At 34.7% G+C, this 72,089-nt stretch overlaps 1 protein-coding gene across 3 annotated transcripts; it reads right to left on the reverse strand.

Annotated features, from left to right (window-relative positions):
- Positions 1-46,701: 46,701 nt before the first annotated feature.
- Positions 46,702-58,564, reverse strand: LOC120414233 (interaptin-like). Of its 3 annotated transcripts, none has more exons than XM_039575343.2 (2): positions 56,594-58,564; positions 46,702-47,348 (listed from the first exon to the last, which is right to left on the reverse strand). In XM_039575343.2, exons 1-2 carry the CDS (start codon positions 58,412-58,414, stop codon positions 47,085-47,087), a joined length of 2,085 nt encoding a protein of 694 aa, XP_039431277.1. In that variant the 5' UTR covers positions 58,415-58,564; the 3' UTR covers positions 46,702-47,084. The 3 variants fall into 3 exon arrangements, with proteins under 3 accessions (XP_039431277.1, XP_039431279.1, XP_039431280.1); XM_039575345.2 differs by having other exon boundaries at positions 47,108-47,319; XM_039575346.2 differs by lacking the exon at positions 46,702-47,348 and adding an exon at positions 51,370-51,662.
- Positions 58,565-72,089: the final 13,525 nt, after the last annotated feature.

Below are 72,089 nucleotides of genomic sequence, written 5' to 3' on the forward strand. Positions count from 1 at the left end.
TGACATTCATAACGCGAACTTATATCCAAATAATTGATAAAATAAGATGAGGTGTCTGGGTTTCGAAGCGTCCGGGAATTCGAATCATGACGTTATTTGTGTTCAACTTAGAAAACTTCTATTCATGTTTGTTCCATCAGTTGTACAACTAAAGGTAACAATCTTCAATGATTTCTGGACCAAACATAAGAAATTTTCTGATTTTCTCAATCGTAATATTCAAAATTGACACTCAAAGACTGTTTTTACTTCGAAGAACGGTTTTTTTCGTGCTTCTCGATGGCTTAAAAGTTGCGGAATTTTACATTGAAGCACATAAAAATTTAAAAATATCGGATTTCGGGATATTGATTATTTGTGAACAAACACTTATTTTTTGTGCATACTGCTTCGTTTGAATTTAATTAAAAATGTGTTATTCTAGAACATGCGTGTAAAAAAAATACATAACAAAATTGCATTAATCCAAGACACAAAATATACCCACCACAAAGCTTTAAAATTTTAATTTTGTGAAATTTGATTCAACCAAAAAAAAGACAGCAAAAAAAAGTTGAACTTCGTAATGCTGAAAGTTTTGATGGTTGAATATTACCTCTTTTTTGAGGTAATATTACATAAAAATGTGAACCTGATGATAATTCACCAGAAACTGATGAAAATTCATCAGTTTCTGATGTGATATTAAACATTTTTTAAACAAAATCTGTCACCATACCCTGACGAATATTTACATTTTTTTCTGTGCAGTTTAACTGAGATTTCAAAATACCTGAATTTTTTAAATAAAACAAAAGTAAGGGAGAAATTTTAGTACAGTCAAACCTTTTTCTATACGAATTTTGGTTCTTACGTAAAATAATTTGCATACAAAAAGATCGCGTGATTTTGACTTTGTCGGGAAAAAAAAGGTTCTTATCTCAGAAACTAATTGTTCAATTATTAAAATCTCAAAAAGGAAATTTGCTCAGCTTTTCAAAAATATGTTTTACCTGAGGTGGCTTTCATTCAAAAAAAAAAAAAAATGTTGTTAATCAAAAAATGTAAAAATTTCTGAGAATAAAAAAAGATTTCTTTTTTGATCCCCTAAATAATATAGTTAAAAAAAGTTGGCCAACTTATAAAAAATGCTTATTTCGATAATTAAAACAAATATCGGAATTTTTATGTGTACTTATTTCTTCAGAATAGCTTCTTTTGACATAGGGACAAAATTCATTCAAATAAAAAAAATGAAAATCACGAAACAATTTGCGAAAATTTAGAAAAACAGATATAGAGCAGCTTGAAAATTTTGTGATTTGTCTAATTTCGAAGGACAAAGTTTAAATACGCCGATAAGCAATTTTTAATTGATTGTTTCAAATTTTACGTCATTTCTCGGCAGTATCAAAATTTTATGGCCCTGAGAAATTTCACGCATTACGCGTAATGGCAATAATCACTAGTTCTCTTTATTTTTATTCAATGAAATTGGCAAATTTTGTTGAGAATTGCTCATGTCTCATTTGACTAAAACTTTATAAAATAAAATAAATGTTTTTCGAAATTTCAATAATAGAATTCATTTTCAAAGCAGTATTTATGTATTATGGTTAGTAATTCTTTTAGAAATTCAAATTTAATATGCAAATTTCCATCACGCCCTCTAACCCTTTTTCCTCCACCAACAGCTGGGAAATTTTAAGCCCCCATTTCGCGGAAAAACATCTGTCGCCTGGATGAAAATTTCATCCTTTCGACACATAAATTTCCGCGTGCACCGTGGCTTTTCTTCGCAGCAGCACCGTCGCTGAAAAATCGAACAATGATAATTTTCCACCGGAAAAGAAAAGATTAAAACACTCTCGGCACGCTAGGCTACGATGACGACGACGGCATGGTTAATGGTATCAGTGAGGGTCGCCCAGGACCACGGTTTTGGGTGATGGGAGGTGCTCACAAAGAGAACATTATGAAAATTTCCCCATCAATTAAGATAAATGAGTTTGCAAGTGGCCCCTTACTCACACCTTCAAATTGAGAGGGGGTGGGTGGAGATTCTTCACGGGGAGAATTGGTTTTGAAGAACATGGTGACGGGTGATGTGAGTATTTTTAGTCTTCTTGTCTTCTTGTCTTCTTGTCTTCTTGTCTTCTTGTCTTCTTGTCTTCTTGTCTTCTTGTCTTCTTGTCTTCTTGTCTTCTTGTCTTCTTGTCTTCTTGTCTTCTTGTCTTCTTGTCTTCTTGTCTTCTTGTCTTCTTGTCTTCTTGTCTTCTTGTCTTCTTGTCTTCTTGTCTTCTTGTCTTCTTGTCTTCTTGTCTTCTTGTCTTCTTGTCTTCTTGTCTTCTTGTCTTCTTGTCTTCTTGTCTTCTTGTCTTCTTGTCTTCTTGTCTTCTTGTCTTCTTGTCTGCTTGTCTTCTTGTCTTCTTGTCTTCTTGTCTTCTTGTCTTCTTGTCTTCTTGTCTGCTTGTCTTCTTGTCTTCTTGTCTTCTTGTCTTCTTGTCTTCTTGTCTTCTTGTCTTCTTGTCTTCTTGTCTTCTTGTCTTCTTGTCTTCTTGTCTTCTTGTCTTCTTGTCTTCTTGTCTTCTTGTCTTCTTGTCTTCTTGTCTTCTTGTCTTCTTGTCTTCTTGTCTTCTTGTCTTCTTGTCTTCTTGTCTTCTTGTCTTCTTGTCTTCTTGTCTTCTTGTCTTCTTGTCTTCTTGTCTTCTTGTCTTCTTGTCTTCTTGTCTTCTTGTCTTCTTGTCTTCTTGTCTTCTTGTCTTCTTGTCTTCTTGTCTTCTTGTCTTCTTGTCTTCTTGTCTTCTTGTCTTCTTGTCTTCTTGTCTTCTTGTCTTCTTGTCTTCTTGTCTTCTGTCTTTGTCTTCTTGTCTTCTTGTCTTCTTGTCTTCTTGTCTTCTTGTCTTCTTGTCTTCTTGTCTTCTTGTCTTCTTGTCTTCTTGTCTTCTTGTCTTCTTGTCTTCTTGTCTTCTTGTCTTCTTGTCTTCTTGTCTTCTTGTCTTCTTGTCTTCTTGTCTTCTTGTCTTCTTGTCTTCTTGTCTTCTTGTCTTCTTGTCTTCTTGTCTTCTTGTCTTCTTGTCTTCTTGTCTTCTTGTCTTCTTGTCTTCTTGTCTTCTTGTCTTCTTGTCTTCTTGTCTTCTTGTCTTCTTGTCTTCTTGTCTTCTTGTCTTCTTGTCTTCTTGTCTTCTTGTCTTCTTGTCTTCTTGTCTTCTTGTCTTCTTGTCTTTTTGAGATGTTGAGTAGGCACTCTGTTCCGTAAAGATCTTAAAAGCCATCACTCATGCAAGCAAGGTGAAGGTGATTATGTTTAAATTTTCTCCATCAGAGCGCAAAGGCCCCTTATGTTTGAACTTTTCCAACTCGCGACACATGTCAGGCCGGCAAAAATCCCCATCCCTGGAACGTCAGGCATCTGACAAAAATGTGTCACAATCTAATACACTTTAATGTGAAGAGTTTCACCGGCTGGCTGGCCCCCCGTTCTCGGTCGTTCCGTTTCCGGAGCCTGAAAAACGGCTTAGTTATGGCAACCCAGAAATGGTGTATAGGTTATGTTTTATGTCCCGTCATTTTCGTATAATTTATGGTCACACGCAGCCCTGCCGGCAGCAGAAGGCTTTGGGGTTCAGTGACGAAACAACGACCCACCAGCTCAGTTCAACCGTGCCAAATCCAGTTCCGAAAGTCCTCGACCCGAGAGTACTAAAAAAGAGCTCAAAAACGACATTTTTTTCCTTCCAGTTATTTGTTTCGCCTTTTTTATTGTTTCGGCACTGTTGATCACAATTCTGGTATTTTTTTCTCCCTTCTCGTTTTATTAATCAATAAATCAGATTGTCCTTTCCGCAGTAAAGTTATAATTTGACAAACTTTTGTTCCGCTTGTTTGTGCAATCCCCGTTTAGCCCCGTACAAACAATGTTGCCGCCACCACTCATGCACGATTGTCTTTCAATAATTTTTAACGACCTATCGACGGATGGATGGCGCAGCGATTGCTTCCTCGTTTTGCCTTTTTTTACTCTTCTGAAACATTTCAACAAATCAAAAAATTGCTCAACGAATTATGACCCTTCCTTTTCCGCCTTCCCTGCCAACAAGCTTTTTCATTGAAGAATTACACAACTTTGGCTTTAACTTTTTTTATGCTTTATTGTTTTATTCCTTTCCTGACTGATTGTTTCATCCTTGCCTGACTGATTGTCACTCTGGCAGCACCGGAAAATGAGCGAATTATGTTTTACTTTGAAATTTTTCCGCAAAAGTTTTTCGCCCCTTCTCGGAAATGCTCTTGGTTTAGGCTCTACGTCGGTTTGTTTGGTAATGAAAAAAAGTTTCCTTTTTTTTGTGCGTGAATGATGGAAATGCCATAATTTAAGTGGGCCCAACGAGTGAGTGGCAAGTTTTATGGCCCCGGGACGGATGATCTGTGGAATGGCTGGACATCATTCGGCTTCCGGAATTGGTTTTTGGCTGGCGGAAAACAATCATAATTGGAGAACGGCGCTATTTGGGCGACTAACTGCTTGATTGCCGTTTGAGATTGATTGGAGTTTGGCCGGATTTGGTTGGTTGATAGCGGAGCGGTTTGTTTGATCATTTGGATTGATTAAAGTTAGGGACAAAAGATAATATTATGACAATGCAAATAATGTACAGTTTGTTATATTATGTTTGTGAAAATTTTAGAGGAAAGGCTCTATAAGCCCATTGATTTTTAGAAAATAATATAAGTTCATACAATATAATAAATGATAATATGTTTGCGCAACTAATTAAATTATTATTTCATCTTCAACCCCCCCCCCCCCCCCCTTCAAAATTGGCTTAAAAAATCATGGGGCAAAAAAAAATTCAAAAAACTTCAAATCTTTTGAAATCTTCAAATTTTTTGATGTTTAGTACAGTCATCCCTCATATTCGGAACAGTTTACAGATCGGCCAATGTTCAAAAAATCATAGCAAATAGGTAATTGAACTTAATGATTCGCTTTTACCTTCATTTGAAAGCTTTTCATGCGATCTTTCAAATGCTGTATCGAACAAGTGCAAATTTTTACTTTTATATCAAGTTTTTGAAGAAAAACTTTGACCCTTGAAATCCACTAATTCGGAACACTTTTTATAACGGATGTAAACAAACTGTGGATCCCTCCAGGAGTACATAATTGTAACAAAATATTGGCTAAACACTGCAACTAGTGAAACTCAAGCTTAGTGATGTTTTATCCATGGTCTGATAACTTTTTTTGTGAAAATATCAGTCAAATTCAGGTGTTCCACAATTGTGGGAGGCACAATAACATCCCACAATTATGGAACAGGCAATTTGGAGGCAGTGTTTTGCTGCTCTGGATAAAATAGTCTTGAAGTGAAGTTTTTTGTTCAAAAAGTACTACTTTTACTAGTGAAATAGCAAGAAAATGTCCAAATAAAGGTCCTAAAAATAGTAGGGTCGAGAGAAAAGCTGCATTTGGCATGCTATTGACAAATTATCACAAAAGTGTTCCGAATTTGTGGGTGTTCCGAATATGTGGGATGACTGTAGATAAAAAGTTTTTTTTCGTTAAAATTTGTGTTTCCGTCAAATCTTACATTTTTTGATAACTAATGATTGCAAAACAACTGAACGAGTGTAAAATGCATTTTAAAACCCTTTTTGCATTAAATTTTTAAGACTATTGTTTGTTATTTAAATTTTTATATTTTTTGGTTTTTTTTGAGGTAAATTGAACAATTACTTTGCGAATTTAGTAATTGTTATTATAATCAACTTGATTCAGCAAACATAATTGAACTATAAGGGTAAATATTGCATAACAAATAACTATTTTCAATGTTTTGTCTTTGGGCTTTTATGACATTAAAATCTTTTAGGATATTTTAAACTTTTTTAATTTTTTTAATGTCAAAATGTTGAAACTTGAAAGTGATCTTTTTCTGATCTTTTTTTATAAACATGTTATTTGATAGGAGGTTGCATTTCTTAGTGACTAGTTATTAAAAAAGGTTACCATCATGATTTAGGATCTTTTTGGCTGCATTTAAAAGATTTAATAAAATACTACTTGAACCAAAGTGGATTCATTCCCGGAATTCACATACAAAATTCAACACCAACACGTCAATGCTAATCATTTTGGAAAATAAGCATAGTTTCACAAATTTGAAAGCTGTCAAATGGGGTTTCCGGAAAATGTACACATCCTGACTGAGCTGACTCTTACCAGGAAACTAATGGATAGCGTTCCACAATCCAAACCGTGTGATTTATCATTTGGATGGTTTCACATTTCTCTGAATTAATTACCGTATGGCTTCTTAGAGTTGAACCACAGTTTGTGCTTTTTGGAAGCTGTCTGTGCTTGTATTTAACTGTGGAGATTTTTTTTAATAAATATTCATGATTTTTTGGGAAAACTTTTACATATATTGCTGAAAACCAATCTCTCAAGATTGCTGATTGTTTGTGTAAATTTGAAGTCTTTGCATTGCATCAATTTCTTTTAAATTACTTAGTTAGATAAAAATATTCCTTCTTCATATTTAATTATTATGAAAATAACATGATTTTCAAGATTTCACCAAAACATCCCTTTAATATTTGCAGAATCTGTAGATGGTATCTTTAATTTACTAGAAAAATTGAAGTAATTTTTATCCTTGGTTATATATTTTACAAGTAAAATTGTTATCATGTTAGAAACATTTTATAAAAAAATCTATCATTTCAATTTTACCTTCCAAGCTGAAGTAAGGCTATAATCCAGTTCTTAAAATGAACTTTTATCGAACTCCGGATAAAAGCATTAATTTTGATTATCATCAAAATTGTTAAAGTTTAGGTAGTTCCGCAAAATGCATAGCGCATTTTCAATTTAATTTAATACATTTTTATAAGACTGGGTATTATAGGAGAACATTTCTGGCGCGTTAAGCACGCTCCTAATTCCGTCCAAGTTACTGATTTCCACTATTTGAACAATTTATTTTGTAAAACTGTTGATAGATACTTATTTGCTCACTTCCTATTGAGCTTTTTGTCAGTCGATTTCATTTGAAAACGATTTTTGAGAGCTGTAATTGATCGTCAAAGTTCTGATTTAACATTAGCGGCACGATGGAGTTAGATGTTCTTCCCCTTTATATCTGGAGCAAATCAGGACAAATGTAATGAATTAAGACAGCTACACAGTAAAAAATAACGTAAATTTGGCAGCTGTAATTTTGTAAGGTTGAATATTACCTCTTTTATGATGTAATTTTACCTCAATTTAGACTGAAAAAGTGACATTACACCAGAAAAGTGGTCGAATTACACATTTCCAGAGGTAAAATTACACCTTTTTTCTGACATAAAAGATGTACCCCTTCCCAGATGTAATATTACCATGACTTTTTTTTCTGTGTAGATAAGATAAGCAGTTGTCTACGAAATAGGTCTTTTTTAATTTAAATTTTTGTATTTTTTTAATCCAGCTGAAACTTTTTTAGTGACTTCGATGTGCCCAAAGAAGCCATTTTGCATCATTAGTTTGTCCATATAATTTTCCATACAAATTTACCAGCTGTCCATACAAACATGATATATGAAAAGTAAAAAATCTGTATCTTTCAAAGGATTTTTAGTTCGATTTGGTGTCTTCGGCAAAGTTGTAGGTATGGATAAGGACTACACTGAAAAAAGTAATACACGGTAAACAAACTGATTTTTAATTTCACTTTTTGTCACTAAAACTTGATTTGCAAAAAAACACTATATTTATTTTTTTTTCTAATTTGTTTTAGGGAACATAATAAGCCAACTTTTCAGAAATTTCCAGAATCTGCAAAAAGTCTTTGACCAAGTTATGAATTTTTGAATCAATACTGATTTTTTCAAACAATGGAAATATTGGTCGCAAAAAATTTCAACTTCATTATTCGATGTATAATCGAATTTGCAATCAAAAGTACTTTAGTGAAATTTTGATAAAGTGCACCGTTTTCAAATTACTGCCATTTTTAGGTAGTTTTTTTTTTTGATAGTCACAGTTATTCATTTTTTAAAGTTAGTTTGCCCATGTTTGCCCACATTTGAAAAAATATTTTTGAAAAGCTGATAAATTTCTCTATATTTTGCTATTTTGAACTTTGTTGATACGACCCTTTGTTGCTGAGATATTGGCATGGAAAGAATTCAAAACAGGAAAATTTATGTTTTCTATTCCCCAAACAGCCTACTATTTTTTAATGTCGATATCTCAGCAACTAATGGTCCGATTTTCAATGTTAATACGTGAAACATTCGTGAAATTTTCCGATCTTTACGAAAACAATATTTTCAAAAAATTAAAATCAAAACTAACATTTCAAAAGAGCGAAACATTCAATATTACACCCTTTTGAAATGTTAGTCTTGATTTAATTTTTTTGAAAATATTGCAACTGCGACTATATTCAAAAAAGTTACCTGAAAATGGCTATAACTTGAAAACGGTGTAATTTTAATAATTGCACTAAAGTACTTTTGGATTGCAAATTCAATTTTACATCGAAAAATGAAATTGAAAATATTTCAATTTTTTTTAATCATTATTGATTCAAAACAACATAACTCAGCCATAGATTTTTTGCACAACCTGAAAATTTCTGAAAAGTAGGCATTTGATGTCCCCTAAAACATATAAAAAAATAGTGTTTTTTTTTTTCTGCAAATCAAGTTTTAGTTACAAAAAGCGAAACTAAAAATCACCAATAAATTTTTTACCTTGTGTCAATTTTTTCAGTGTAGTCCATATCCATACCTACAACTTTGCCGAAGAAACCAAATTGATGAAAAAAATCGTTCAAAAGATACAGGTTTATTTTATTTTCCTATATCATTTTTGTATGGACAGCAGCCAAATTTGTATGTAAACTGATATGGACAAACAAATGATGCAAAATGGCTTCTTTGGGCATACCGAAAGCACCAAAAAGGTTTCAGCCGGATTAAAAAATACTTTTTTTTTTGCTGTGTACTGTACAAAATTTTATTTTGTGATTTGTTCAGAATATAACAGACACAGATTACCATAAATAGTGCATCGTTTTCTAAATTTCAAGCTATCAAGTGCTACAAAATCTGCAGTCCCTATTCAGAATGTAATCCCGATCGGTCTAAATGACGGTATTGCAATTTAACAGAGATTTGAATTATTTGATTCAGCTCCTGAAGTATCGCTAGGAAAAAAAATTTCAGTACACAGAAAAAATAATCACTTCCCGTAATCGTGAATTGTGTTCATGAATTTGAAAACCACGGAGGAATTTATTCATGAGTATGGTGCATTTGCACTATAAACGTGAATATATTCCTTCGTGGTTCTCAAATTCATGAACATGAAGCCATGATTTCAAGAATTGACTTTTTCCGTGTAGAGGTAAATTATTTTAATTTTTTTAAGAAACAGACAACTTCCACAGTTGATGTTTACCCTTAAATGCTTGGATTACTGAAATAGGATCCATTTAAATACCTCTCACTCCAGCCTCAACCATATTTAATCCAAGAATTTCCCCTACAACCACACCAGCTCATCATTCGGCGCCACAAAATTCATTTCTCACCATTTATCCCCACAACGGCAAATCCTCACGGGGTGGTATGTCATAATAAGGAAATGCTTTCTACCCACCTTCTTCACCCACCATCGCGAGAGGATTGCTCCCACTGAGCGCGCCTTTGGAAAAGCGCCTTTCACTCGATCCAAGCTGGGGGGGTGGAAATGCTTCCAGCTCCTGCTCTGCAAGATATCCCGTCAAAGTCACATCAAAGCGCACACCACCACCCACTGACAGCGCAGAATGAGACCTCTGAGACCCGTCACCTGTCAACAGGCTCCTCCGCGGCTGCTTTCTTCCTCTACCTTAAAGCCAGAGCGCAGGAAAATGGCGAAAATGTACATAAATTTCCACCTTTGAGATGAGCAGCACCGCAGAATTCTTAGGAACTCTTGAAAAAACGAAGGAAAAAGCCATGTTCTTATCGTCCTTTGAAGAGGCGATGTTCGTGTGTGTGCAGATCCCCGTATGTGTGAATTTTTGACGCAATCAAATTTGAGCGCACTTGAGCACACCCTCCAACCGTCCCCGTCCTAAATATGCTGCAGCATCAGCAGAAATGGGCCAGCCCAGGTATGTGAGAATATTCGGCCCGAAAATGTTCTTGCTCTGCCATTAAGGCTTTTTCGGCAGCAACGCCAAGATCCGTCTGCTGCACGGATACATCCAGACTCGGAAGTGGCACGTTTCTATAAAATGAGGTTGATTCCGCAGATGTTTCTTCGTTTTTTGTTTGGAAGCTTCTTTTTGAAGACGCTGCGCTGCAGAACACTCTTATTTTAATTTTTTTGATAATTTTAAAAGATTTATAAAATTGATAAATACACGGAAAGTAGTCCCATCTAAAATTTAACAATTCAAATTAGCTGGTACAGAATGTCTAGATATAGATTGGCCAATGTTTGACAGTTCTGAACAAGCAGGGCACATAACGGCTTTTAAGCACATCAAAAAATAGTGTTTAATAATGTTAAAATAATTCAAATTAAATGAAATTAGCATTAGCATTAGCATTAGCATTTGGAGGACGCCCCACCACCGGAAGGCTCCACAACGCTTATCCCTCTGTTTGGTCTGGTTGTATTAGACCCTCATCCGGAACAATAATCCAACACGGGAGATACCATGTCTTCATCTTTTGATGAGTGTGTAATACAGCCCAGGGCATAAGGGGGTCCAGGCCGGGTCCAAGCTATCCTCAGGGATATGAAGGATCGTTAGTAAACACCTATCTAAAGTGCGCAAGGACCCCTACGTCACCTTAGTGGTATAGATGTTTGTAGGGAGGTTTTGGACTCAATGTTAGTAGGAAAGGTAGAACCCTAGGATACACCTCGAAAGGCGTTGCGGGTTGGTTGTAACAGTATTCCTAATTCCAGTCTAGGCTCACCAAGTCGCCATGGCCTAGTGGTTAGCATTTTTGCTTACCAATCCAAAGGACGGGGGTTCGAACCCCGCCTTCAGCGACTTTGATTTTTCGTTCATATTCAGCATTTGAAGTATTTCTATGTCCTTAACTTTCTCGATGGGAGCAGATGGGAATCGAACCCAGAACCATTCGCTTACAAAGCAAACACTGTAACCATTCAGCCACAGCTGCTCCTATTAAATGAAATTAAGTGTAATTAAATTCAATCATGTTTTATTCAATTATGTTAAATTCAGTTAAATTAAGTTTTATTGAGTAAAATTAAGTAAAATTTAAATTTAGTAAGTTAATTTTAGTTAAATTAAGTATAATTTGGTTAAATTTAGTAAGTTAAGTAAAATAAAGTTAATTTAAATAAAATTGATTAAATTAAGTAAAATTTAGTTAAATTCAGATAAATTTAGTTGTAATTATTTCCTTTTTGCTTAATTTGGCTGTATTTAGCAAAATTTGGTTAAATTAAGTTGTGTTAATTTAAATTAAGATAAATTATGATAAATTGAGATTAATTAAGATAAATTAAGATACATTAAGATAAATTAAGATAACTTTAGATAAATTAAGATTAAATTAGATAAATTAAGATAAAATAAGATAAATTAGGATAATTAGATATATTAAGATACATAAAGTTAAATTAAGTTGAATTAAGTTTAACTAAGTTAAATTAAGTTTTATTAAGTTAAATTAAGTTGAATTAAGTTTAATTAAGTTCAATCAAGGTAAATTAAGTTTATTCAAAATACATAAAGCTAAATAAAGTTAAATTAAGCAAAATTTAATTAAGTTATATTTGGTAAAATTTGCTAAAAGTTGGTAAAATTTAATTAAATTTTGTCAAATTAAGTTGAATTTGGTTAAGAAAATTTAGTGGAATGAAGATATAATTATTTAAATATAGTTTAAACAAGTTCAATTAGCAAACATTAGAAAAATATAAGGGATCCGGGACCGTGGTGTAGGGGTAAGCGTGATTGCCTCTCACCCAGTCGGCCTGGGTTCGAACCCAGAAGGTCCCGGTGGCAAATTTTGAGACGAGATTTGTCTGATCACGCCTTCCGTCGGACGGGAAGTAAATGTTGGCCCCGGTCTAACCTAGAAGTCAGGTCGTTAGCTCAGTCCAGGTGCCGGAGTCGTCTCCCTGGGTCCTGCCTCTGTGGAGTCGCTGGTAGGCAGTTGGACTCACAATCCAAAGGTCGCCAGTTCGAATCCCGGGGTGGATGGAAGCTAAGGTGTAAAAAGAGGTTTGCAATTGCCTCAACAATCAAGCCTTCGGACACCTAGTTTCGAGTAGGAATCTCGCAATCGAGAACGCCAAGGCAAAGCTGTAGAGCGAATAATTTGATTTGATTTTTGAGAAAAATATAAGGTAGACTAGCTGAATTGAGTTACATGAGCAATTCTCTGAGATTTCGGTCATTCGATTTTTTTGTATTTTTTAATCCAGCTGATACTTTTTTGGTGCCTTAGGAATGCCCAAAGAAGCCATTTTGCATCATTAGTTCGTTCATATAATTTTCCATACAAATTTGGCAGCTGGCCATACAAAAATGATGTATGAAAATTCAAAAATCTGTATCTTTTGAAGGAATTTTTTGATCGATTTGGTGTCTTCGGCAAAGTTGTAGGTATGGATATGGACTACACTGAAAAAAAAATTATACACGGTAAAATTTTTTTTTGTGATTTTTTATTTCACTTTTTGTCACTAAAACTTGATTTGCAAAAAAACACTATTTTTATTTTTTTTTATTTTTTGATATGTTTTAGAGGACATCAAATGCCAACTTTTCAGAAATTTCCAGAAGGGGAAAAAATCTTTGACCGAGTTTTGATTTTTTGAATCAATACTGATTTATTCAAAAAATCGAAATATTGGTCGCAAAAAATTTTCAACTTCATTTTTTGATGTAAAATCAAATTTGCAATCAAAAAGTACGATAGTGAATTTTTGATAAAGTGCACCGTTTTCAAGTTATAGCCATTTTTAGGTAACTTTTTTGAAAATTGTCGCAGTTTTTCATTTTTTCAAACAAGTGCCCATGATTGCCCACCTTGAAAAAAATAATTTTGAAAAGCTGAGAAAATTCTCTATATTTTGCTTTCTTGAACTTTGTAGATACGACCCTCAGTTGCTAAGATATTGCCATGCAAAGGATAAAAACCAGGAAAATTGATGTTTTCTAAGTGTCACCCAAACAACCCACCATTTTCAAATGTCGATATCTCAGCAACTTATGGTCAGATTTACAATGTTAAAATATGAAACATTCTTGAAATTTTTTGATATTTTCGAAAACAATATTTAAAAATAAATAAATCAAGACTAACATTTCAAAAGGGCGTAATATTTAATGTTTGGCCCGTTTGAAATGTTAGTCTTGATTTTATTTTTTTTAAATTTTATTTTCGAAAAGATCGGAAAATTTCACGAATGTTTCATATTTTAACATTGTTAATCGGACCATTAGTTGCTGAGATATCGACATTTGAAAATGGTGGGTTGTTTGGGTGACACTTAGAAAACATCAATTTTCCTGGTTTTTATCCTTTGCATGGCAATATCTCAGCAACTTAGGGTCGTATCAACAAAGTTCAAGAAAGCAAAATATGGAGAGTTTTCTCAGCTTTTCAAAATTATTTTTTTTTTCAGAAGTGGGCAAACATGGGCACTAATTTAAAAAAATGAAAAACTGCGACTTTTTTCAAAAAAGTTACCTAAAAATGGCTATAACTTGAAAACGGTGCACTTTATCAAAAATTCACTGTGGTACTTTTTGATTGCAAATTTAATTTTACATCGAAAAATGAAGTTGAAAAATTGTTGCGACCAATATTTCGATTAAAAAAAAAAATCTGTATTGATTCAAAAAATCATAACTTGGTCAAAGATTTTTTGCCCATTCTGGAAATCTCTGACAAGTTGGCATTTGATGTCTTCTAAAACATATAGAAAAATAAAAAAAAATAAAAAAAGTGTTTTTTTGCAAATCATGTTTTAGTGACAAAAAGTGAAATTGAAAATCACCAAATTGTTTTCTACCGTGTATAATTTTTTTTTCAGTGAAGTCCATATCCATACCTACAACTTTGCCGAAGACACCAAATCGATTAAAAAATTCCTTCAAAAGATACAGATTTTTGAATTTTCACATATCATTTTTGTATGGACAGCTGCCAAATTTGTATGGAAAATTATATGAACGAACTAATGATGCAAAATGGCTTCTTTGGGCATACCGAAAGCACCAAAAACGTTTCAGCCGGATTAAAAAATACAAAAAATAAAATTAATGAAAAAAGACAGATTCTGTAGAGAACTGCTCACATGTAAAAACAAGGTTAATTAAGTTTAAATTGATTTATTTTCGGTAAATATAGTTTAATTTAGTAAAAATTAGTTCAATTTTGGTGAATTTAGTAAATTATTGTTGAATTTGGTGAATTTTTGGTTTAATCTAATACGTTTGGGTTTAAGGATAAATAATGGTTTTTATTTTAAATAAGGCCGCTGCAAATATTTTTGTAGTTTATGTCCCTCGACTCTGACCAAAGTTAGCTAAACATGATAATCAATGCAGAAAAATGCGGTTTTGATTGTTTACAGTTGATTTGACTTTTATTTCCACTAAAATATTGAAATTTTTTGATTTTTTTTAACTCCCTGATTTTTTGGACTCATTTTGAAGGGGGGGGGGGGGACAAGAACTTTGAAAAATATTTGCAACGGCCTTAGTTAATTAATAGGATTGTGAATAAATTTAAATTTTGTTCAAGTAAGCGAAACATAGTTCAAATATAGCCAAACTAGAAAAATTTACTTATAATTTAGCTAGATTTGTCATTTTTGGGACCTGGTTCCAGCTGCAAATCCAGGTTTTTTTTTGGATTTCTAACCAAAAAAATGGTGGTTGAAAAAACAACTAGTAAGATTCACGATAAACCTTTTTCTGTGTAGGAAAACGTAAATCCACAGAATAACCCACCCCCTTCAAACACGTTCCCACGGTCCCCATTGAAATCTGACACGTTTTGCATCTTTATGCCACAAGAGAGATCTCTTCCCTCTCACTATTGCCGCATAAGACTTTCGGCCAAGGCGTGGGTGTGAAAAACGCCACTCCACACTCCGAACTTTCTTTTCCCCCATCCAGACACGTGTGCTGGTTTGCATCAGCCTTTTCTTGAGTGACACTCTTCGAGACCTGGCTCCACGTCCTAGTCCGCGACGACCGTCCTCAACTGGGGCACTCGTCGTAATAGAACGTCAAGTTGCTCCTTCAACGACGATGAGATATTGGAAAAGTGTGTCAACAGGCAAAAGGTAGAGCAGAGGCAGCTTTGCGGTGAAAAATGCAAAATGTCCCATCATTTAATTGGATCTAATAGTGCCTCTCGTGTGGAATGAAAAGATGTGCCTTTCCTAGGGCTATGAATGGGTGATGGGAATTGGAGCAGAGGTAATTTGAGGCTGCTCATTTTGCATATGAAATGAATGAATTCTATATCAGATAGTAGGACTATTGACGGTATGGTGCATTTTCTATTCCAATTTATGCAAGTTTAAGTCTAATTGGAAAAGGGTTTCCTAATGTTCCAAGGAATCATCATTTAATTTTTCATGTTAAAACTTACCTGTTAAAGAAATTGAGGTGACAAGAATATAGAAACAAAATTATCTCTTAAAAATCATCATTTCAGCAGCAGTCATCAATTAAGCCAAGTTTTCCTTTCATCATTCAATAATCCTATTTTATTCGGAGATATACGTACAGACTGCTCCTAAAATTATGCTAACACTTTACACAAATTTTGGGAAGCCAACAACCGTTGACATGGTAATTAAGTTCCCGCATTTTCCCGTGAAATGTGAAACTGTCACAAAAGTGAAATCGCACGGATTTTGGCGGGATGATACCATAAATTAGTTTCCCGGGAAAAGTAGGCCCAGTCAAATTGTGAAAATTGTCCACGGAACCGGTGGTTTGGTTGTGCCAACCTGAATTCTGCGAAATTGTTCCATTTTCCAAAATTATTCACATTGCTGTGTCATGGCGTTACACTGTGACTTTGAATTTTGGGAAGCTGTACTTGAATTAATGGCAACAGCTTTTCGGTTTCAAAAATCCTTTCTTGAAATACATAATCAGATTACAGCTACAAATGACACAGGATAATTTTTGTTACAACCATATACACTAGTGTGAGTACTAATGGCAACCTTCTCTTCTCGTTTCAGGTATGCTGATGGTTTTGCCTTCCTCACTGAGGTAAGGCTATAATCCTGCTCTAAAAATGAACTTTTTATTAAAAGCTCGAAGACCCACCTTCATATATACATATCGACTCAGAATCGAAAACTGAACAAATGTCTGTGTGTGTGTATGTGTGTGTGTGTGTGTATGTATGTATGTGTTCAAAATCTTGCCAAGTTTTCTCAGCACTGGCTGAACCGATTTTGATCGAACCAGTTGCATTCGACTTGGTTTAGGGTCCCATACATCGCTATTGAATTGTTTGAAGTTTCGATAAGTAGTTCAAAAGTTATGTATAAAAATGTGTTTTCACATATATCCGGATCTCAATTATATGCATGTAAACGATGTCCGGAACCATCATCCGACCCATCGTTGGTTAGGTTATCAAGAGACCTTTCCAACGAGTCCTCAACATCGAAGATCTGGCAACCCTGTCTCGAGTTATGACCACTTAAGTGATATTTATGTCCTTTTTTGAAGCCGGATCTCACTTAAATGCATGTAAACGATGTCCGGAACCATCATCCGACCCATCGTTGGTTAGGTAATCAAGAGACCTTTCCAACGAGTCCACATAATTGAAAATCTCCAAGTAGCAAGTTAAACATCGCTTTTTATTTTTTTTGTTGAACAATTGCTGCACAAGCGTTTTTATACGTTAATTATTGAACAAGTGCCATAAAATTTGGTCAATTGTTCTCATTTTGATCAAAAAACCATTGTTCAACATGGTTGTGTAACACAAATGCCAAATCGAGCAACAGATTACGAATAGTTCATTTTGAAGTTTATTCTGACTCAAATGGAACATGCTTGTAGAACTCGAAAAGCAAAATGACATTTGCAGACATGATGTTCCATTTCAGTTTGCTAAACATGATAACATAGTAGAATTGACCTCTGGCTTCGGATGGGATTTCACGTAAACAAGTTGTTTATGTGTAGTTCGCGTTCGTGTTTTAAAAACCGAGCAAGAACATGTTGACGAAACAAGCACAGATAGTTCTAAAAATAGAAACAGCTTATGTTCAAAAGAAGTTTTGGCAAACTGTTAGTGAACTTGGTAAAACCTAGATGACCGCAGACTTCTTATTGACGTTTAGGCCTGCTCATCCAACATAACCCCTCGTGGAAAGAAGCAGACGCGCGCCCGGACTTGACATTTGGAGTGATCTTGGGTTCGATACTTGCCCTGAGCATTCTTCATCAAAAAGGAAAACTGAAAATGCAGCACCGGGAACCAGCAGCAGTAGTAGAGTAGTAGTAGCAAGCGATGTTAATTAGCACTCAAACATAATTAAAAAAAATCCCCAAAGGCATAATTAGGAAATTGAATGATTTTTTATGGTTGATATTTTCATATTATTATCATTCATAAATGGCGTATCCCTGTCCAAACTAATAAATTACAAAAAAAAACTAGTAGAGCAATTCTCTGAGATTTCGGTCATTCGATTTTTTTTGTATTTTTTAATCCGGCTGAAACTTTTTTGGTGCCTTCGGTATGCCCAAAGAAGCCATTTTGCATCATTAGTTTGTCCATATAATTTTCCATACAAATTTGGCAGCTGTCCATACAAAAAAGATATGTGAAAATTCAAAAATCTGTATCTTTTGAAGGAATTTTTTGATCGATTTGGTGTCTTGGGCAAAGTTGTAGGTATGGATATGGACTACACTGAAAAAAAAGATACACTGTAAAAAAAAATTGGTGATTTTTTATTTAACTTTTTGTCACTAAAACTTGATTTGCAAAAAAACACTGTTTTTAATTTTTTTTATTTTTTGATATGTTTTAGAGGACATCAAATGCCAACTTTTCAGAAATTTCCAGAATGGGCAAAAAATCTTTGCCAGAGTTATGATTTTTTGAATCAATACAGATTTTTTTAAAAAATCGAAATATTGGTCGCAAAAATTTTTCAACTTCATTTTTCGATTTAAAATCGAATTTGCAATCAAAAAGTACTTCAGTGAATTTTTGATAAAGTGCACCGTTTTCAAGTTATAACCATTTTTAGGTAACTTTTTTGAAAGTAGTCGCAGTTTTTCATTTTTTAAAAATAGTGCCCATGTTTGCCCAATATTGAAAAAAATATTTTTGAAAAGCTGAGAAAATTCTCTAGATTTTGCTTTGTTGAACTTTGTTGATACGACCCATAGTTGCTGAGATATTGCCATGCAAAGGTTAAAAAACAGGAAAAATGATGTTTTCTAAGCCTCACCCAAACAACCCACCATTTTCTAATGTCGATATGTCAGCAACTATAGGTCCGATTTACAATGTTAAAACATGAAACATTCGTGAAATTTTCCGATCTTTTCGAAAAAAATATTTTCAAAATTTTTAAATCAAGACTAACATTTCAAACGGCCCAAACATTCAAAATTACGCCCATTTGAAATGTTAGTCTTGATTTTAAATTTTGAAAATATTTTTTTTCGAAAAGATCGGAAAATTTCACGAATGTTTCATGTTTTTACATTGTAAATCGGACCTATAGTTGCTGAGATATCAACATTAGAAAATTTTGGGTGGTTTGGGTGAGACTTAGAAAACATCAATTTTCCTGTTTTTAAACCTTTGCCTTGCAATATCTCAGCAACTAAGGGTCGTTTCAACAAAGTCCGAAAAAGAAAAATATAGAGAATTTTCTCAGCTTTTCAAAAATATTTTTTTCAAAGGTGAGCAAACATTGGCACTATTTTAAAAAAATGAAAAACTGCGACTATTTTCAAAAAAGTTACCTAAAAATGGTTATAACTTGAAAACGGTGCACTTTATCAAAAGTTCACTAATGTACTTTTTGATTGCAAATTCGATTTTACATCGAAAAATGAAGTTGAAAAATTTTTGCGACCAATATTTCGATTTTTTGAAAAAATCTGTATTGATTCAAAAAATCATAACTCGGTCAAAGATTTTTTGCCCATTCTGGAAATTTCTGGAAAGTTGGCATTTAATGTCCTCTAAAACATATCAAAAAATAAAAAAAATAAAAATAGTGTTTTTTTGCAAATCATGTTTTAGTGACAAAAAGTTAAATTAAAAATCACCAAAATTTTTTTTATCGTGTATCATTTTTTTTCAGTGTAGTCCATATCCATACGTACAACTTTGCTGAAGACATCAAATCGATCAAAAAATTCCTTCAAAAGATACAGATTTTTGAATTTTCTCATATCTTTTTTGTATGGATAGCTGCCAAATTTGTATGGAAAATTATATGAACAAACTAGTGATGCAAAATGGCTTCTTTGGGCATACCGAAGGCACCAAAAAAGTTTTAGCCGGATTAAAAAATACAAATATTAAAATTAAAGAAAAAAGACCGATTCCGTAGAGAACTGCTCAGTAGTGAAAGTATCGTAAAGCGACATTACTCACAAATAAAGGATTAAATTAAGAAAAAAAAAACTTTTGAGCGAACACCTTGAAAGTATTTTATTAAAAGCCTGTTTAACATTCTTGTCTGCCACGATATGTTCTTGAACGGTTATAAAAACGTTTGCCTAACTCCCTCCTGAATCTTAAAGGCAGAATGTTGTTAAACGGTTCTAACTACGTTATCCAACCCGGTTCAGAATCTTAAAGTCAAGAGTTCTTATGACATGTTCAACAAACGTTCTCTATGCAAGTAGGACGTGCGCTGGTAAAACTTAATTAAACCATGCACATTTCTATCGGGTTAAGAGATGTTCAACAACAGAAAAACGTGCGCTTTTTCCAGCGTTCAAGAGTTCTCAGGGACGTTGGGAAAACATAGTAAATGAGTTCAACAATAAGTTCGGAAATCTTTTGGTGAACAAAGTGTGCTACTTGGGTCTGGCAACCCTGTCTCAAGTTATGACAATTTAAGTTATATCTGTGTACTTATTTTTCTGGACCTAAAAAAAATAGCTGAAATATGTGTCCAAACCACTCATATTACCCATTGTTGGTAAAAAGTGAGGAAGGCATCAACCACATAGGTGGATTATGTTAGTTTTTTTTATGCTTATCTATGGTAAGGTAATTGCATTTTATTGTGTGGAACCTTTTTGAAGAAAATTTCGGTGAACAAAATTGGTATTTGCAAGATTATTCCATTTTAGTTCGCCCGATGTCTGAAAGAGCTGTATCAACCTCTGTACGATTTTTATTGAATTTTTGTCCAATTATTATCTAGGATTAAATTTACAGTTGAAGTCATATTTTTATTTTTTAAGATTGTAGGTATAGTAAAGCAGTTTAAACCCTTCAAATCTTCAAATTTTTTAATCTTCAAATCTTAAAAAAAATCAATCTTCAAATACTTAAATATTTATATCTTATCTTGGCAATGATATTTGAGAAGAGCGCAAGTTATTTAAAAAAAAACTATATCTCGTATTAAAGATATCAATCATCAATCATCATCTTATTAAAAACGTTACTTAATCCACCTGTCCCGCCCGTGTGGATCAATCGGACCGCGCACTGGACTCACAATCCAGAGGTCGCCGGTTCGAATCCCGCGGCGGGCGCTCTAAAATTCTTTGTGTAAATATGGGTATTCGGCGCCGTCGCTCCGTGCCATCCTTTCATACACTTAGAGCCCAGGGCGGCAAAGTCCTTGTAGATTAAAAGGAAGACACTAGTGGTTGGTACTAGCAATGGTGGCCGACAGCTATAAAGTCAACTTCGTTTTTTTTACTTAATCCACCTTTAGGTGGTTGGTGCCTTCCTCACATTCATAAAGTCAATACATTCAGTAAAAATAGCAACATTCCCCCTTAACATGTTTAACAAATCAACTCTATCACTCATTTCTTTTGATAGGGTTCGCAGACCTTCAATATTTCTGGCTCATCGGCAAGGTCTGATAAAAAACTATCCAACGATAGTTCGCATGGAAGATTCAGCCAGTATTTCTATCACAATATCTGAAATCCAGCCTCCAAAAAGTGTATAAATAACACTTAAGTGCTAATAACTTTTGATCGGGTTGTCAGATCCTCGATTTTTTAGGCTGATTTAAAAGGTATTTCAATTATCTAACTAACGACAGGACGCATGATGGACCCGGACATCATTTTCATTGAAATATCTGAGATCCGGCCTCCAAAAAGTGTATAAATAACACTTAAGTGCTAATAACTTTTGATAGGGTTGTCAGATCTTCAATGTTTTGGGCTCATTGGAAAGGTTTTTTCAATACCTTTCTGAAAATGTAGAACATGATAGGGTTTCTTGCAAAAACCACCCTTATTACAATCTTCCGGACATACGCCAAAATCGTTTTTTAGCATAACTTTTAAAGTACTTAACTAAACTTGCTGATTTTAAATAGAGACTTATGGGACCCCAAGACGGATCGAATTAGACTAAAACGATCAAAATCCGTTCATCCAGTCCGGAGATAATCGAGTGACAAATTGTTGTCCACCCACCTACACACATCCACACAGACATTTGCTCAGAACATGATTCAAATTGTCAATGTCAAATTAATAAGTTCATTTTTCGAGTGATTTTATAGCCTTTCCTCAATAAGGTAAGGAAAGCAAAAATAGTCATAAATAACCTTGTAGAAAGTTTGATGATTTTTTAAAATAAAAAGTACCCATTGCATCTATAATTACATTAAAATTTTCACAAAAATACGTATCTTTCCTGTATTTTTAAAATGCAAACTCAAAATTTTTGGTTTTGCAATATGGGTTTTCAAATGATCGGGATTCTTTCTTACATTTTGGAAGTTATAATGTTTTTCAAATGTTAAAATTTTTCACAAAACTACGTATTTTCAAAAAATACTCCAAATTTCAGTTTTACAATATGGGTATCAAATGATCGGGTTTTTTTTCAAAAATTTCGAAAATAAAAACACAAATTTTTGAAAATACTACAAAATTTCACAAAACTACATATTATCTAAAAAATACTCAAAATTTCAGTATTTTACAATATGGGTCTCAAATGATCATTATTTTTCATGCATTTCGGAAATAATAACACATTTTTATTAAATTCTCAAAATTTTCATGAAACTATGTATTTTCGAAAATAAAATCTCAAAATTTCAGTATTTTAAAATATGGGTATCAAATGATCGGGATTTTTCCTACATTTCTAAAGCAATAACAGGTTTTTTTTGAAAATACTAAATTTTGTTCACAAAACAACTTTTTTGTGAAAAAATAATCAAAATTTAGATCAGTTCTTATCTAATCTAATCTAATCTAATCTAACCCTAGCGCAGCCAGTCTTTCGAGGGCATCCTGGAGAATGCCTTAGGTTGATTGACGCCTAGCATCTTCTTGTCATTATCAACATTTGCAGTGCGCCATTGCATTAGAATGCATTGAAACATCACAAACGTCGAAGCGGCCAGGCCAACTGCGTAAAGTTAACCGCAAAGATGATTCGTTGAATTGGATTGAGTTTGAACACGAATGTTCACACAGCAATACATTTCTGAATCTACAGGGGAGGAAGAAACGTGGGGATCCCCCGCTCACGTTCCTGTTTGTTTGGGCAATTAATCGTTGGGAGCACCATGCTAAGAAGTTTTGGTGCTCCGGGACCCTCGAGGATGGGACATCGAATTTCCGCGAATGCCCTGGACACTATTTGCCGTGGTTATAGCGCCACAACTCGCTCTCTGTGGGTGGAAAAATACGAATGAATTGAAATGAAAATTATGGTTTCGTGTCACTCAAAATTTCTTGGAGGAATATTCTTTCAGTTTTCTTTGATCTTCAGTAAAATCTAATGGAATCTGTTGCAGAAAAACATGCTAAATGAAAGCTAATTCGATGAATATTCTTCCAAAAAAGTCCAAATCATTCAATTTAATCAGTATCCTATTAGGCATATTGGCAAATACTTTTCTAAGTTTTTGTCCCCTAGCTCTGATTGAGGTCGAGAAGGGGAGGGGGAGGTTGGCAAACAATTATAAAATTGAAACTACAACATTCAATTTCAACATTTCAATGTAAAAGTTGTTTGATTTTAAAGGGGGAGAGGGGAGAGACAAAAAGTTTGAAAAATATTTACAGCCTAACGCAAAATCGCTTAAAAATGCAATTATAACTCACCTCAAAACAAAAGATACCACAGTCCTAAACCAGACATGTCCAGCAAAGAACAATCTTACCTTGTGTCAACGTTCCCTTGACCAACCCTTCTCTCTGCCTCAGAAAGCTGCTTTTCTCGTGCCTCTCGCCTTTTCTCCAAATAGCGAAGCGTCACCGGCTCGGCTGCACGAAAACACCTCTCAGCCCGGCCCCCTCTTCATGCAACAGCGGTGAGCGGGCCTCGCTCGGCTCGTTAACCGCTCTCGCTTCCGTCCGCTCAAACCACCAACACACCGACAAAACAGGACTGCGTCGACTTGGCGTCGACACTCGCTGTTATCTCCAAACCTCAACCGTTTCTTTTTCTTCCACCGTTTACGTTTCGTTCACAAAAACACAGAAAGGTCTCACCCGAGTTTGTTGTTCTTCCAACATGCTTACATCGATTTCTGTCACGATCAAATGCACCACAACAGTTAACAGACAACAGCTGTTACCAAACACCGCACAATGATCTTTTTTAATTGTTTATTTTAAGCGGGTAGTTCTTTTTTAGTTTGATTTATTTTATTGTTATTTTTCACTTCAGATAAACTTCCCACTTTTTGGCATCGCTGGCTAGCATGCAAGCTGTTCTTGACTTTCATGCAAGTTTTCGTACAAGCTTTTGCGAGACGTTTCCGCACGGCTCAACGACGTAAACAAATGCTTCATGAGCCACTGAAATACGCCGAAAAATCACACTGAATCCACATAAATTCACTAAACTCGATAATATTCCGTTTCTTCGATAGATAATCTTCAATTTTACACAAAATAACGAACCGCAAATAACAAACAATACACCCAAATTGCAAAATTCCACGGAGCAACACGCTAACCGAACCGAAACCCAACCGTGCTGCCAAAACTCTCCTAATCAAAATTTAGGTCAGTTCAGCTCAAAACTGTTATTTTGAGTATTTTTTTTTTCAAAATAACGTAGTTTTGTGAAATTTTTTAGTATTTTCATTAAAAAATTTACCACTTTCGAAATATACGAAAAATTCCGATCATATAATTATATTTTGGAAAATACGTAGTCACATGAAAAAAAAATTGCATTTGAAAAAAAATATTGCTTTCGAAATGTATGAAAAAATCCTGATCATTTGATACCCATATTGCAAAAAAACTGAAATTTCGAGTACTTTTTCAAAATTACGTAGTTTTGTAAAAAAATTGAGAAATTTCTAAAAATTTAGTAATAACTTTCTAAATGTATAAAAAATCCCTATCATTGATACCCACTTTGTAAAAACTGAAATTTGGAGTACTTTTTCGAAAATACGGAGTTTTGTAAAAATGTTGAGTATTTTCAAAAAAATATATATATATATATTGCTTCCAAAATGTATGAAATATTCTCGATCATTAGATACCCATATTGCAATAACAATAATTTTGAGTCGTTTTTTGAGAACCTTAGATTTTCAAAGTACTGGAAAAATACGTATCTTGAGTAAATTTTCATGTAATTATAGCTGACAGCATCCCGATTCCAAAACACTATAGTTTTTTGAAGTTTGGATGGGGCAGTGCAAAACCGATGCGTGCAAAACCGGGGCATGACTGTACTCAGTGATGAACTGTTGATTTATTTCCACAACCAAATCAGAATTTCCAGACAAACGATTGATTTTTTTGAATTTCAGGAATTCCCGGGACAAATTAAAAATAAGAATGGACGCACCACCGAAATTACCATGAGATTATATTATTTTAAAGCTTAAAGTTTGAAATTTGAGGGTAAAACCTCTTGTAATTCTCTTTTTTGTTGAGATATGATTTTTAACCATTTTTAGGTGGTTTTGGTATTTGTAAGATATTACTTTTCTAGTCTCGTCAATATTTTAAATTTAATTTTAATTAATGGTATTTTAGTATGGAGTTATTTGAAAATTAAGCGTAAAAATCTTCATGTCTCCAATTTTTCTAATTTTTGTCACAATGCTTGTTAAAAAACCCCTTCTTTTAGTAAAACAAAGACAGGATCTTGCGAATAAATTTCAAGAAAAAATAATTCTGGAGAGTTATAAAAAAGCAAACTGGGTTTTAAGAATGGCTCAAGTTTTGCTTGTTTTCATTTGTTTGATATTTTACATTTAAAAATAGTAGTTTATGTAACAAGTTGCAAAAAGAAGATTAAGTTTAAGTTTTGCAACAATTTACTTACATTATTTTTTGCAATTCCGAACAGCGGAATTTTATGTCAAACATCCATTCACCGTTCAACAAAAAAAAAAATGATATATGCTTCTTTTCGAAAGAAATGCTAAAAAGTTCAACTTTTCAGCAATGGTATTGAAAGATAATTATTTTCAATTCTGAAATTTTTGGCAGAGAAAATTTGGCCGTTTTTTCGCTCGAGAACGACAGGAATAGTTAGTAGTTTCACGACGGAATTATTATTTTTTTTTTATTTCTATTTTTTTGGATAACAATGTGAATTATGAATAATTAAACCTTTCTGTAACATTTTTTTCATTTTAAAAGTTCTTGTAATTAGTAACTTTTAAGGGTTATTCATTATAGTAGAACAATATTCTACAAAGTTGTAGAGAGGACAATATTAAATTATGATGTATTTACATGACACAAATCATCATGCTTTTTAACATCAAGATTGAGTCCTGCGACGCCATTTTAGTTAAATTTGATTTCTTAATTTATATTTTTTTTGCTTGATTTTGGATTTAAAAATTCTAATCTAATCTAATCTAATCTAATCTAATCGAACACAAGCGCAGCCAGTCCGAAGAAAGCATCCAGGAAGAACTTTTGGTTAGATTACGCCTCAAGTTCTTTCTTGTCATTATTAATGATTGCAGTACTTTCGAGAACCCCCGAAATGTGTTACACTCACTAAAGCGGCCCGGCCTACTGCGTTGCATTAACCGCAAGAGACAGATTCTATGAACGGAACCCACATTTCATGGAATCATCAGGGGAAGAAGAAGAATTGGGGACATACCGTACCAACCACTTCGAGTTATATATAGAATATGGTGTATGGTGTGTGTAGGGGAAGCGTTGGGAAAGGGACTGTTGTATTATATAGTAGTTCTTGTGACATTATTTCACCACTACGGATTAATTCATTCAAGATGTGTCAAACCCCTCGGTGGCCGAGTGGTTAGAGCATCTGACTACCAAACCAAATCCCACCTGGATCCATGCGTTTTTTGTTAATATTCAAAGTTCAATTATAGTCGAATAATTTTAAGGAGACCGGTCGGGAATCGAACCCGGAACCTTCTGCTTATGAGGCGGGAGCCGTAGCCATTAAGCCACGGGCCGGTCTTCTGATTTTGGATTCAAAAATTCTAAATCACTTTAAATCACTAAACAATTAAAGGGTCATACTTAAGATTGGCAATCAAAAATAAGACAGCACACAAAACTGTTTTTGTGATTCGATCATCCAAGGATTTGATTATCTGAAGTGATTTTTTTTCAAAGCCCTTGGTAATCAAGTCTGAACTGTGATTTAAAATTTTGTTTCAAAAACATGTTCAATAGATTGGTAGTTATTTAAAATACGTTGAATAATGATTATTTATATATTTTTCATCAAACAGAGTACTTTTAGGGTTTTTTTTTACAAATTATTAATTTTGAGACCACATATCGTAAATATAAGATAGAATACTGATAAAATGTTTAAAATGATACATTTTGTTAAAAAAAATGGCTTGAACTTTGATGACCTTCCCTCTCTCGACCTCAACCCAAACCAAGGGACAAAAACTTTAATAAAACTTTTACTAGCCTCAACTCTAACGGAAAATTTAATGGTTTGGAAAAATATTTTTCCTTGAACATTCGTACAAAGCTCTTGCTCAAGTTATGAATTTTATTGCGCAACAAATCCCTCTCTGTCTGGCAGTGACTCCGAGCAAAAAAGCGCAACATAAGGACGACCGGTGTGTAAGCCCAAAGATAGTGAAAGCCAACAAGGACAACCCACCCCTCTCCCCCCTCCTGTGACAACAACAATAACAACACCATCGGTGAAAAACAAACAAAAGGAAAACTCACCGAGCTGAATCCTGCCGATGCTGCTGCTGCTTATGTTGGCACTTTTTATGGCCCTCTTCAGTATTTTCGCAGTGACTGTCGGTTGGAGGTGGTCTTCTTCTTATGCTTGTTGTGTTTTTCGGTAGCAGAATTATGTATTTTTGTCGCTACATTTATTGCCCTTTGTCGGAGAGTGAGGGGGTGTGTGTTTGCTTGTGTGTGCTTGGTTTCACTGTTTTCTGTGCTCATTTTATGACAAATTTTTGAGGGTTTTCGGCGGTGGCCATTTCGGTGGTATTTACCTGCTGAAAATTGTGCGGCTTTTGAAGGTGAACATTGTTTGTTGAGCAACCGTGAGGGCCAACGTAGAATTTAAGGAATATTTTAAAGAAAGAAACGAAGCATAAAAATGCCAAATTTTCCAGAGCAAAATGCAACTTCTTTCTAAATACTTTGAAATTTGATCACCAAAGTTTCAAAAGTCAACGTAACAACTCTTTGATGTCCCTTCGTGCGTAAGTGTGTCATGCGAGTTCGTCACGTTTTGTGCTAATTTCCCTCCGTGCGTGACACTCAAAAAAGCATATAACGCTGCGAGGAAAATTCTTGGGAAATTTCTCCCATCGAGGAGCAAAGTACACAGACAAAAACGAAACGAGCTGGGAAATTGCAAAACTTTTTACATTTTCCGACCATTTCTTCCCTCCCTTCCCTTCCCTTCCCTTGCAAGCAAGCTGCAACTGAGGCCGTTCTGTATTTGAGGTACTTAATTTTTCATGACGCACACGCACACACACCCAACAATGTCGTGCACAGCCAGCACGCCACGTGTGTGTGCGTGTGTGCTTTTTACCACCACGTGCAAGGTGTGCTACGGGAAAATTAAGTGATAAGAGCGGCGCAAAAAAAAAGGAAGAAAGGATATGATGTGTTTATGTAGTTGGCACACCGACCTTGGCTTTTCACGAGACGTCCGTCGACGTCAGCGAGCTAATTATGATTTATGCTGCTGGCTCTATCTGGAAAGTGTGCAATTGTGCCCGGTGCCAGGTGTTTGCATGTTGGCAAAAGTGGTCCGAATGCTGACAGGCACGGTCTTTGTTTTTGTTGAGGACGGATGACGTGTAGTGCGGGAAATTAAACGGAAAACTCACTCTTGACATGATGGTTTTTCTGAGGAAGAAGGTTGAGAATTCATTTGAATTGTCATAAAACAATGGAATCTTTCAGTTAGAAATGACATCAGGAGGAAGCAGTTTTGAGGTATTTTGCAAACAAAACGATCGAATTTCTGTTTGTTTTGAAAAAAAGAGAAAATTTGTTTATTGTAACCATATTAAATTTGATTTCATTGAATAACTTAGCTAAGATTTAAACCGGCTTAAAAAAATTCATACAATTATGTGCTCAATTCTTAAGATATTGTAGCGAAATGGGAATCCCCTGACCAAAATAATAAGTTTACTAGGGGAATAAGGTGGTTCAAATAAAATGCGATACCGTCAGCATTTCAGCATTTTTGTATGACCCATTCTCACCCCCCAGACCCAATGTCACCTCTATCTACGGTATGTTAAGATTTTTGAAAAAATCTCGTTTATCAAAAAATCATATCTCCTGGATTTCTTATGAAAGTTACTGAGACATTTAAAAAATAGCTGAACAAAAATAGATCAAATGAAAACTTTGCTTATTCATTTTATGTTCTCTTGACCTAAGAACACGCAGCTGATAATATTTTTTTATGATTTTCAGGATGTTTTACGTTACATATCCAAAAATGATGAATATTTATTAACAGAATTCTGAGAAATCGAACAATTTAACATAAATCATCATGCGTTTCCAGAAAATGTACTAGTAACTCATTTCGAAGAAGAACCTACTCTAAGTTTGATTGTTACCCAAGTAACCGCGAGGCACTAAATAGCGGCATTAAATCAGCATTATATTGGCATTTAATACCAGCAAATAATTCTTCTAAACATTCAATCAGCACTTTTCCCTTGAGAAATATTTCAAGTGGCGCACAGTGATGCTGATTTAATACTTCACCGAAAGCTCGAACAAAAAAACTGCTTTATCGACGTCAAGGCTGGGGAAAAAAAGAACAGCTACTCCACACACACTTGGTGGTGGGCCTCCTTTGTTTTTATTTTATCCTGTTGCGTTTCATGTGTGAGTGTGAAACTTTGACGTTATTTTTGCATTTTTCTCGTCGATCTCCAGGATGCGCGCCAGCCAACTGATGTACAGTCATGCCTCGGTTTAGCACCGTATATGGGGGATGCAAAACCGAGGCGTGCATAACCGAGGCACAGAGCTTATGGGATTTTGGCTATATGGGAGACATTGGCTTTAATCGTACGAAAAATCATGCAAACATCAAAAAATTATAGTGTTTTGGAATCGGGATGATGTCAGCTATCCATTAAAATTATTATTTCATGAAAATTTTCACAAAAATACGTATTTTTCCTGTATTTCGAAAATGCTTTTTTTTTCTCTAAAGAAACCAAAAATATATTGTTATTGCAATATGGGTATCAAATGATCAGGTTTTTTCATACATTTTGGATGTAATAACAATATTTTTAGAAAATACTCCAAATTTCCACAAAACTACGTCTTTTCCAAAAAAATACTCAAAATTTCAATTTTTACAATATGGGTATCAAACGATCGGGATTTTTTCATATATTTCGAATGTAATAACAACATTTAAAAAAAAATCAAAATTTTCACAAAACTACGTATTTTCGAAAAAAATACTCATAATTTCCGTTTTTACAATGTGGGTATCGAACGATCGGGATTTTTTCATACATTTCGAATGTAATAACAATATTTTTTGAAAATACTCAAAATTTTCACAAAACTACGTATTTTCGAAAAAAATACTCAAAATTTCCGTTTTTACAATGTGGGTATCAAACGATCGGGATATTTTCATAAATTTTGAAAGTTATTGAAAAAATGAAAATACTCAAAATTTTCACAAAACTACGTATTTTTGAAAAAATTGATTTGATTATTTGATACCCATAATTTAAAAACTGAAATTTTGAAAAGTTTTACAAAAATACGTAGTTTTGTGAAAATTTTGAGTATTTTCAAAAAAAAATTGTTATTTCATTCGAAATGTATGAAAAAATTCGGATCGTTTGATACCCACTTTGTAAAAACGGATATTTTGAGTACTTTTTTTTCGAAAATACGAAGTTTTGTGATTTTTTTAGTATTTTCAAAAAATATTGTTATTACATTCGAAATGTATGAAAAAATCCCGATCGTTTGATACCCACTTTGTAAAAACGGAAATTTTCAGTATTTTTTTTCGAAAATACGTAGTTTTGTGAACATTTGGAGTATTTTCAAAGAATATTGTTATTACAATCGAAATGTATGAAAAAATACCGATCGTTCGATACCTACATTGTAAAAACGGAAATTTTGAGTATTTTTTGGAAAATACGTTGTTTTGTGAAAATTTTGAGTATTTTCTAAAAATGTTGTTATTACATTCGAAATGTATGAAAAAATCCCGATCGTTTGATACCCATATTGTAAAAATTGAAATTTTGAGTATTTTTTCGAAAAAACGTAGTTTTGTGAAAATTTGGAGTATTTTCTAAAAATGTTGTTATTACATCCGAAATGTATGAAAAAAACCTGATCATTTGATACCCATATTGCAATAACAATATATTTTTGGATTCTTTAGAGAAAAAAATGCATTTTCGAAATACAGGAAAAATACGTATTTTTGTGAAAATTTTCATGAAATAATAATTTTAATGGATAGCTGACATCATCCCGATTCCAAAACACTATAATTTTTTGATGTTTGCATGATTTTTCATACGATTAAAGCCAATGTCTCCCATATAGCCAAAATCTCATAAGCTCTGTGCTTCAGTTAAGCACAGGGCCGTGCTTAACCGAGGCAGCTGAACGGTGCAAAACCGGGGCAGTGCAAAACCGAGGCGTGCAAAACCGAGGCATGACTGTATTCTGAAATGAGTGTTTGTTTTGAAAGTTTTAATCGATGTGGTTGATGCATCGAACATTAAGGAAGACTTTCTTTCTGCTGTTTCGAGTTTCTGGTTCATGAGCAAAATCCGTTGTCATTTCGTTGGACGGAAATTATTGACGAGTTACTCAGCAAATTGCGGCCAGCCAGTAATTGCAGTGCAATCAATTACGGAAAGCTTGAGGTTAATAGGGACAAGTACTGGCTAACGGCTAACGGGAACTGTTTTTCCGAGGAGTGCTTGGTCCACGGTTGGCAAAAATTCACAAGGTGTATCAGACTTCCGGAAAGCAGCTTTTTGCTTGCGAGAAAAGTCATTCAATTTACCACAGAACTTTTGATAATGTCCTTTGTGCTATGGGCATATGTTTTGACTTCATTACAGGCTGCAGTTTTCCACAAAAAAAAAACACAAAAAAAACACTTCAGTCAGCGGGAATTGAACCCAGTTCACGCAAAAATAAAACTGATGCACACTGGGGGAATTGCGCCTTAGCCCGCACGCTTATTGGAACGGTATATCGGGAGAATGATAAAAGTCAATAAGAGCGAGCCTTGCTGAAATGTTTCCCGTATCGTTGGGTTACTTTGTAGATAAACATCAAATGCTTTGAAGCACATTTTCAAGGCGTAAATGGTGATTTTATGCCAGTTGTAATGCTGCAAAGTCTTGGTACTTTGAGGCATTCGCAAAGCTTATTTACTACTTCAAAACATTCCAGTGCTGATTTAGTACTGAATTAATACTTCAATTAAGTGCTTGTGGTTACTTGGGTATACCGAAATCTTTAGAGCTTTAGAGTTTTCTTAGAATTTGTAAGTGTATTCAGCTATTTTTTTAAAATGACGAAGCTTCTGTCATCTCTTTTACAAACAGATAGGAAATCCAGCTAGCTTAGTTCAAGTACAAGCACAGAGGCATCGATGTCTTTGTATTTTCATGAAAGTCCAACTTATCACTTTTCTTTTGCAACGTGGTTAGCTAAAATTGGTTAAGCTGTTCCATGGATTTTTTGGAAAAAAATGTTTTTTGCAAAAAAAAAAACAAACACATTTAAAACAGAGCAACTCTCTCCGAAATCGACCGATTTCGACCATTTTTATTTTTTGTATTTTTTGATTTGACTCAAACTTTGTGGGGGCCTTCCCTATGACCAAATAAGTTATTTTGTGACATTGGTTCACCCATACAAGTCTCCATACAATTTTGGCTGCTGTCCATACAAAAATGGTATGTTAATATTCAAACAGCTGTAACATTTGAGGGAATTTTTTGATCAATTTGGTGTCTTCGGCAAAGTTGTAGGTATTGTTGAGGACTATTGAGAAAAAAATAGGTTCACGGAAAAAAATAGTAGATTTTTTAATCAATTTTTTTTTCACAAAAACTCAATTTCCCAAAATACAGTTTGACGTTACACACTTCAAAAAAATCGTGTAATTTTCTGTCTTTTCAATGCACATAACTGGAGCGTCATATAAGACAGAAAATTACATCTGATTTGAATATTACATGAGCCAACCATCAGTCGATATGGTCGTGTAAAATTACATTAAACGTAATTTTGGTTGGAAACCATTCCTATTGGGATTGAATTATTCTTATACGAAAGAAAAAAATACATGGATACGGAAATTCATCATTTATTCGAACATTTTCAAAATAAAACTAATATTTTTCATGATTTTCGCGACACTTCGCACTTGGCCTGGTTCCTTCTAGCTCTCCGGTTCCGATGAAATCACTTCCCCGAAACTGGCCATCTTCAGCAAACGCAGTAAAGCAATTTGGCCACAACAATATTTCCAGGCTGCTTCTGGTTCCGGATCTTTACGGTTCCGGATCTAGAGGTTTCTCCACCTTGGAATGTCACGATTCTTCAAGCTTGTCATGGATTTCAGAAGGAATCAATTGACATGGCCACTTTAAACGTGTACGGTGGCACCAGCAACCGTTCACTTCCGCATCTCTTGGGTCTTGGCCAAATCCCGTAGAATACCACGGTTCTAGGCGCTTCAAAAAGTGGTCGTGACTCATACTGATCTGGAACATTTCACCGTCCAACAGTTCATTCAACATTTTTTTTTGTTGATAAAATGGCCTGAAACCAAAAAAATCACCTGTTATATTCCTGGATATTTTGCACACAATACTCCCACCTACCTTTGCCATCGTTAATTATGTCTGCTCAATTGAAAACTGATGGAATTCCCGGCCAAATCAAACAATATTAAGACAAACGGTGGCCTACAATTCTGCAAACATCGCAAACGCAACAATCAACATGGCGGCCGTCACGTTGCACGGTCAAGAGAGAAGCATCAAGAGCACGGGAAATTGAGGCAAATTACACAGAATATTACATCAAAAAACACGCTCCAGCTATGTGCATCTTATAAGATGTAATGTTAAGTTAATATTGATTTATTATTAGGTGTTCTTAGGAGGGTTGGTTTTTCTTTGAAATTTAGCAATTTCGGAGAAAAACACACGAAATTTTACATCGTAAACTGATTTACATGATTAATAATAACGTCAGATTGGCAATTCCGTTCAATGTAATATTCATCATTTTTTAGTGTGTATTTTATAATGCAAAATTGAATTTGCAATCGAAAACTACTTTAATGATTTTTTGATAAAGGGCTCTATTTCAAGATATAGCCACCGAATGTTTGATTTTAGCGAAATATTTGCAGTTTTTCGATTTTTAAAAATAGTGACCATGAGTGACCAGTTCTAAAAACCAGTTTTGAAAAGTTCAGAAAATTGCTATAAAATTGTCTAAGAGACATTGAAGACTGGACCTCGGGTTGCTGAGAAACAGCCGCTTTAAGAAAAAGAAACACGAAAATTGAAGTTTTCTAAGTCTCAGCAAAACAACCCACCATTTTCTAATGTCGATATCTCAGCAACTAATGGTCCGATTTTAAATGTTAAAATATGAAACATTCGTGAAATTTTTCGATCCATTCAAATTTTTTTTTCAATTAAATCAAGACGAGCATTTTAAATGGGCGTAATATTAAATGTTTGGCCCTTTTAAAATGTTAGTCTTGATTTGAAAAACTTCAAAATATTTTTTTTTAAAAGATTGTTGAGAAAATTCCCTCAAATGTTACAGCTGTTTGAATATTTACATACCATTTTTGTATGGACAGCAGCCAAATTTGTAGGAAAGGCCCCCACAAAGTTTGAGCCAAATAAAAAAATACAAATAAAATCCATTTCCGGTTTTGGTAGCGAATTGCTCAACAGCTTTAGGAAAGGCCCCCATAAAGATTGAGCCAAATCAAAAAATACAATTAAAATCCATTTCCGGTTTTGGTAGACAATTGCTCAACAGCTTTTTTTTAACCACCCTATTTTACGGTTCTGATTATTTTTTACAAGACTCCCACACCAAATTTGAGCCAATTCGGAACATTTTTGATATGGATCCAGCCAAAGAAAAGTATTTTTGCATCATTTGTGTTTCTATACAAGTCTCAATATAATTTAAAACAAAAAAGTGAAAATATTTGGAAATTTGGTATCTTGAGAAGTGATTATCTGATCATTTTATGTCTTCGGCAAAATAATAGGTTATAATTAAAACTTTTCAGAAAAAGATACTCGGAAAAAACTGAAATACGTTGTTTTGCTTAAGAGCATTTTTCCAACATTAAAATACATAAAAATAAACCTTTTTCACATTTCCACAAGCCATCATTTGACAACGGGAATGTTAGAACAAAGTTTCACTATCAAAATTAAAGGCTCGAAAAATCAGAGGGTAACTAACTATTGCAAAACAACTGTACTTTTATATAATGCATTTTAAAATATTTTATTTATTGAAATGCTGAATTCTTGGGATGTAATTTAATTTGTTCAATTGTATAAACTCCACTTTTCTTCTTCCTCGACTTTTCCCAGAGTAGAGGGACATAATCTCTAAGAAAAATGTTTGCATCGGCTTCATTCAGATGTGTTTGTGACTGATAAAATTGACTTACACAAATTGATTTAATTGGTGATTTTAACTCTCCTTGCAAGAACATTAATCAAACATGATTATCGAAAAAGAATTACCATGCTCAAGTTTGTAAAAATATTTAATTTGTAAAATCTTGTGCAACCCGGATTTGATCTCCCGAGACTCATTACAAAACCCACATACATTGCGCTTCTCAAAAAAGCTGCAAATTAAACTTTCGCGCGCATTAACGTCGGGTCCTTTTCATTACCGCGAGTAAAATAAAAACAACAAACCCAACCCGGCGGTGGAAAATAAACACACCACCCAAAAAGTGCCAAGTACCACCAGGAAAAGGAAAAAAAAAACAGCAAAATAAAAACCAGGTCACATTCATCAGGACAATAAAACATTACCCTCTCTCCTCTTCACCATCATAGTCCACGTGTGTCAACCTTTTTTGGGAGTGGGAAGGGGCGAGCTCTCTCAGTAAATGTTCACAACACGGTGAAGCTTTACCTCGGGGGAGCACTCCAAATTTATACCACTCACAAGCTTCAGAGTGTGGGATAAGATTGGGATGGCAATTTGAAATTTAAACAAATCTAATAATTTAATTTACAGGTTTTATTTTTGTCTTAAATTCTTGGATTTCCAAAATTTACAAATTATGAAATTTTTTGTTAAAGTATGATGTATTTTGTTGATTTGCCCCTCAAAATTCACCTGCTCATTCAAATGCTTTCTGTGCACACTCTCACACACAAAACACAGAGGTCTCACCTTTGGGACAACTTTCTTCTGGGGGTGGAACGCGCCCCAGCTCTGGGACGCCACAATTCACGTAACACTTTGCTGTCTCTCGCAGCTCATTAAATTCGCATCTTCAAGTCATTTTTCACCTGGGATGCTGCCTGTGCTTTGCTTCAGAGGGGGGAAAAGCAGAGAAAAGCTTGCGGTTACGGTACATACACAGTTGCGGACACACACAAACATACACATACACGATCACTCTGCACAGTTAAAAAATGTGTAGATATAAATAAAAACAAAACATAAAACTCTGTGATTTGTTTGATTAATTAATGAAATTATTCCCTAATTCTTGAAATGGATTTATTGATATTGATATTGAATTGCTCTCTACGAAATGGTTTATTTTATTTTTTATTTTTCAATTCCGGCTGAAACTTTTTTTGTGGCTTCGGTATGCCCAAAGAAGCCATTTTGCATCATTAATTTGTCCATATAATTTTTCATACAAATTTGGCAGCTGTCCATACAAAAATGATATCGGAAAATTCAAAAGTCTGTATCCTTTGAAGGAATTTTTTGATCGATTTGGTGTCTTCTGCAAAGTTGTAGGTATGGATAAGGACTACACTGAAAAAAATGATACACGGTAAACATTATTTTGGTGATTTTTATTTCACTTTGTCACTAAAACTTGATTTGCATTAAAAAACTTTTTTTTTTGCTTTGTTTTAGGGGACATCAAATGCCAACTTTTCCGAAATTTTCAAAATGTGAAAAAAATCTTTGACCGAGTTATGAATTTTTGAATCAATACTATTTTCAAAAAATCTTAATATTGGTCGCAAAACTTATTCAACTACATTTTTCGATGTAAAATCAAATTGGCAATAAAAAAGTAGTGAAATTTTGATAAAGTGAACCGTATTCAAGTTATAGCCATTTTCAGGTTTTTTTTTTTAACAGTCGCAGTTATTCGTTTTTTAAATTAGTGCCCATGTTTGTCCACTTGAAAATATATTTTTGAAAAGCTGAGAAAAATCTCTGTATTTTGCTTTTTTGAACTTTGTTGATACGACCCTTAGTTGCTGAGATATTGGCATGCAAAGTTTTAATAACAGGAATATTGATGTTTTCCAAGTCTCACCCTAACAACCCACTATTTTCTAATGTCGATATCTCAGCAACTAATAGTTCGATTATCAATGTTAAAATATGAAAAAATCGTGAAATTTTGAGAATCTTTTCGAAAACAATATTTTTAATTATTTTAATCAATACTAACATTTCAAAAGGGCCAAACATTCAATATTACGCCCTTTTCAAATGACAGTCCTGATTTAAAAAAAATTGAAAATATTTTTTTCGAAAGTATTCAGAAATTTTTAAGCATTTGATATCTCCTAAATCATATACAAAAATAAAAAATAATAAAGGTAGTGTTTTTTGCAAATAAAATTTTAGTGACAAAAAGTGAAATTTAAAATCACCAACAAATTTTTTACCTTGTATCATTTTTTCCAGTGATAGTCCTTATTCATACCTACAACTTTGCCGAAGAAACCAAATCGATCAAAATATTCCTTCAAAATTCATGTATCAATTTTTTTCATATGATATATGGGTAATTCTCCGCCAACTCACACAGCAGTTGCCCCGACCCCTCTTCGATTTGCGTGAAACTTTGTCCTAAGGGGTAACTTTTGTCCCTGATCACGAATCCGAGGTCCGTTTTTTGATATCTCGTGACGGAGGGGCGGTACGACCCCTTCCATTTTTGAACATGCGAAAAAAGAGGTGTTTTTCAATAATTTGCAGCCTGAAACGGTGATGAGATAGAAATTTGGTGTCAAAGGGACTTTTCTGTAAAATTAGACGCCCGATTTGATGGCGTACTCAGAATTCCGAAAAAACGTATTTTTCATCGAAAAAAACACTAAAAAAGTTTTAAAAATTCTCCCATTTTCCGTTAACTGACTGTAAAAAAAATTGGAACATGTCATTTTATGGGAAATTTAATCAACTTTTTTAATCTACATTGTCCCAGAAGGGTCATTTTTTCATTTAGAACAAAATTTTTCATTTTAAAATTTCGTATTTTTTCTAACTTTGCAGGGTTATTTTTTAGAGTGTAACAATGTTCTACAAAGTTGTAGAGCAGACAATTACAAAAATTTTGATATATAGACATAAGGGGTTTGCCGCGACAGACACGGACGACGAAACAAAGAGAAACGCAAAAAGTAACTTTTTTTCGTAAAATCGCGATAACTTGTGATGTTTATAAGCAAACCCCTTATGTCTATATATCAAAATTTTTGTAATTGTCTGCTCTACAACTTTGTAGAACATTGTTACACTCTAAAAAATAACCCTGCAAAGTTAGAAAAAACACGAAATTTGAAAATGAAAAATTTTGTTCTAAATGAAAAAAATGACCGTTCTGGGACATTGTAGATTCGAAAAGTACATTAAATTTCCCATAAAATGACATGTTCCAAAAATTTTTACAGTCGAGTAACGGAAAATGGGAGAATTTTTAAAACTTTTTTAGTGTGAGTACGCCATCAAATCGGGCGTCTAATTTTACATAAAAGTCCCTTTGACACCAAATTTCTATCTCATCACCGTTTCAGGCTGCAAATTATTGAAAAACACCTCTTTTTTCGCATGTTCAAAAATCGAAGGGGTCGTACCGCCCCTCCGTCACGAGATATCAAAAAACGGACCTCGGATTCGTGATCAGGGACAAAAGTTACCCCTTAGGACAAAGTTTCACGCAAATCGAAGAGGGATCGGGGCAACTTTTCCCGATTTCGTGTGAGTTGGTAGAGAATTACCCATATCATATATCATAATTGTATGGACAGTTGCCAAATTGTTTATCTAAAATTATATGGAAAAACTAATGAAGCAAAATGGCTTCTTTAGGCATACCAAAGGCACCAAAAAAGTTTCAGCCGGTTTAATAAACACAAAAAAATAGAATGACCAAAATCTCAGAGAATTGCTTTATTTTGAAAGTGATTTTCTAAGCAAAATTTATTCGATTTTTCACTGTGCACTCTGCCACAATGCTTTGAATTGTGTAATGCTCCTGAGGGCAGGTCCTGGCAGATTTCTTGAGCAAAACATCTGCTCTGTGTTTTTTTGTGTGTGTGGTTTGGCTCAAATTGCTCATTAAGGATGCTGGAAGGTAGGAAACGGGTAGTGGCGGAGACTTAAACGGAAGTTCATCCCTTTTCACCATGGGTGACGTCACACACCGGGATGAAGGTAATTTTCTGCTTAAATGGTTTCTTCCACTGCGTCAATTGAGGCATAAGCTTTTGTTACATAATGTCACCTTATCTTATGCAGGTGTTACATCATGTTCTCCCAAACCATCTGTTTCAAATTTGCTGAAGATTTTTCCATGAAACGCTTCAGGAAACATCCATTTTCAATTCCGACCTCCTGACACGAGTTTCCCAGTAACATTGTTCATCAGCGATGCATAACGAAAAGTCGGAAGAGTTTTCCATTCGACCTCCCCGCACCACCCTTCTTCCCGCAAGAAAACATAAACCATCTTGGACTTGACATTGTTTTCCCGAGTAGAAGTAAAACCAAGCTTCCCATGCGCCAGTGCCAACGCACACCGCGGGTTTGGTTTTCTAGCTTCGGTACGTGCCTGAACCCATTTGTGTATTGGTATCTTAGTACATCGTACCAGCGCACCACGACACTCTCGGCTCGCCCCATCGGTTTTGTGTCTGGCACTCACCCATGGCATGAACCCAGCGTGCCGTGGTACGCGCCGTGGTATTGAACCCGTTTTGTACCGCCAGCGCGTACCACGGCACGTACCTCGGCTCGTATCGAGTGAAGCACCTTGGCTCATACACCGGGTTCATGCCATGGGTGAGTGCCAGACACAAAACCGACGCGGCGAACCGAGAGTGCCGTGGTGCGCTGGTACGATGAACCAAAATACCCCCGGTTCGTGTGAGTCGGGTACGGGTGTAAACCGAACAAAGCAGGCGCAAAGCAAACCCGACGTGCAAATAAACCGCGTGTACCGCACGGTGCAGGGAAGCTTGAGTAAAACTTTTCCCTCCGTTCTTGGTGGGGAGGCTTGCTTATTATGTTGCACTTGAAGCTCGCTGGTTTCCGAGCGACATGATTTCTTAATCATTTTCCTTCGGCCGGCGTAACTTGGGAACCGAGATGATGAAGGGTTGGGCCCCCGAAGTTGTACTCTTTCAGCTTGGAAACTGGGCGAAAGTTATGCTCAACAACAGTTGTTTTCCACGAGCGGAAAGTTGGCCTGGGCTAAAACTTTTGCGGTTTGAAACTCTCCAAGTAAGTTATGAGAATTGGGTGAACGAACTTTCGACCGCGTTTTGGAAACTGTTGAAAGTTGTTGGAGCGATTTGAGGGTAGTGTAGCAGGTTAAAGCTGAGCTGAAGCAGATTCGATTCGATTCGATGACCTGTATGATCAAACTAACAGTTTTCAGAAGATTTAAAAAAAAACGAAGACTTTGTCAACATTGTGTCCCTGTAATGTAATCCCTCAAGAGCTAAACTGGAAGGAAAAACTACTAATCCGAGCTTTAATTTTCCTCATCGTACAACCACCATCATTCTCGAATGAAAAAGCTTCTTCATTACCTTGTCCCGGTGACTCACAACAAAGTGTCCCACGACGACGCTCTCAGCAGCAGACATCATCCATCTTGGCATCAGGGTTTGTTCAGTCACCACGAGCCACGCCATCACCGCACCACCCCCAAGAACATGACGGTGTCATCCGTCGTCGTCGTCTTGATTCGTTGTTTCGCGAGAGGAAGATGATTTTAAATAAATTATAAATACGAGAACATCCTGAGTTGCTTGTTCTGCATGAATAAAATATCGTTCAGCGATTTTTTTTTTTCTCTTTCACTCCCTTCTTTGAAAGGATTTCCAGCGTGTTTACTACACCACCACCCCGCAGGCATCGTTTGATCCTGAGGGCTTGGCATTGGTGGAAGAATTACACAGCATTTTCCTTTTCCGTGGAAAACCCTTTGCTAGCAACCTGCGCGAGCCAAGTTCGTTGAAGGAGAAGGATTATTATACCGTTTCGTTGAACGATGGGGGGGGGGGGGGCAGGGGGATCCTCTAGGTTTTGTCTCTATGAACTAATTAGAAATCATCAGAAGCAGGTTTACTATGTTTACATTAGTCTACTAGAAAGTTCACCAGTTCAGACTAACAGTTTTTATTTGCTCATAATTTGAGCAACTTTTTACTTAAAACAAAACTTTTATTTTATTCTAAATATTTCAGAAAAGAGTCTATCACTGAATGGGACTGCTCGATATTTCAAAGAACTTTTTGTTAGCGATCATTTCCGAAAACGAAATTTGAACGCACACACACAGCGCCTATTATGAACGTCATTGCTTGATGACGGTCGATGAACGTAAACACAAAGACGAAACGAACAAAAAATGAGTACCACTGAAGCAGCCGTCCGAACGAAACATCGTGCTTTTTCTCTTTCTCTCATTTTTCATCGCTTTCTTCCCTATGTTTGCTGCGTGGTGACAGCAGTCATTTGAATGCGATCATGGGAGAGATGATCGGAATCTCGGTAGGGTGTCAAACGAAAACGAGCGAATGTTTTTCTAGGGGGAAGTCACTACTGTGTGAGTGACTTTGCGTAACTCTCATACGTTTGTGTATGAAACGAATGAAAGTAGAATGTCAAAATCAGGTTGTCGTGGTGACGACGATTGGAGTGTTCTGTCACCTATCACAAAAAAAGATGAAATTGCGTAAGCACTTGTTGCGACTTTGGGACGTCCATGTCTCAAAAACGAAAGCTGAAAGGATTGGATGTCCACGGAATTGAGTGAATTCCCTGTCAACAAATAAAATAGTAAATTTGGGTATAAATGGTATCAAATCAGTTCAAACAATTTTTGCTACCCCTATAGATAACTGTGGGTGTGCACAGTTGCGATGATTTTATATCATTTATAACTAAAATTTACAATTTTATTTATTAGCCGAGAAATCACTAAAATGCAATTCTGTCGATTGGTACTTGTTCAGGGAGCCCAAATAAAAAAAACAAATGGCATTATTCGTTTTTCCAAAATTTTTAAATCAAGTTTTACTTTGTAAATGTCTCTAAATGGATAATTATTTTGTTGAAGTTTAAGTTTCAAAAAAGTTTCATTTTGCTAAGTTCAATTTTGCAAATCACCTTTTCTTTGTGTTATATATTTTTTATATTTATGAAACTTTGTCCATGTATTTCCTGTGTCAAAAGAAGCAATTTTGCATCATTCATTTTTCCATACAAGTCTCTATACAATCAGAAAAGTTATAAGTCGGAACGATAGTTTTCGAGAATCGTAGTTGAAAATTACAGGTTAATTAGGTAACACTAAAAAAATCTTAATTCCATCGACTCTAATTCTTTGTGAGGCTGTATATTTGAAACTAATTGCCCGATTTTGATATTTCAGATAGACATTTTCAGGTAATTTTCTCAGTTTTTGAAATAATTTTTTTTCAGGGCTGCTTTTCTTTCAAGAATTATTTTTAAGATGCAAAAAAATGAAAAGAAATTTATAATTTACATTTTATCAAAAAAAAATTATTGTACTTTTTGATTGCATATTTAATTTTGCTTCAAAAAGTGATTTTTAATATTTTGTATCCATGTTTTGAATATTTTCCAAAACCCACGATTTTTTCAAAAATTCGAATCTCCTTAGCCAGATTTTCCACCATCAGGCACTGTGGCTCAATGTGTTTGTTTGTGCCCTTGAACATATTTAAAAATTTGGATAGTTAAAAATATGTATTTTGGGATTTCACCTTTTAGTGCGAAAAAGTTTAATAAAAATATCGGATTTTTTCCATGTACCCTTTCCTCCGATAAGTCCTAATCATAATCTACAACTTTGCCGAAGGCGCTAAATCGATCAGAAAATCCCTTCTCAGGATACAGAATTTCTTACATTTACATACCCATTTTGTGTTACTTGCCCCCATAATTGTATAGAGACTTGTATGGAAAAACGAATGATGTTTCTTTTGACATAGGCAATAAATGGACAAAGTTTCATCCAGATAAAAAAATACAAAGAAAAGGTGATTTGCAAAATAGCAAAATTGCTTATGTTATCTTTTTTGTTTTCATTTAACCTTAAAAAAGTCATAATCAAGCTTTTCCATCTCTGATTTGTTTTTTTTTTTTTCAAAAGGTTCATAAGATTTCCTATACATTTGTTTCAAATATATTCAAGATTAATTTGAAATATTGAATAGTTGCTGTGATACAGCCTTTAAAAAAGGAAATCACACAAGATGAACTATTTCCTATCAACAAATTAACGATGAATTTTTAAGTAACGATTACTTTTTTTGTAATTTGATTGGTTTTCTGTGACGAGAGCCTATTACTGAGCAAATTTGAGTTCAATTTTTAATGTTGAAAAATAAATATAAACTAAGATTTTGAGATTTTTTGATAAAAAATATAAAAAGAAAAATCAACCCTTTTATTAAAAAAGCCCAACATATCGTATTTTTAACCAAATCAAAATTTCGTTTAAACTTGGAAAGTATGAAAATATTTATATTTGAAACACAAAAAGTTTCATCAAAATAAAAAAATACAAACATTAAATTTCGAAAGCAATTACTCACTATTGGGAGAACCGCAATGCAAATGACATTAGAGACGACCAAAGGGTCATTATAGGGGAAAGTGGGGCAAGTGTAACAAGCTAAGAAAATGCTCGTTATAACCCATCAAAAACGTAAGCAAATCTGTCGATTTTTTTATAATCATCTAATTTCAGGTCTTGACTAAGACTTTGATAGAACAAGTTTTTAAAAAATCCTGTTTTTCAATGTTAAAAATTGATTTTAAAAATTTTGATTTTCCGTACGTTCTTCTCAACTAGTGGGGCAAGACGAACAACCCGTTGGGGCAAGAGGAACAATGCATGAAACAACATGTTAATTTGCTAACAATTGAACTGTTATCACTTAGATACATCAGATTAGAATGTATTTGAAACGTTTCTTTCATTTTTAGATTCAATAATAATATTTTACTAAAAATTTGATCGTTTATACAAAAACAAATTATTACTTAGATGAAAAAAAGGAAATTTTCATAATATCACTATATTTTGTATGGAATTTTTTTTTAACAGTTGTTTATCAGTTTTTAAGTACTTTAATGTATTTATTTCCCAATAAAATATATTGTTGCAGCAATTCGTATTTTTTTCTATACTAAAAATCCATATGGTACACTTGCCCCACCTGAACAAGGTTTTTTAAAAGCACTCAACAACAATAACCAAATGTTAAATCATACTTTGTAATAGGTGCATGTCATTGGTACGGACACTACTGATCTAGGAAAAATAGCATTTTGATAAAATGAGCCTTAAAACGAACCCTAAGCCTTATTTTGTACTTTCCAAATATTATAAGAAAACAAAGGTTTTGAAAAAAACTTCATTAAATCTCATGCCCCGTGGCGTTTACGTCGTTTTGGCGGTTATGTGGTAGTAGAATCAGCTAATTGCATTGCTAGCAACAATTCCTCATACCGGAAATAATTAAAATTGTAAAAATTACGGCCGTACGAGCGATTGTTCCTCTTGCCCCGTATGGTCGTCTTGCCCCACCTTCCCCTAATATGAAATTTGCTGAACCATACGAAAAAAATATCGTAAAGAACACGTTTGTGTTGACGGGAAAAAATTTCAAAAAGGTCAACAATCATTTCTTCGCAGTACGCTATCGTAAAATTCAGATAATTAGTGAAAAATATCTAATATCAAATGAAGGTTTTTGTTTTGAGTGCCAAAAGACCTCTTTAGGTAACTAAAGATTTGAAAAGTATATTTAATTTTCAATGAAATGAAATGTTTCTCGATTTTGACAGTTGAGTAAACGGAAATGTTTCCAAAACTATTTTTTAACTTTTTGCCTTCCTCACCTTACTGAGGAAAAGCTAAAAAATGACTCGAAAAATGAACTTCTTAACTTGACCTTCTAGACCCACCTTCACGTATTCTTCGACTCGGAATCAAGTTCTGAGCAACAAAAGTATGTGTGCGTGTGTGTAGGGATGTTGATCGAAAAATTGTCACTCGATTATCTTCGGACTGGCTGAACCGATTTGGACCGTTTTGATCTCATTCGATTAGTCTTGGGGTCCCATAAGTTACTATAAGTTACTAGCGTGATGTTTAGTTAAGAACTTCAAAAGTTATGCCAAAAAGCCGATTTAACCAAATATCGGAAAACTAAAAGAGTAAGATATTTGGATGAAAATGATGTCCGGATCAATCATGCAACTCATTGTTAGACGCATAATCAAAAGACCTTTCCAACAAGTCTGAATGATTGGAGATCTGACAAACTTATCAATAGTTATGATCATATGAAGTTAAGTTTAGAGAAAATTTTTGTCGTTTGTAAATTTTTATTTTACCAAAAAAACTGAATGAATTCTTGGAACGCATCAACCAACTTACGGTGGTCTTTAAAAACTCTTTTTTTTTGGAATTTTGAGCACGCCATCGAACAAAATTACCATAAAAACCGAAGAGAGCTCTGGCTAACTGCTGTATGAGTCAGTTGTGTTGCAATGTGTAGTTTTCCAGGTAGTTAAATAACGAAACAAATTGATTTAGCATATTGTAGTCTCCAAATCAGGCAATGAGTTAAAAGCCTTTCTTATAATTTGGGAAATATTCGTGCTTAAAAAAGGTTTTAAAGTCTTCTTACTCTTACTCCATCTTTTTATCCAACTGTATGTATTTTAAAGAAGAAAATTTAACGTTGAATGATATTATCTTAGTTCAACAAACTTTTTTTTCAAATCCATACATTATTCAGTGCAACCCTAAATCAAAGTCACACTATAATGCGGTCCTTATGCCATTTCCTCATCATTCTTTGTTTGTCGCGAAAACATGGCAATATAGGATCCATTTCTGGTACACTCACCGTGTTTATTTTTTTCCTTCAACAGCAAAAAAAATAACACAAAAAAGACATGAAAACATCCAACCAGCATGCACTTGCACTATTCATTTCAAACACAGAAATGAGAATTTATGCAACGCGATCTTGGTATCGTTTGCGCCAACTTCTCCTGACGAGGGGGTGTCTTTTGCTTTTGCTTTGGCCTGGTGTTTTCCTCGTGTTCGTCCTGGCAGGTTTGCCCAGGGAGAGGGATATTAAAATTCATATTATTTGCACTGCTAGCTGTCTTTTGCTTGCTCCTTGCTCGCTGCCAGTGTGGGAGTGTAATAGTAGATGCTGCTAAGCTGCCTCCTCTCGCTGGATGAGCAGCATTGTTTTATGAGTTTATTCTTGCACTTGACGTTGGTTGCTAATAACGGCAGGGGATAAACTGGGGAAAAGTAGCACCGGTTCTGATGGGGATTAACGATTGCTGGAAAATGAACTCGCATTTGCAAATACAAATTCATGCTGTTTTGTTTTTCTGAGGAATGGAGTTGTGCAATATTTTATCATATTGATTAAGAATTGTTATTTGAGGACCTGTAAAAAAAAGAAACCACACCTAATTTGATTAAGTTTTTATTTCTCAATATCCAGCTGAATTTCATAGAGAGAGTAGTAGGTTTATAAAAAAATATAAAACAAGTTGACGCCAACTTTGCAGTACATTTTACGATATTTAAGATTACTCTTATAACATTTCACTAAGATTAAACTCATTATGGTCTGCGTTGCATTTTGATTAGTATGTTTAAAGGAAACTGCCTAACTGATTAACATTTTCAACAAATCACGTCACCTTTTTTCTTTTTCTATTTTTCTTTTACTTTTACTCAGTTTGATGTACAGTAAAGTTGCCAACAAAATACGCATTTCTAAATTTTCCTGGTCATGTTCACACGATTTCTTCCTCTATTTTAACTTTCTTGAATGTTTTGTCTGTAACTCACGACGGATTACAGCAGCAGCAGCAGTGGGGCTCCTCCGGTCCCGCCGAATCTTCTTTCAGCGCAAACCCGTGCCCCCCCGATCGCAGCTCGTCCGGATGTTGATGGTAGGCCACCAGCCGGGGATGGCCAGAGTTGCCATTGCCGCCGCCGCCATTACTTTCGACCGTTCCGGACCTGCTCGGCTTCCTCCTTGATGAGTTCGATCTTTTCGGTGTAGGTTTTCTGGATGTCCTGCAAGGAGAGCAAGCGGACGGAGAGGGCTTTTTCTTAGTTGCAACAGAGGCACGGTTCCGAGGGGGTGGGCGTGGAAAGGGGGTGTGAGGGAGCTTGGTTTCGGGATCGGAGCAGCCTGGGGGAGGGGGCTATTTATCGATGGAGGTTTATGGCAACTTGAAACAAAATCCTAAAAAGTTGGTTCACAGCAAAAAATAACATATTCATTGAGCAATATTTAATACAATACCATAACCCGGCATGACATCGATAAGATTCCAATTTCGTTGCTAATTCATTTCTGTGAAAATTATTATTTTTAAAACCTTTGATATTTGGGCGACTTTGATAGTCACTGTGTTTCTTACGAATTTCAGCATAAAAAAGTGCAAATTAAAATGATTATTTCAAATTGACCATTAGTAAGTTTACTTTTAATATTTGAATAGAATTTTGCAACTAATTGTTTGTTCAACTGAGTTAATTTAATTTTAATAACATGTATTTAAATTTTAAATAAAAAGTTCCAAGTTTGTGCAAATTTCGTAAGGAATTGATTTTACATAAAAATACAAATTTGTGGGGCCACAAAAAACAATTTTGCAGAGTATTTCAAAAAATTTCTATTGAAAATGCCATCTGAATATATATTTTCGAGTTCTGTTTCAATAACACCTACAACTTTTAACAAAGAAACTAATATTAATTGTTCTCAGTTTTAATTAGCAAAAGAATCTGACAATGCAGTCCGTGCTTCGTTCTGAACTAATTTTCATTGAGAAAAACATGACACTTTTAAAGTATTGAAATAATGCATTTTATCCATGTTTTCCGTATTATAGTTTTAAACTTTTCGAAATCGATTGAAAACTACTGCTTTAAAGTACTTTAAACAGTTCTTTACTAGGTTCAATATGGTTCCATGCCATTTAAATTTTTTTTCCGTCCATCCTATGGAAAATTTGAAATAAGTATTGTAAGTGATGATTGCAATTGAACTTTGAATTAGTTAGCTTTCTTCTAGCTTAAAAAAGAGTTTTTTTTAAATGACGGAAATATTAAAAAGTGTTTAATAAGTTAGTAAATTGTCCGTATTCTTAGATTTAGTAGAGACATCATTATTGTTAAAATAAAAATGATTTTGATAGCATTTTTATGTAAATCTTCTATGCTATTCAATCTAAAGTTATTTTATTTTGAATGTGAGGTTCCTTTAATTATCATTTCAAAGAAGGTGGAGAAAGTTCACCAACTTATAGAAATTGGAGGAAAATTATACAAAATCTTTTTTTGTATTGATGAAACATTTTTTTTTGACAGGTGTTCGTTAGATTGCAAACAGTAATAGGTCGCTTTTTGAAAAAAAAATATATATAATTTTAACAAAAGTATAATTTGAACTTCCTTATGATTTACTGATTTTGCTTAAATTTTACTATAAACAAAAATATTTTAACCCTCTACTGCCCCAATTTTTTTTCGAAAATTTGTATTTTTCTCGAATTTAGGAGGTCATATTGAGCAACTTTTGTTCAATAAAAAACTGTACTTCTCTTGTTTTATGTTTTTCTTGTTTCATTATTAGTATTTTAATTTGCATCTATCTTGTTTAGTTTATGTTTGATTTTGGTAGTTTTTGGCCTACTCTAACAACTCCTATCATTAAATTTTGCATATGGGTCATTCCAGGTCAACTGAGTACACTTTTGGACTCGACCATCACCGATTTAGACCAAACTTGGAGAGAACGTTCATCTATCGATAGTTAACAGAAATCCCAAGTTTGGTGCTGATTGGACCATCCCTCTATTTTTGGCACCGCCCTCTTTTTTGACGATTTACTAAAAAACTTTTTTTTCTTTTATCATAACTTTACGACTATTTGAGCAAATGACTTTCTACAGGTTGCATTTTATAGAAAATTGTCCAAGGAATCAGATAAAAATAAAATTTTAACCCTTAAATGCCCAATAATATTATATTTTAACGGTTTAAGTATTAAAATTCAGTTTTGACCAATTCCTTATATTTTAATTTGTTTTATTTTATCACCATCGTGTTCCCCGGACAATTTTACATAATAATCAATGTAGACCTAAAACTAAAATGAACTATTGGTGAGATACAGCGATTTTACTGAAAAAAGTTTGATTTTGCGCAGCACACGGAAGTACATGGTGTACTTTTCAACAAAAAGGGATGATTCCCGCATAGTTCGGTTTTTATATGTGAGAAACTTATTTCGGATTTGAATTCATAGGACAAAGTGCAGCGCAAAATCAAACTTTTTTCGGTAAAATCGCTGTATCTCGCCTACAGTTCATTTTAGTTTGAGGTCTACATTGATTATTATGTCAAATTGTCCGGGAAACACGATGGTGATAAAATAAATCAAATTAAATTATGAGGAATTGGTCAAAACTGAATTTTAATACTTAAAACGTTAAAATATAATATTATTGGGCATTTAAGGGTTGAAATTTTATTTTTATCTGATTCCTTGGAAAATTTTCTATAAAATGCAACCTGTAGAAAGTCTTTTGCTCAAATAGTTGCAAAGTTATGATTAAAAGAAAAAAAAGTTTTTTAGAAAATCGTCAAAAAAGAGGGCGGTGCCAAAAATGGAGGGATGGTCCAATCAGCACCAAACTTGGGATTTCTGTTAACTATCGATAGATGAACGTTCCCTCCAAGTTTGGTCCAAATCGGTGATGGTCGAGTCCAAAAGTGTACTCAATTGACCTGGAATGACCCATATCTAATTTTTTGATATTTTTAATGTTGTTTTTCACATTTTCTGCGATAAAATGGCACCATTATCATTTAAATTGTAAAAAAAATGCGTAGAGACAACATCTGGGACACTAAACAAAATACTGCATACTTCTTTTTACTAGAAATATAGGAAATGTTAGTAAAAACGCAGCCAAAGTTGAGCTTAAAAATATTAACATTTTAAAAAACATTGGCAAAGTCACATAAAACAAGTAAAATTACCACCCCATAAATTTTCTTAAATTTTAACAGTTCTTGATTTTTTGGCGACTTTTATTTTAATCGAAGCCCGTCTAAAGGCCTGGTTGGGTTGTAGAGGGTTAATCTCTGTACTGCCTATTTTTTTCCACGATTTCTTTTTTGATCTTTTTGTACAACATTAATTCAATTGAAAATAAATACACTTTTCATCAGTTTTTGCCTTTTTTACTAAAGAAAATAATAGAATTTGCTTTTGGATTTGATGAGAGATCAATCTTCATAATCCGAAATTTTCAACAAGGAAAATTCATAGGAAAAAATCTCTTAATATTCATGGCTGACAAAACTATTTTATCTTAAATCCCTGATTTGCTTTTGTCTCGTGTTTATTGTTTAAATTAAAATTATGTATTTTGGTTTATCCTATGTTTTTTTTTATTAATAAGCCATAAAAATAAACCATGACCTAAAAACTGCAAAAAATTACAAACGATCCAACATATTTTCAAAAAAGCATTGTTCGTTTAACTTTTTCACCTGCTTTTGCAAGGGGTTCACAAAAGAATTATTTAATTTCATTCGACCTAAATTTACAAGATAAAAATAAACAAATTTGTTTAAAACTTAAAACACTTTTAAATAAATAAATGTCGTTCTATTTTATTTGGTCACAAAACTGTACACAGTTACTGTATACTGATTCCATCCCTCCATCCCAGCTGCGGGAATTTATGACATGCCTCGATGCTCGTGATTTGAGATCAAAATGTAAACAAAGCACACACACAATCACGCATCCTACTAATTAGGTTACCGGGGAGGAAAATGTTAGGGAAGAAAGGAAACAGAAAATTCCAGAGATTGAAACAGTAACACACACAAAACACAAACATTAAAGTTGATGATCATTACCTCACTGTCTAGTTTCTAATCAACACCGGCAGTTTTCAGCTTACTCCAAGAAAAACGAGTTGGGTTATGGTTACACGTGTGATTATTAGGTGGTTTGCGAGGGGGGGGGGGGGGGGGAGATAAATAAACACAACGATTTGTGCGACTTTTTTTTTTTTTTTTTTGAAGTGGTGAGGAGCGGAGAAGAAAAGAGGATGGAAATGGTTGGAAAAGTCAGAATGTGTCTTCTTCTCGTCATCTTCCCGGTCCTGTTCCGTCCAACTACATAACGTATATTTCGTAAGCTGGGTCTTCTCTGTGTTAGTGTGCGTGAATTTAGAGAAAATGTGCATCAGTTTTAGTGCTTGTAGAATACAACGTGGGGTGGGGGGTGAGAGGAAAACTCTTGGCCCAACTTTCCTCTCCCGGAAGGGGAAGGAGGAGCAGGAGTCTACCACCTATTTCTTTTGTTTCGAGCCAGCTAGTTGCACCGTCTGTGAAAGAGCGAAACAGAGAATGAAAAAGAAAAAAAAAAGAGATATAAAGCGATAGAGTGTTATAGTTTTTTTTTCAGTAACAAATGAGAGTAAAAAAGATGCTTAAATAATAAGAGTATAAAAAAGTAAGAACAACGAAGAAGAAAAGAACGGCACGAAACAAAAGCGACGGGAAAAAAACCGGGCGGGCAAAGGAAAAGCGTTGGAACAATAAGACAAAATAAGAGAGAAGAAACAGTGGAAAACGGGATTGACCTATTTTTAAGTACGAAGCAGTCGGTGGGCGAGTGAGTTGCTACTCCAATGATTAAAAGTGGTGTAGAAATGAAGAAACAAGTTGCAGCAGCGCTCGAACTCCTCCTCCCGTGTGAAGCAAGAAGCAACGGGAATCGGGGGATCTAATTTTGAAACACAAAGTTTTTTTTCCCCGGCAGCTCAGCAGCAGAAGTGGATTGAATCCTGACCTGCTGAACGTGTTTTATATATAGTGCGAAACGATGGGCAAAGGGAGCAAGAAAACATCACCGGAAAATCAATTGAACCGTTGTGCGGAGGTAGTAGTTTGTAGTAAAAGCTGGATGTGGGGTTCGAGGGGGGTGGTACTTCATAGAATGTTTGGTGTATAGTGTGTTTTCGGGTGCAGTATTTTTCTTGCGCTTTTCTCAAAAACTAATATTGGTTTGGTGCTTTAAAATGCATCGCATTTGTGATTAATAAACGACATGTTTGATTTCTTTTATTATTTAGCATATGAAAATGAAAACAAATCAATTTTATTTTAAAATACAGCAATTCCCCACGAAAACAGCATGATTCGAAAAAAAGTTCTCCGATTGAGCTCAATTTTTTTCTGGGGGTCCTTGGCCAAAATAATTAGACCCGTATTTTTTTGTTTGGCCATTAGGGTGACCTACGCCGTGTTAGGGTGGTTCAAAAAATGACAATTTTCGTCGATTTTCGCAAAAACCACTTTTTTCAAAAAATCATATGTCTGAAAATATTTTTATCGGATTCCTCGGAAAATTTCACAAAACATAACAAAAAATGGTGGAGTTATGTTTTCGATACTCTGAGATACGATTTTTTGAAAATAAAAACTGGATTTTTCGACGCGCAAAAATGGGAAAGTGGCGAAAACGGCAAGAAATCGGCTTTTTTCACTAAAACTGCGATAACATTAAAATTTCAGCGATGACCTATAGATGTTATGGTACCAAAAGTTGCGTCTTTTAATTATGGTACCCAGACATGTATAGGTCATCGCTGAAATTTTCAAGTTATCGCAGTTTTAGTGAAAAAAGTTGATTTTTACCCGTTTTCGTCATTTTTCCATTTTTGCGCGCGGCGCGTAGAAAAACCCTGTTTTTATTTTCAAAAAATCGTATCGCAGAGTATCGAAAACATGACTTCACCATTTTTTTGTTATGTTATATGAAATTTTCCGAGGAATCCGATAAAAATATTTTCAGACATAGGCTCTTTGGTCCCGAGACCTTCAAAACAGCATTTTAAGTTTTCATACGACCTTTTCAAATGTTAAACTAGATTTTTGAAACTTCTTACTATTTTTCCCAAATAGCCAAACTAATCACCTTTCTTTTGCGTCTAGGACAGCTAAAATCGGATGAAATGGCGCGGAGATATGATTTTTTGGAAAAAGTGGTTTTTGCGAAAATCGACGAAAATTGCCATTTTTCGAACCACCCTAACACGGCGTAGGTCACCCTAATGGCCAAACAAAAAAATACGGGTCTAATTATTTCGGCCAAGGATCCCCCAGAAAAAATTTGAGCCTGATCGGAGAACTTTTTTTTCGAATCATGCTGTTTTCGTGGGGAATTGCTGAATACTTATATTGTTACTTATTTTGATTTCATCAAATAAAAATCACGAAAATTTGATATTCTGTGTTCCGAATCATCTTCAATACCATGTCTAGCAAAGACCGGGGGGAAATGAAAGAATTTATTTTTTATATGTCAAGATGATACAGATTTATTTTTCTGAAACATGTAAATGTGATAGGGCACATAATGTCCATGTTATTTAGTTTTCATAAAAGATTTTTTCAACGGTGTTTTAAAGAAAAGATGCTTTGAAAATTGAAATTTTGAAATTATTGATTACTTTGGTAGTTTAAAACTCAAGATTAAAAGTGTGCAAATTGACTTGATTACTTCAATTGGACCATTACTTATTGATTTTAGTGTTCATTGTTTAACTACACGGAGAAAAATCACTTCCCAAAATCGCGAACAAACGTTCAGGATATTCGGGACCAGGGACAATGTGTTAACATTTCCAAAACGTATTATGGAGTTTTAAATCTATGCTTTTGTTCTTGTAAGCTCAGTAACTTTTTAAAAAAACCTTGTACATTTGAGCTAAAGTAAAAAAGTATTGAAAAAGCTGAACATTTATTATTATTTTTTTATAAATAAATAAATACATTTGTATACCAAGTCAGCTCTGATTCAGGATTCTAAAAATCTCACATTTGCAAAGAAATTTGCTTTACTCAAAATGCGTGCTTAGAGAAAATTATTTGTTAAGAGTGGAAAATTAAAAAAAAAAACCGAAAGATGAAGCCAATTTTCTGATTTAAATTTATCTTCATGAATACAATCAATTCAAGATATTTTTGAATAAATGTTGAAAAATAAAACCTTCAATTTATCGATGTCACCTTAGATTACAATGAACTTTTATAGGAAAAAAAATCTTTGTATAAATACTCTCCACTAGAAAAACTTAATTTTATTGTAAAAAAAATGTTTTTTTTATTTTTTTTTAATTTGGCTCAAATTTTGTGGGGTCCTTTCCTATGACCAAACAAGCCATTTTGTATTATTGTTTTACCCATACTAGTCTCCATACAATCTTAGCAGTTGTGGTATGGTACGTAAAGATTCGAGAATCTTTAACTTTTGAAGGAATTTTCCGATCGATTTGGTGTCTTCGGCAAAGTTTAATGTATTGATTAGAACTATTTCAGAAAAAAATAATATTTTGCTGATTTTAAAGTTTACTTTATTTCACAAACAAATCAATTTCCCAAAAATCAATATGTTTTAATTTTTGAAGTTTTTTAATAAGTTAAAGGGAACAAAAGCCCGAATCTTCTGAGCCATAGAGAAGTATGGACAAAAATGGTGCAGCCGAAGATATGATTTTTTGAAAAAATGTGATTTTGTAAGAGAATTCAAATTTAATTTGTTTCTTTTTAGTTTCTAATGAAAAATTACATTTGCTATCGAAAAGTACTTTACAGATTTTTCGATATAGTGCCCCGTTTTCAGGATAGCTTAAGTTTAATTTTATGTCAAAAATCCCGTTTTTCGTTTATTTTTTTAAAAGGTGTCCATTCCATAATTCTCTAAAAATTTTCCAATATCTCAGCAAATAATGATCAAATATTGAATGTTGAAAAATTAAAATTTTTGAAACTTTAAGATCCTTTCGAGAAAACATTTTAAAATTTTTTAAATCAATCCCTCTTTAAATGTTTGTCTTGATTCAAACATTTTCAAGATATTTTTTCAAAATGATTATAAAATTTGCTAAAGATAGCTTATTTTTAAGCAAAAATAATTTAACAAAAAAAATATATTAAAAAATGGTATTGGATCTCTTTCAAATCGAAAATCATTTAAAGTGGATTTTCCTACGTTTATAATTATATTAAAAATATTTAGCTTTTTCGTAAAATACCGATGTACAGAATCGCAAAAACTTTTGCTTTCTCAAAATTTCTCAGTGAAAAGGTTGTTCATTAAACAAGGAATAAGCAAAATTATGATGATAATCCAATAAATAATTTTGTTACATCTTTTTAAATAAAAGAAAATTCATTTTGTTTAAACCAAAAACATTCAAACCTAATGATCAAAATTATTAAAAATAATTATTATAACAAATTCTTGTAAAACATCCAAGAATTAATTAAATTATTGGTTTTAAAGTGTACAGTGTTTTGTTATCCTCAAATATGTAAAGTAACGATTTAAAAAAAAAATAAATGCTGCCAAATTGTCAATAAATTTAAAACATTTTTTAAAATGGTTGAACATTTTTTCTGATAGGTGTTCAAATTTGAGCTTCAAATTTTGTGAAATTTCTTAAAGCTGCACTTTTGATTAAAAATACACATATAAAATTTAGAATATATTTCTCAATAGTTGACAATCGATTTCTAACAGTTTTTGAATTTAAATAAAAAATAAAAAAAAATATTTTTGCCCCCTTATTTTTTGATATTTTTGAAGAAGAGAGAAGACAAAATCAATTTAAATAAATTTGAATCAGCTTTATCACAAAAAATCGATCTCATTCATAATATAAAAAAAAATCCAGAATCCGCAAACACCATACATTTTTAACAGTCTATTTTGTTTTTTCTCTTTTCAGGTGAGCAATTTGAAATGTTTTTCAACCCATGCCCATAAGCAGGTTCGTTTTCCCATTCGATGCGGCCTCCATTAAAAATAATTGCAACCATAAAAAAAAAAGAAAAAAAAATCACGCCTCAACACCTCCACGAAAAAAAACACCTCCCACGTTCACATCCAATTCGATCCATTTTCCCGGAAGTACTTTTTAACGCGGTCACCATCACCGTGTCATTATTTTGTATATCACCACACACACACTTTCACTCCACCCCTCTTCAATTGCGAAACTGCTTTCACAGAGCGAGCAAGCTTGAAGCAAGCCATGAACCTTCCCCGCCAATTTTGCGCCCATTTTCAATCGTGTGTAAAAGTCAAATAAAAAGATAAACAAGCGAGTGTCATCCCCCTCACGTCAGTAGTTGCGTCCATTCTCGGTCATTTTGGGTCATTTCCGGATGTGTCGTGAACAAACGCGCACGGTTAGTGATCTTCAGGCAAACGACACGCATGCAGCTTCTGGCTGACAGCCGAACTAACCTTGAACAGTTCCACCTGCTTCGTGTACTCGTCCTTCAGATCGTTGTACGCTTTGAGCGAGGCCGCCAGCTTCTTCTCCAGCAGCGTTTGCTGTTCCCGCTCCGCTTGCATCCGGGTGTCGATGTTCTCGAAGCGCGTCTGCAGCTGCTCGTGCTCCATGTTCCGGATGTTCAGCATGTCCTTGGTGATGGTGACGACCTCCTTGATGTTTTCGATCTGGTTCTGGAGCGCTTTGATTTGCATCTCTTGCGTTTTGACGGTTTTGGTGCGCTCGAAGAGCAGTTCCTTCGCCTTGGTGAGCACCTCCTCGTGCTTTTCTTTGAGCTTCTTTATTTCTTGGGTTTCACCCTTCTTGTTTCCTTCGAACTGGTGCTTGAGCACCTCGCTTTCCAGCTGGGAGACTTTGGACTTGAGGATGTCGTTCTCGAGCAGCTTCTTCTTCATCTCGCTTTCGAGGTCTTCGATGCGTTCGTTGAAGTTTTTGCTTGGGGAAAGTTCGCACTCCAGCTGGACGACCTTGGCCCGCAGAATGTCAGTCTCGATGGAGCGCTTCTTGAGCGAGTTCTCCAGCTCGGAGATGCGATCGGTGGATTCCTGCGAATCGCTCGGTTCCTCTTCCGCTGTGTTCAGCTTCGATCGCAGTATGTCATTCTCGATCTTCAGCTTGCGCACCTCTTTCTGGAGCTCTTCGACCTTGGCGTTTGCGGGGCTGTCCGCCAGCGGAACTCGCTCCAGCTGTTCGACCTTCGATCGCAGTATGTCATTCTCGATGACCTTCTTCTTGAGCTCCTGCTCGAGGTTTTCGATTTTGTACGAGCTGGCACCGCTTGCGGTCTGCTTGTTCTCCATCTCGGACAGCTTCGAGCGCAAGATGTGGCTCTCGGTTGTGCTCTTCTTCAGTCCACGTTTCAGCTCCTCGATCTTCTCGCTGCTCGAATCGTGGGCAGCCGTAGCGTCAGTCTCAAACATCCTCATCTTGGCCCGCAGCATGTTTCCCTCAGTGGTGCTTCGCTGCAGTCCCTTCTCCAGCTCCTCGATTTTGTCGTTTGACTCATCCTCATCCCGATTGGCTGCATCACTCTCCATCGAGGTGACCTTGCCCCTCAGGATATCAGCCTCAATCTGGTACTTCCGCACCTGCTTCTCCAACTCCCTAATCCGATCGTTCGAGTCCGTGTTCGAACCGGGAGAGTTCTCAAACTGCTTCAGCTTCGACCGCAAGATGTCACTCTCGATGCTCTTCTTCTTGAGCTCCCGCTCGAGCTCGCCCGTTCGCTCCGAAACCTCGTGGTCTCCCTCCAACTCCTTGATCTTCTCCTTCATCACCACACTCTCGGTACGCTGCAAACCCCGCACCAGCTCGTCGAGCTTTTCCTGCGCTTCCGGCGTGGGCGGTTCCGTCTCAATGTCCGTAAGCTTACCGCGCAGAATACCGTTTTCGATGATTCGCTTCTTCAACTCCTTCTCCAGCTGCTTCACCCGCTCCACCAGGTCGTTCGATCCCTCTGTTTTAGTCTCCGAGTTGGACAGCTTCGACCGCAGAATGTCCAGCTCCATCGTCTTCCGCTTCAGCTCCTTCTCCAGGTTCTCGATCTTCTCGTTGGATGCCGCATTGTTCGACGGAACCGTCTCCAGCTTACCCACCTTCGCCCTCAAAATGTCACACTCGATCGTCTTCTTGCGCAGATCCTTGTCCAGCGTTTTGATCTTTTCCCGCGCGTCCTCGCACTCCGTCTCCAGCCGGCTAATCTTGCTCAGGAAGTCCTTCTCCAGCCAGGCATCGAAATTGCTCATGTCACCGATTTCCTCGAGGTCCGACATTTTGCTCACTTTTGCCAGAAAACTTCACTCCCGCGCGATCGATTCCCAGAAATGCCTTTTCCGCACGAAATTCACTGCCGCTCTGCGGCAACGTGAAAATTTTTCCTTCTTCACGACGATCTCGAAGTCTCGCACCAACACCGGCGTGAGAAGTACACACGCGCAAATTCCTTCCTGAAATTCTTTTCTTTTCTCGCGCACCAACACACTGAAAGGTAGAAATTGCAAAATATCTTCTCAACAGAGAGTGAGGTTGGGAAAATCCACGCAGCGATCCAACTCGAACGGCAGACACCTACGGACTAAAACGCTTTCGTGAAATTCACAAGATTTGAGATTCGCGATCGCGGTGAGCGATCGTGATCAGGGCAAAACCCCGTTGCAACGAGGTAGATTCGTGCCGGCATTTCCAGTGCCCAGCTACAACCATGTCACGAGATCGTGCGTGACGAATTTCACGAGAGAGAGCGCGCAATCCACGAGAGGCACTGTGGTTGTTGAGAAATATGCCTCAATAAATTTTCCCGCGAACCATGCGCGCGCGATCACGCTCTGTGGAGGACTCTATTTTTGGACACCTTTCGGTACTAGAGTGGATGCGTCGACTGGTCGCGAGACTTGTAGGATTTCGCATGTTCTTGCCGGCATTGCGGACTGTGATCACTCGGCGGCGCGCACATTCTTCTTGTGCTCTTGTTTGTTGAGTCGGTGGCTGTCGTCAGCCGGCTGGCGTAGTTGAGTTGGACCGGTGGCGGCAGTGTTTTTCTTGCTAAGTTTGTGCCCAGTTTGTAATTTCTCAGATGGTGACTTAGGGCGTGGGACTGTGGGTGAAAATTGAAGCTTATTTTGAATAAAAATATCAATTAACAATCAAAAATAAATTGAATTTTAAAAAAGGAATTTAGGTTGAAAATGTTTAACGCAATACAGAGAGCAATTTTTACAAAAAATATTTTCTTGATTTTATTTATTATTTTATTTGGATGAAACCATGTCAAAACAAATTATTTTCATTGTTAGGGAGTCAATAAAATAAAATAAAAAGTATAAAAATTTTAATAACTAGCCATGGTATCAATATAAGAATTAAAAATGTTTTTAAAATGCATTTTATAACTGCCTTGTTGTTTTTCAATCATTACTTTTTCAAAAAAATCAAATTATTCGCTCTACAGCATTGCTTTGGCGCTCTCGATTGCGAGATTCCTACTCGAAACTAGGTGTCCGAAGGCTTGATTGTTGAGGCAATTGCAAACTTTTTTTACACCTTAGCTTCCGTCCACCTCGGGATTCGAACTGACGACCTTTGGATTGTTAGTCCAACCGCCTACCAGCGACTCCACCGAGACAGGATCCAGGGAGACGACTCCTACACCTGGACTGAGCTATCGACCTAACCCTCTAGGTTAGACCGGAGCCAACATTTACTTCCCCGTCCGACGGAAGGCGTGATCAGACAAATCTCGTCTCGAAAAATGCCGCCGGGACCGTCTGGGATCGAACCCAGGCCGACTGGGTGAGAGGCAACCACGCTTACCCCTACACCACGGTCCCGACAGCGCTTAGTTTTTGAAATATCTAAATTTCGCCGAAAAAAAACTTTTTGTAGTACGTAAAACGGAACCTCAAAAAAATTGAAAATATTTTTAAACAAACGTACGCTTATTTTTTGCCCCCTGATATTTCGGATCGATTTTGAAGGGGGAAGGAGGGGTTACATAAACTTTGAAAAATATTTGCAACTTAAATTAAAAAAAAAAAATGATTAATTGGATTCTTTTAATATTCTCAAATTCTCATAATAGCTAACTTTATGTGAAATGTGAAAACTTTTGATTCTTTCTTTGAGTTGGGTTAAAATTTAATTTAAATCGATATTTTGGTAAACAAAACTGGTTTTAACAAGCTTTAACAATATTCTGACACTTATATCAATTTAACTTAAACTTGTTTTCAAAAGCTCATAGACTAAGCAAACTTTATAAAAACATTGATTTTATTTTTCTGAAAAACTATGGCAGCAATCCTAGTGATGGTGAATTTGAACAAAATTGAAAAAACTTTTTCCAAAATTTGTACATCAACCTTGTGTGACCTTCAAACAAATACTTGTTTAGAAAATAATAATCTTGAGACAAACCATTGTCCCGTTTTTCAAGTGACTTCTTGTTTCAGAACTTGATTTCCCAAAATATTTATTTTTTTATTTTAGATTTTTTTTGTGGTATTTTTTGTGCTAGAATAAAGGATGGTGTAAAATCATCGAACCGAAAATATTAGTTTATTTAATCCCTGTTTTGGGACCATTCATAAACCACGTGGACACTTTTTTGAAATCTTCTAGCTTAGATTTACAAACAATGAAACAATTGGATAAAAAATTTACTTTAGATTGTTCAGTGACTAAAATGACGATAAAAGATAATATAAAAAATATTTTTTGGAAGAAACATAATTCTAAACTGATAATAAAGTTCTATTACATTTTTATTTTATTTTACTTTTCGATTTTTTTTTGTTTATTTTTTCTAAATTTTCAAAAACATCAACATAATATGTGTTTTTAAATCAATAATTTTTTTATGAGTTGTTTTTTCATTTAAATCACACAGGATAAAAAATTTGGTTAATGTGGCACATCAAAATTCATAAAAATAAAACAAATATTTTAAATGCTTTTAAGCTGTCTATACTGCAGTATACGTTCAGATTTTAGTGATTATCACCAGTTTATGGTTATCAACCAAATCTATGATATCAAGCTTTATTATTTTAATAAATGTATTTAAAAAATGTTGTAATTTAATAACCATTTCAAAAATATTCCAAGAACCCAGGATTCAAAAATGCACATTTTAGAGTTATCCAATAATTCGAAGCCCTTTAGAGTTAATTTTTACGAAAATAAGACAAATTTATTTTTTTTATAAGTGTTAATAATGTTAATGTCTTCGATGTTTAAAATGTGTTTGAAACAATTTTAAGAATTTTGAATTTTTTAATTTAGCAAATACTTGCCTTTTTCAAATTCAACTTTGAAATATCATGAAAAAATCCAATTAATTTAGTTTGGGACTTGAAAACAACCTTTTGTGAGCGTACAATGCTCTTTTACAAGTGCCTAAATAGTAGTTTTTACAATTCCGTTGTGAAACTACTTACTTTTCCTGTCATTTTTAAACGACGAAATATCAATAAATCGTTTAAATCAAAAAAATTGAAAAGTGTTACTTTTCGAAACAAGCGCTGAAAAGTTCAACTTTTCAGCACCCATTTCAGTGCTGAAAAGTAGAACTCTTCAGCTTTTTTTTTTTGAAAAGTGTTGCTATTCGATTCTGTTATTTTTGGTACAGAAAAGTGGGCTATTTCGTCGTTCAAAAATGACAGGGAAAGTAATTAGTTTCACGGCGGAGTTGTAAAAAAATAGATTTCAGTTAAGGATTAATTTTTTTTTTATTTGATGTCTACTCACATCATTTGCACTCAATGATCAATAAAATCATCTTCCTCAAAGCCGGCGACCACGCAAGTTGGCACCAGATTCCGCATACGCAATATAAAAACTCTCCCCCCACAAACAGAGCACCGGCAAGAGGTTTGACTCAGGTGAAATTTTCAAAATGATTTTACCAACACCAAGTTGAAAGTGTGTCCACAGTACACAGCATAACAGTTAAAAGGGACGTAACAAAGTAAATGGGACTAAATTGTTTTTTTTTTGTAATGTGTGATGTCTAGCAAATTTGCCTGACCAATTTTTATAATATTCAGAGGTATTAATTTTCAGAATTGGATAGATCTTTTTTAGAATTACAACTTTTTTCAATATGACATCTTCAATGGTCAACGATTCTTCCTCTGGCTCTGAGCTTTTCACACAGCAATGCTGGTGCGTAGGCCCTCGTCTGAGGAATTTTCTTCGTTTCGACCATTGAAAACGTTGTTACACGACTCGATGAATTGCATACGCCATGCCAGCCACGAACAGTGATTCATCGTCTACAGAAAACGCAAGACATCAGCAGATGTGATTCGAAATCAGAGAGCAACATCGAGCTATAATTGCCGGCCGGGGTTGAATGAAATATGCCTCCTCGTAATCTTCTAACGAGCTGTTACCATTCTCGAAGTGTCCAGAGGGAAGATTTTCCGTTTTCCTCTTTTCAAACATCTTTAATCGCTTTATGATTCACTTTTGCAACGTGAGATTGCAATCGATACTGGGCCGGCCATAATTAATGATGCTCTGCGAAGAATGTTGTTTTACGAGCAAAGGAAAATCTTCAGTTGGAAAACGTCCGAGATGCACCACCACAACTACCTACCAGAAATGCCAGCAAATCGGCGCTGCTCACACAGATCGATCTCGGGCTGAGCGATGATGTTTGTGTGTATTTTTAGTGTCCCAATTCCCCCGAATCTTTGGTTTTCCCAGCAAATTTTCCGTGCCGTGTCCCGGTTGCACGTATTTGGGGAGCGTACTCGAATGCGGTGGCGGCATCGAAAAATGGAACAAGGGAAACTACACGGCGAGGTGTTGTTGTTGTTTGCAGTGTCGATTGTCGAAATAGGGTGATTCGAAGGGTAGGTGACAAATATTCGAAAATTTAGTGTAACAGAAAGATGGTCAGGTTTAACATTTTCTTTCGTTTAAAGTATTTTTTTACCGATTTATTCAGAAAAAAATCTATTCAGCTAACAATTATGTTTAATGTTTCAGTACAAATCGATCTCAACGGACAGCCATAATCATAGAAGATCATAATTTATAGAGTTTATATATTTAATAAAGCTCTAGAATTCTATTTGAAATGAAAATTTGCTCTAGAATAATTATATTAGAAATAAAATCAATGAAAAAACGTTACTTAATCCACCTTTAGGTGGTTGGTGCCTTCCTCTCATTTATAGAGTGATTCCAACTCCCCTAATGTGGAGACTATGTTTATGGATCTCCCCCAACGTGAGCGCAGTAAAAAACAGACTACCTACAGACTTTTTGTCAAGATTATACAGGCACCGCCTTTGAGGAAAGTGGCATCCCTCTACACGGCTTTTTCGTGGCGATCAGACCCGACCATTTGAGATTATGTGAATTCAGACCATCTTTTAAACTGCTTGTAATTTAAGATAGGTATGTCAGATCTTGATAATCCACAAGAAAGGTCATTTCAGAACCTTTCTAAAAATATATAATATGGCAGGTTTCCATGCAAAAACCACCCTGTGAAATTTATATGCAGCAGTTTTTAAAGCACAACTTTTGATGTGCTTTACTAAATTTTGTAAATTTCAATAGGGACTTATGGGACCCCAAGTTGAATCAAATGAGGCCAATACGGTTAAAATCGGCTTAGCCAGTGACGAGATATTCCAGTGACATTGATTCGGTACACATGTCTACATACAGCCAAACACACAGACGTTTGCTCAGCTGGTGATTCTGAGTCGATATGTATAAATGAAGGTAGGTCTAATTAAAAAGTTAATTAAAGATTGGTGTGAATTAACAGCCATTATTAAAGAAATTTTAAAAGCCTTTATAACATAACCAAGTATTTATTGATAACCATTAGCTACCATTATGAACTATAATAAAATTATTATTGTTTATAAACAATAAAATAAATTTATGAAATCCTGAACGCAAAAAAAAATAACTTAAAAAACGGTTTTAAGATGATAAGATGTTCTTTAAAATTTTTGTTTCTCGACTTTAGTCGATGTCTGGTCTCTGTAAATTACTTTATAGAGAGGTTCTTTTTTATTTTGCGGTTTTCCAACCTTTGTTGGACGCCTGGACTTGACACAATTTCCAGGAATTTTTCGCCTGAAAAATATCCCGTTTCTTGGGCAATCTGTGAATTCCTTGGGAATTCCATCAATTCAAGAAAACGTTTACATTTTCTTTACTTTTTGGAACCAATACACTGTGGTCAATATCCGTCAACCCCGCCTCTAGGCGGGCTTCGATCTAAAAATTCGCCAAAAATCGATTTTTCAAACAATTTTTGACCTCGTCGCCGTCGTGCTAACTTGTCGTACGTGCATTTTGGGCCAAATTGAGTTAAGAACGCCATTTTGTGCAGCTCACATGCCTCATCTTTTGACCTTCACAGATCCCCAAAATTCGATTTCAATCCTGAGATATTCAATGAAAACCAAAAGAGCTCCGAAAATTTTTGTCACTCTACATATAAAAGAAGTTTCAATCTTGTCGTGCTATCTTGTCACTCCCTGAAAATTGATGTAAGTGCGACAAAGGGCAAAGGGATTTCTGGTCAGGATGCGTTTGACGCACGTACAAGTTAGACTACCGTACACATTTTTAATTATAACTCGGGACTCCAGCAACCAACTTCAACCAAACTTCGGGACAATGCACAGAATGGTCAGCCAAACAAAACGTGTTTGTTATTGTTTACATTGCTTGCTTTCGTTTTAGTTTATTCAAGGTCAAACATTAAAACGCGTTTTTCTCGGAACGTCAAAATGGCGGGTGCGACATGATAGCACGACGACGTCGACCTATGAAAAGGATTGGAAAGAAGAACTCTTAAAATTTAGGAAAATTCTAAGGTTGGAAGTGTGACTTGTTCTATGTAACTAACATTTGCTCTATATTATGCGAAAATAAGAATGCAGTAATTTTTATAGGGTACCAGACTAAGCCTCTACACGCAAAAAAATGAGTTCGCGTAAACTTGAACAGCGTTCATGCTAGCGGGAACTAGGAAGAAACTGTTCATTTTTTATGGTGCATTTTTGAAATTTGCACCATGAAAATTGAACAGTTTCTTCCTGGTTCCCGCTGGCATGAACGCTGTTCACGTCTACGCGAACTCATTTTTTTGCGTGTAAGCATTTTTTTTTTCAATTTAAACAATAATGGTATCGTTCTATAGAAGAAAATGTGAAAAACAATTAAAAACTTGAAAAAGTATCTGTGAAAACATGAAAAAAAAAAAACAAGATAGGCAAAAGGTAATGATAGGAGGTGCCAGAGTAAGCCAAATACTATCAGAAACAAACATATACTAAACAAGATAAATGCAAATTATAATACTTAAAATGAAATAAAACAAAAATAAACCAAGGGAGTTAAAGTTTTTCGTAGATCAAAAGTTGCTCTAAATGACTCAAATACACGGGAAAAATACTAATTAAGTGGATTAAGTGGAAAATTGATTTTTCGAAGAATTTTGCTGTACTAGATCATTAATATCTTCAGAAGAGTTGCAAATGGAATGGGGCAACAATTTGCTTGATTGAAAACTAGGGTGGTTCACCATTAGGGTGCTTTTCCAAAACCTAGTTTTTTGGGAATATTCCTGGGATTTTTTTTTTCGACTTCAAGAATAAAAACTTGGGCTTGCCATTAACTTTGTTAAAGACAGTAAAATCTCATCTCGCAATCTACACCTAATTCGTCCAAATTTAGAGAAAGCATCTGAGCAAACCAACCAAAATCAGTTTTTTCAACGTAGAAATCAAGTTTTATAATTAAGAAAAAAGTGATGTTTCGGTCACCCTTAGAGCTCTAAAAACAAACATTTTGAATTTTCGAAAGTCAATTTGGACTAAACGGTCTAAAGTTACAGCCATTTTGCAAATTTAGTTAAAGTTGAACCTATTATGCTAAATTTTAAACGCCAAAATGTATTCGAAAGAGGAGATCTAACTCTACAAACGCTAAAAAATCTCTGAGGTATTTATATTTTAACTCAAGACATCTTCATTTGAAAATGACGATTTTTCAAAGGAAAAGTGGGTCCACCCTAACGAAATTCGAAAATTGTCCAACTATATATTTTTTCCATGCAAATGAATCTGCTGAATCTTAATATGCCTTTATTTTTCAATTTTTCAATTCGGTTTTATTGGTGAATAATCAAGATACAATGAGTTCTTTTGGAATACATAACAGAGTTTTGGAGTTCCTTACAGCTGTGTGTTGCATCATAATCCATTTAGGAACAATTATTTCTTTAACTAAGGCACTAGCAAGAGTAAGAAAAAACTATTAAAAAAACTTACAGAAATATGCCTTTATTATTTAGCCAAAATTTCAAAATATAAATTTTTGGTAATAATTAGGATTTCCATGTCAAATTTTCCCTAAAACTTCACTCTGAATTGCTACAATAAAAAAAATGTAGCAATTTTTGAAGGTTTGCTTAGATGATTCTTTGTATTCAGACGTAAAAGACGATGATTTAAAGATAAAATTTCGGTGTCTTCGACAAAGATGATTTTATTGGTGAGCCCATCAACTTTCAAGAAGACAAAAATTCCAAAGAATATTCCTGGAAAGTAAGATTTTCAATAACACCCTAATGGTGAACCACCCACGCTTTAAACCAAGTCAAAAATTTCCTTTTCTTATTAGCAACAACTTTTCTCAAAACACCAAAGCTTCAAAACGGCACAATTTTTCGGAAAATCAATTTTCCACTAAATTTTGCGATCTGGACTACTGTGCAAAGTTTTAAAAAGCACTGAAAATTTAATTTTAATTAAATAATTCATTCTTAAGCATTCTATACTGGAAATTGTGCTTTTAAAACACTTTGATCGAAGTCAATTTTTGGACTGAAAACCATGTCCCAATATCCATACAATTATTGAAAAAAAAAATTAAAAATCTACTTCGTATTATATGGAAGGAGCCTAAATATTTGAAAAATTTCTTAATATTGGAAAATTGTTGGTTCCATAAAAAATGTATGATCTATAAGTTTGAAAGAAAAAAATCATAAAAATCTAAATTTTCTTTATTTTTTGTTTAAATGAAATTTTTTCCTAAAGTTTAAATTTTAATCATTTGAAAATCAATTTTTATTTAAAATTGTCAATAATCTTAAGTTAATTTTGATTGAAACTGTATAAATAACTCAAATTCGTTATCGAAATAATTTCCATACAAAATTTTATTCGCGCCACCCTGAAAGTCCCGCATCCACTGCAAACGGTGGTGGTGGTGTGACTTTTGGAACGTGTTCAGCTGCATACCTCGTGCGTGATGTCAAAATCACAGACACCGAGAGAGAGTCACAGTCACTGCGAACGAAAACAACAACAACTTTCGAGTGGAAACATCCTCCTCGGTCGGACGGTTTTGCATTGTGCACAAACAGAACAGGGTCCTATTCTTTGTTTCTATAAAATGGATTTTGCAATACAAATTTGTACATTAAAGATTGGTTCAAATGCTTGCATGATCTTTAGGGCAAGGAATCATGTCGTAACTTTTCCTTTTATGAAAAAAATCTATTATTTTCTTTGAAGAAAAAGTTGTTCCAATTAATGGGAAAATGAAACTTTCAACGTTTTACAACTTTTTCTTTCAATTGACTAACGATGACAGAAAAAAACACTACCAAACTTCAGCATCCCTGCCGTCACCATTCATAACATGTTCACAGAACGCCCTGAATGGTGTGCCCTTGTCGCTTGGTGAGCACATGATGTTGATGTTGTGGAAAACTCGAGAAAACTCGATGCATCAATCTCGAACGTGTACGGTCCTGGAACTAGGTCAGGTTCTGATGTGTCTGCTTCACCGCGCTGTATCTGTGTGTCAGATGCTGTGATGAAGTTGAATGTTGTTGAGTTGGGTTGGGTTTTCAAGGTTGTGTTAGAAGTGGAAACATTGTGGAAAGTTTGAAATTAACGAAGTTTGTTCTTTGTGCAATCGATCAATATTTTTTGCTTCAATTTGAGTTTTTTTTTCTATCAGAAGTCTCTTAAAATTACAAAAAAAAATGAATTTCAATGAAATAGCAAACAAATTCATTTCCAAAAATGAAACAGCTGTTACGTCCATTTCCCAATCCAAGAAAGTCAAGCAAAACCCCGGTTAGATCTTGACCTTCTCCCTCGTAATGTCCCTCTTTATTTCCGCCCATTTTCGGTAACCAATTTTCCAGACGTATAAATTTCCCTCCACCTCGAACTTCTATTCAACAGTGGCCAAAGCTCATATTCTTGAAAAGGACGACGGCGGCCAAGGATTCAAGCGAAATAAAAGAGAGAGAGAGGAGCTTCGGTATTTATTAAAATGGGACTCGATTCGAGGTTTTGTGCCAGCAACTCAAGCCAAGACAGCTAGCCTGTCCCCGAATGTCTGCAGTGTGTTTAATGTTCTGAAAAATATCGTCCTCCTATAAGGACGTGTACTGAATGGGAGCGAGCAGACAATACTGGGCCCTGAATGGGCTTGAAAGGGCGAAATGGCTGCTGGTTGAATGGGGGGAAAAGGAGCTGAAGCTGATGAATGCGGGGTAGAAGGCTTTAAAAAAGTGGTCGTTTTCTTTTGAAAAGCTAATTGGGCATCTTGGAAGGAAACGACAATCTTAGATCAGATGCTTTATAAATTTGGGAAATTCCATGCAAACTTTAGGGTTGAACGACATATTTGTTAAGATTTCTTTAAAAGTTTAAATAAGCGTCGTTTTCTGCCAACTCACATAGCAGCTGCCCCTATAACTTCAGCAACAGAAACTCGAGTTTCTATCAAACCAAAATACATATCTTTATTCAACAGCAAATATCTATTGTTATGAAGGGTTTTGTTCCAGAAAAATTTCCACCACATTGACAACACGACTCGAGATTAAGAAGCATTTCAATTGATTTCAGCTAATTGCACTCAAATTTTCATTGACATTAGCAAGTTTTTTGATAAAAATGCTGTTTTCCTCCCTGATTTTTTCAGACAGGCTTTTTAGAGAGGGGGAGGACGGAAAACTTTTAATAAAATTTGTACCAGCCTAAATCCAACCGTTTATTATAGACCAACGCAAATATTTTTTCTCAAAAAATCAGAAAAGGCTAAAAAGTGCAGCAAAGCTTTTAAACTGATGTATGTTCCATTAGTAGGGGTAGCTTTGGGTCCAAAAACGAAATATCCCTCGAAAACAATTCAATAATCAACGAACATCCTTGAACGTAGAACTGCTCTAAGATAGTTTACACACATTTGAATGAACTATACCTTATATTCCAATCGTTTGAAAATTGACCCAATCTCAATGTTTAGAGGAGGTGATATTAGGTCAAATGAAACTACACAGAAAAAAAATATGTAAATTTGGAAGCTTTAATTTTGGAAGATTGAATATTACCTCTTTTATGATGTAATTTTACCTCAATTTAGACTGAAAAAGTGACATTACAACAGAAAAGTGGTAAAATTACACATTGTTAGAGTGAACATTACACATTTTTTCTGTCATAAAAGTTGTACAAATTCTCAGATTTAATATTACCATGATTTTTTTTTCTGTGTAAACTGATGCTCAAATACAAATAAAAGGTCAAAACATGTCATCCAACGGTGTATCAATCGTATTGACATGCTCTGATGTTTGAAATAGAAATCTCCAAACATTGGCTTCTTTCCGAGCAATTATAACAAATAGTTTATTTTTTAAAAGGTCATTTTTGGCCAAAAACGTACCTCAACTTTAGGCAGCTGCCAAAATGACAGGATTTGAGACTCAATGTCACCGCCACTGACGGTTTATTTTAATTTGTGTATTTTGTCTCACTTTTTAAAATTTGAAAATTTATGAGAATTGATTCAATGTCGAAAAATAAATCTACAGCCAGCTGTCATTTCCCTATATTGAAATGCAAAAAATTGCAAAACATATCTTTAATTTACTAATCCTAAAAGTTTTTGTCAAAAACTTATTTTTTCATTGAAATAATTAAAATAGTGACAACTTCACAGAAAAAAAAATCATGGTTATATTACATCTGGGAAGGGGTACATCTTTTATGTCAGAAAAAATGTGTAATTTTACCTCTGGAATTGTGTAATTTTACCACTTTTCTGGTGTAATGCCACTTTTTCAGTCTAAATTGAGGTAAAATTACATCATAAAAGAGGTAATATTCAACCTTCCAAAATTACAGCTTCCAAATTTACATTTTTTTTTTTACTGTGTAGGCAAACATGGCTGAAAATTGTTTTTTGAGTGAGTCAAAAGAACTTACAAAAAATGACATGGAATTATTTCACAATTTAAGAATCTTCAAATCATTACTTCTTTAAAATATTTTTTTTTTTGCTTAATCAATTGTATGAAATTGAATTGGAACTCATTGAACTAAAGCTCATTTTGAAATTGTCTCGGCCTTAAAGCAATGAATAGTTTGAATTATTCAGCAATCCCATATTAACAAGCAAAATGTTTCACTGTGAGTTTTCAACATTTTACATAAAATTATTTTGTGATGCGTAAAAATATAGTTTTGTAAGTAACAATAAGTTTTTTTACAATTATGATGGCATTTATCAAAAATCGTTGTTAAATATTTACAGACAAAGGTTTTCTTTGTCCAAACAATGATTTATACGACCTTTGGGAAATGTTTGGCTTAAGTTTTCAAACATTTTTTTTTTCTTTAAAAGTCAGTCTCCGTTTTTTTTCTTTTGCGCCGCAATGAGCTGAAATTATGTGATGCCAAAAAAAGTGTAATTCTACAGAATAGAAAAAGGTTATTTTACATCACAATTCCTTTTAGAGTTTAAATTGAATCTAAAAACAGGAAAATTTAAATCGTCTTCCCAATTATTATTTTTTAATGTGCAGACTAAAAAAGTTAAATTTTGAATGGTTGAAAATGTGAGGATCGATTTTTAACTATTGTTCAATTAGTCTCAATTAGTTTCAAAATATCCAAGTATTTAAAAAAAAATCATTTTTTTCGTCAAAAATAAAACTTTTTGCGGTGCTGTACATTGGAATTTCACAAAAATTAAAAATATTTTTGATCGATCACAGACATGCTAAATATGGTTTTAAACGCAGGAAAATGCATTTCTAATGGCTTTCAGTTGGCTAGACTTCTATTTCCTTTAAAATTTTGAAGTTTTTTTGAAAAAAAAAATGTTTCTGCCCCCTAATTTTTCGGACCGATTTTGAAGGGGGGGGCGACATAAACTTTGAAAAATATTTGCAACGGCCTTATTGAAAGGAAAAAAAAATTATGTAAAACGTCTTTTTTTAAATCGCCAATAACTTTTCCGCATAAAAATTTCAGGTCTGTTCTACCTCAATTAACTTAAAGATCATAATTATAATTCTTTCTTGATAGACATTTTTCCATTAGAGTTAAGGGTAAGTTGGAAAACCTTTTCAAACAACTGCAACAACTTTCAACATAATAAAACACCTCCCAACAGGTACCTCTTTTGGCACTCTTCTTTCCTGCAAATTGAATAAAAACCACTCTTGCCGCAAAAATCATTTCCGACAGGCTTTTTCCTCCCAAGTTTTCCTCGGAAAAACTCTACCCTCCACTCCACAAAAAAAGCCGAAACCCTTCAACTTATCAACGCCATTATCTTCCGCAAGTTGACCATTCTTTCTGACATGAAGAGCAAAACGTCGATTGACCCATCCCCCCTCTTTCCACCTCTCTCTGTGTGTGTGTGTCTGTGTGACTGTGCCTCACGGACAACTGTCAGGAAAACCCGCACGGGAAATTGTCCAGAAAAGTTTTCCCGCCCAACGGCGGCAGCACGACCAACACAATGGCATTCTGTGATGAGAGCGAAAGTGAAAATAATCTCTCTCTTTGTGTTTGTCAGTGTGTGTCAAAGTGGGAGTGGGTGGGATGTTAAGTTGATGTTTGGTTGGCAGCATACCTGCAGGCGCTCTGA

The sequence above is a fragment of the Culex pipiens genome, chromosome 2 (assembly GCF_016801865.2).
Source record: "Culex pipiens pallens isolate TS chromosome 2, TS_CPP_V2, whole genome shotgun sequence".
NCBI classification, from domain to species: Eukaryota; Metazoa; Arthropoda; class Insecta; order Diptera; family Culicidae; genus Culex; species Culex pipiens.

What these genes read in the sequence shown, in the direction of transcription:
- LOC120414233 (XM_039575343.2), bottom strand. Translation starts at nt 58,414, where the DNA reads ATGTCGGACCTCGAGGAAATCGGTGACATGAGCAATTTCGATGCCTGG. An exon ending in AGCAGGTGGAACTGTTCAAG is followed by an intron (nt 47,349 to 56,593) that starts GTTAGTTCGGCT and finishes ACTAAGAAAAAG; the next exon opens with CCCTCTCCGTCCGCTTGCTC.